General features: G+C 39.1%; 1 protein-coding gene across 8 annotated transcripts; it reads right to left on the reverse strand.

The window, feature by feature from the left end:
* Positions 1-1,582: 1,582 nt before the first annotated feature.
* On the reverse strand, positions 1,583-37,272 carry sec24c (SEC24 homolog C, COPII coat complex component). Of its 8 annotated transcripts, none has more exons than XM_031905142.1 (25): positions 37,107-37,272; positions 32,471-32,661; positions 31,084-31,173; positions 30,442-30,586; positions 29,429-29,604; positions 28,712-29,170; positions 27,314-27,468; positions 20,686-20,727; positions 17,325-17,436; positions 16,290-16,417; positions 14,132-14,270; positions 13,409-13,524; positions 12,562-12,686; positions 12,236-12,427; positions 11,346-11,439; positions 10,937-11,053; positions 10,161-10,331; positions 8,900-8,996; positions 8,324-8,469; positions 7,110-7,248; positions 6,227-6,345; positions 5,742-5,921; positions 4,584-4,775; positions 4,322-4,411; positions 1,583-3,860 (listed from the first exon to the last, which is right to left on the reverse strand). In XM_031905142.1, the coding sequence occupies exons 2-25, from the start codon at positions 32,631-32,633 to the stop codon at positions 3,720-3,722; spliced, it is 3,528 nt and encodes a 1,175-aa protein (XP_031761002.1). In that variant the 5' UTR covers positions 32,634-32,661; positions 37,107-37,272; the 3' UTR covers positions 1,583-3,719.
* Between the last annotated feature and the right edge of the window lie 28,986 nt (positions 37,273-66,258).

Here is a 66,258-nt window from a genome sequence, read left to right on the forward strand (position 1 = left end):
AGCAGTTCCTGCAAGACGAAGGAATTGATGCTATGGACTGGCCCGCTCATTCCCCAGACCGGAATCCAATTGAGCACATCTGGGACATCATGTCTCGCTCCATCCACCAATGCCACGTTGCACCGCAGACTGTCCAGGAGTTGGTGGATGCTTTATTCCAGGTCTGGGAGGAGATCCCTCAGGAGACCACCCGCCACCTCATCAGGAGCATGTCCAGGCGGTGTAGGGAGGTCATATAGGCACGTGGAGGCCACACACACTACTGAGCCTCATTTTGACTTGTTTTAAGGACATTACATCAAAGTTGGATCAGCCTGTAGTGGGTTTTTTTTTTTTTTTTTTTCCCCATTTTAATTTTGAGTGTGACTCCAAATCCAGACCTCCACGGGTTGATAAATTTGATTTCCATTGCTAATTTTTGTGTGATTGTGTTGCCAGCACATTCAACTATGTAAAGAACTAATTATTTAATAAGAATATTTCATTCATTCAGATCTAGGATGTCTTATTTTTGTGTTCTTTGAGCAGTGTGTATAACGTATATATAATTATATAAACTGATAGCGGCTTCTATCACAGGAATTATGAAAAAATATAGTTTTATTGGCGTGAAACTGTTCTGCCCTGTTTCTCCCCCTACACTGCATATAAATTGACTGTAGTCTACATCGGGACAGGGACTGTATAAATTATGTATATGTTAATAACTGGCACTATATAAATTACAAATAAACTGCTAATTTTAGCAAAGCTTTGCAATTAAAAAAAAAAAAACATTTACCTGCTCTGAAAAAAAACAGCCAATAAATGGAACCCCAAGCTGCAAAAAGGAATACCTGGCTCTAAACTTTTGGTGTGCTTTCTCTTGGCTTCTTGTTAGAAGGATATACTTGACCTGTAAGAGTGTCTTTTCCAAACACTTTGTCTATTTGTCAGTGAAAATCCACAGACCATGATTTAAAAGTAAAGGCAAACACACAAATGTGATAAATCTGCCGTGTGCCGTTCTCTTATATATTATATATATCTTATATCTGAAATATTTTGGACTTATGTTTTGATGTTAATATATGTCAGGAGCAATAAATGAGTATCTTGGGCCTCGGCAGAAGAGCCAGTACCAGAATACTGAATATTGGGTGCTGTCCTAGGCATGGCCCCACTCCTACCTGAATGGGGCATGCACAGAACAGTTAGAGAGAATGATACAAATATAGGGGCCGTCCTTGACAAGTGTCTAGTGCCTATATAGAAAGTTTTATATTAAATAGTATCTTAAGTTATTATAACGAACCATATATAGTATATATTCCCAGGCTATCTGCAATGACATTTAGGTAGACAGGTACCTGAGCAATCCACTCAATCCTGTATGTGAAAATCCAAAAAATAGACACTGCTTATGGGTCTCAAGGACAAGGATGCCCCTTTCCAACAAGTCTGCAACTACACTGTTGCAATAATCAGGGGCAGAAATAAAAAAAGTGCTGATAAGAACATGAAAATATAAGTAAAATAAATATCTTTTGTCTTGTCAAACAATAAAACAGCCTAAAGTTTTACGCTCTACACGCAAACGCTCTAAAATACATCTGAATTTATTTCATTTATTTCTTTACAAATTAAAATATGACTTGGCAAAACAAACACAATGAAGAAAAGAATATGTATATAATTTATAATCATTTCCCTGTTGGATCAGAGCAGTTAATACGAAGCATTAGTGTATAAGGCTGCTAAGGCCTCAGTTTCCTTATGTTTTCTTTGCTTGAGAAAAAAAATACTGATGGCTGAATGAGCAAAAACCACGTTGCATCGAAGGTTCTCAATCTGAGGTTGAAGAGACGGTCTCAGAAATCATGGTCCTTCACTTTTTGCAATGTGACACACAGGAGAAGCCATTGGATAAAAAAAGCTAGGAGAATATAATGCTAAATATTCAATTTACTAGACAGCTGTATTATCTAAAAGTGCCACATATGCTTCAGAGGTGAAGGAATTTCTGTTGTGATCCAATTTCCTAGGTAAGGCGAGCATGTAAATATTATACCAACCCTCCACAATGTAAATGAGGGCTCTTATAAAGTGATTTCTATGCGCATTACAAAGTCAAGTGCATATAAGTCAAATTTTTGTTCATTTTTACCAGTCTCAAAAGAAAAAAAACACACACACAAATATAGAAATAAAAGAAAGAGTCCTTTAAGTCTTGAGTGTAGGTCCAAAGTATCTTCAGAGCTTGTAATGTTTGCCATGTAAATATTGCAAAGGTGCATCATCCTGAAGGTCATTAGATTAGGAACCTTGTGTATATAATAAATACAGTAGAACTGCGGAAATGCTTTTTAAAATGTTTTTCGTGGCTGTCTTGCAGGAAAAGGGTTTATATAGTGACACATTTTCACTGATTCTTCACAAGATATAATCACTATGTTTGGACTTGATGCCTGTGTGCTGTCAAGTGTCTTATGTCTTACCACTAAAACAAAAACAGACTATTTCCGACATAAGTTACACATAACATTATATAAAGTTCCTTGTTTGGTGTTTTTTCACCCTCTGCAGAAGAGGAAAACTGATTAGCTGGACTTTTTAAATAGCATTTTCAATTCTTTAACTCCCCATGAGTGTGCAGGGCAGTATGACTGCAGGCTTAAGTAGTTTCATTGAGTAATAAATAATTTAGTAGATTGTGTAAGTTCCAGAAAATTCAGAATTTCCATTTCTTGCTGCTGAAGGTGGATACTTGCCTCATGAACCTAGACAAAAACTAGCTGGATAAGCTACAGTAAAAACTAGTCAGCTTAAAAAATACAAAAAAAAAAAAAAAACAAACTAGCCCTCCCAGTGCATTGCATATGAGACTTATAGAAAACAGAGGATTCTCTGCCTTTACCACAAGGACTGCTAATAGGCAACAATACTAAATGAAGTACAGAACCACATTTTCAACAAGAACAAATGAGGTAAAATCCAGAAGAAAATTAAAGATGGATGATTTAATTCTTTATAGAAAAATAAAGTGTTGCTAGATGTTATCTTTAAAAGGGGTATATTATGTTTTATAGTAACAATCACGTTTAAGCTCAGTTACACCTTCAGCGCCCCAAATGTTGCTTTCTCTGCACAACTGTAATGGTAATGCAATGTATAGTAATGGTATAGACAGTAGAGTACTTTCATTATCCGTTCTCATACTGTGACAAGCTGAATAAAAAAAAAAAACATGGGTGAAAGGGTGGGGTTACAGTTTATATTGCCAGGCACAACTTCAGAAATGATGTCATCACAGCATACTGTAGATTCCTTTATACGTTTACCCAACTAGTTCATTGGTGCTGCCACGAGTACAACTATCATTTGTGAAAGGCAGACAAAGCTATTTAGGCAATTACCAGTGTATTTCAAAAAATGATTTCTTCCAAGTCAAGACACTACATTCATTGTGACAATATTACCAAGGAATTTTGGTGTTTGGGCTCCTTTCTAGGTACTTTCACAATCTTTTTAAATATTCCCTCTGGCCTTTTGTGACTTTGTTTTTAACCTCCCACTTCTTTATAAAAGTGGCCTTTTACAGGAGGTTTATAGATTTTGATAGTACAGTGGAAGAGGAAAAATAAGCTGCTGCTGTCCTGGTTGTAGTAGCAAAGTTAACAGACCAAGGTGGTTAGTGAAACATCACGTGTCTAGGAGTGCACAGCTGCTTCCTTTTGTTTTTAACTTAGAAGTTGTCTGATCTCCTTGTGCATGTGACATAGGAAGTCTACATATGAAGCCCCTCCATTCAGGTTCTTGTCTTCTACCAACAAGTGTTTGAAGAGCATCTCGATCTTGTCATCCTGTTTCACAATAATCAGCTGCGAAAGAAGCAGTATATAAATATATATCGAGAGCAAAACTGCTGAAAACATGGCAATAAGGTTCATGGTAACATTTTCCTCTTTTTGTTTTTATTTAAAATAAGGAATCTACAAACTGTGCCTTTTGCTGTAGGTGAGCACATTTCAGTTTAAAATGTGGGGCGCTGCATTTGTGAACACACCTGTTACTAGCCAAACTGAATAATCTGGTGTTATATCATCTACTCCTGAAGACATTGTCAGATGACAAGTACAGATGTTTGCTACACTAGAAATAAATTCAACTTAGAGGGAAATGATGGCAGAGATTATAAAGCATTTTGCCATCATTAGATTTTCAGAGGACATTCAAAAAGAGGATATGTTCACTGACTCCCTAGCATGAATAAAAGAGCAAATGAATAGACTCTAAAACATTACTAATAAAGGACATGCAAGGAATTCAAGTATTTTCTTACCTTCATATAACGTGGCCTCTGTGCTCTGAACATTGTAATAATACCCCGTATTTTATTTGAAATTGGATTATCTAGAACTGGCAGTGCACTCTGGAAAGTTAAAACAGTAAGACTTATCACAAAGTGATCAATATAACTAAAGGAGAAAACAGACTTTTGTTTTATGTCATTATTATTAACATGCCTATGCTTCAATTTACATAATATGATTAATAAGATTGGTAGAAGGCAAGAGTTTTATTAATTTACTATTCGTACTTACCATGCTACTGTCTATCTGACTGAAGGAAGATACGTTAAACAGGTTCTGAATCAAAGACTGTTGAATATTTGCCCCAACCCATACAAACAAGTTTAGACCATTCTCTAGGAGATACATTTCACCCTTTGAGAGACGCTCTTCTGATGAACGGATAGCTACAGGTAAGGAATCGTTGGAAGGGTCCATTTTTGACTAATAAGAAGAGATAAAAAAAAAAAAGAGGAGGAAATAACCAATTAAAAGGAATAATTACATACTAATGATAAATAATGAATAAAGCCACATAATAAATGGGCACTTGGCTCTACAACTGACATCCGACACAGCAGTCAAAGCTCAACTGGTGACAGAAAAAAATATATTGAACTGCAGTGGGGCAACACTGGAGTAAGAAGTAAAAAAAATGGAGGAAGGAGTTGCACATTAAACCATACCATCAAAATTCTACAAAAATGTATTGCATGCTATCTGAGAAAATGTACCTAAAAATGCTTGAATTATATAATGAAGATTTGTACTCCTTAATAGTTCTTTTAAAAGAAAGGTATGCTACAGCAATATTTCATGCAGAACTAAAATTCAAAAAAGAGTAGGCTAAAAATGCTATATCTTATGATTTTGGACTTCTGTACCAGCCGAAGTCAACAACAGCCCTTTACCAGGGAAGATTTGTGCCTCCAAAGATACCCCAATGACTTCCCACCATAAATTTCCAGCACATGCTCTGAGCTCTGCTCAGTTAACTTGACTTAGGGACCAACTCAAAATATATACAAAGAAATCGCAACACAAAGCTGATTAGTAATTTATTTAGATTCAACTAACAAGGCAAGACAGAATCTAGCGTATTCTACACTAGAAATGATAAATTAAATAAGCCTTGTAGCTTCAGCTTCTAACAAATGAGCCCTCTTTATGCGAATGTTTTATTGATTTATGAAACACCCTAAGCCTAGCTTCTCAACAAGCCAGAGCATGTGCTACTATAGACAAATTTGAAGACCTGGATAATTATTGTCATAGGGTGGCAGCCCCTCTGGATGATGCATACAATTCAAAATTCAATATTTATTGACAATTAGTTTTTAGTTCTCTTCTAGGGTTCCCAGTATTTTTTAAAACACTGGCAAAAGCTAGTAAAATTATATATTAACTTACTAAGGGTAGCAGTCGAGGATAAAAAAAGACATTTGAATCTGCAACATCCATGGAAGAAACAAGCTGGCGGATATAAGTCCGGTCGTCGATGGTCATCTCAGCCCCTGGTTGCAGCACATCACTTTTGAGCACGCAGTTTAGGTATACAGGAAGCAGTTTCATGCATTCTGGGAGTATAAGCTGTAGAATAACAGACAACCATCATAACCAATGAAAAACAAGCCCATATATTTGTTCACAACGAACTTAATTCTAAGAAAAAGCAAATTTCCTAGTCATTTGCAAATAATGGTCCTTCTGTAGGGTTTTTTTGTTGCAAACCAATAATAATTTATGCTTTGCTACAAAATAATGTATATATTACATATTATGTTAAAATATAAAATGAATAAAGTCCAAGCAGCAGAGAGAGAGAGCGAGAGAGAGAGAGAGAGAGAGAGAGAGAGAGAGAGAGAAAGAAAGAAACTATATATGTAGCGAGTTACCTGCCCAGCAGATGAAGGACTTGCGCAGTTTTTACGATAACAGGCTAAAATCTGAGCACACTGATTTATCAGGGTGTCTCGTACAGTCTTTGTTGGGTTGCTCAGGACTCCCCGAAAAGCTGTCAATTAAGGATAAGAGATTAATAGCTTTATATGGCAAATGCAAACAATCATTAGTATATCCAGAATCTTATTTTATATTTCTATCACTGAAAGTACAATAATTTTTCTGCTGCGTGTTTTTTTCCTAGCTTAATTGAAGGTTTTACAGACTCTGCTTGTGGATTCTGCCCTGTGAATCTCCACTCATCTGATTTCTTGTCCCAAACTTCCAGTGCAGTTATAATGCTAAGGGCATTGGAACAAGGCAAAGGAAACATGGCCTACTTCCATTAAGAGTATATCCAGCAAATGATAAAAAAAGACACCAAGCTAGACAGCAGCATGCACAGCACCATATGCTTAGTTTACTCGTAGCCTGCACAATGAAGCAACATAAAACTAGGATAGCATAAGTATGCAGTGAGGTTACTAGGATTACATGGGCCCGTGTGGAGGATTTGCACCCAGACCCATCCAAGACACGCACAAGCACAAAAATCTTTAAAAGATCTTTCATCTTGCTCTGTTGTGTCTCCCCCATCATAGAGGTGTGGGCATTGTTGCAAATGCAGTCCCTCCACCCCTGGAAATTATGCCACTGTATGTATATAATGGGCAAGAGAACACTAGCAAAATGACACCATTCATCTCTCTAAAAATCAAATAAAAAATACCAAGAAAACCAACAATGGCTACTGATATTCTGATCTAAGCAACCCCATTTACTAAATCAACATGTATGTTTACTGGGTGAGGGGAGGAAATAGTTGTTAGCACTTACCAAACTTTGCAAAGTAGTTGATGAGGGTGTCAGTTTCGCAGTTACGGTAAAGATCAGCCAATTGTGTGCAGCAATTCAAAGCCATGTTGTGAACACGAAGTCTACGCTGCCCCCCACAGCTTGTGTACAGTATTGCACACTGTAGGACAAACCACAAATTCATTTTAGTTAGTTTTAAATAGGTTCGCACTTTAAGAGCAATTTTTAAAGTCTTGGTACGGATATATAGGATCAGTTATCCAGAAAGCACCAAATTACAGGAAGGCAATCTCCCCTAAACTAACATAATAACCACATAATATCTCCCATAAACGCCAAATAATTGAGATTTTTACTTATATCCTTTTTCTCCATCATAATAAAACAGTACTTTGTGTTTGATCCCAACTATTATATAATTACATCCTTTTTGAAGGCAAAACAATCCTGTTGGGTTTAATGCATCTAACCTATCACCCCCATATTGTTTCACCCATCAGAGGTGCAGGCTAATACAGGTCGCACTCCAGTTGGAGGAAACAGTTTTGTTTTGTTTTTTTGTTTTTTAATTGCCCCTGCCAGCGCTAGGCTACATGGCAGCCTTGTTGATTGGCGCTCATTATGCTCATGCATCTGACAAGAGCGGTAGGATGCTGCCCACCCTACAACATCACACACATGCACATAATGAACAAGTTGTGGCACTTTTTATTATCAAAACCTGGCTGCCCGCACCAGGAACAGATGTGAATTATGTGTATATATAAAAGAATAATAAAGATCTGCCCTGATTATATTCTCACTCTGCACCAGAATAGTGGGATATTGCTGGCGCCAGTGACTTTGAAAATAGGCAATATTTAAGACAACTCCTAACTACAAAAGTACTTATTTAGTCACACGCTACTGTATTGTAGAGACTTCCCTAAAGGTAAACCTCTCCTTTAAGTGACAACACCAAATGTTGATATTGTGTCTGGCATAAATGTACAATGATCCATACTGAAGGGCAGTAAAAGTGCAGATGCACTGCAGCTTGTCCATAGTACACCACTCCGTTACAGTGGTACATTCTTAATAGAATGTATTTAAGCATATAGCTTGTACAAGTAACATTTTTATTAATAGAATTCCTGAAATATTAATTATTTAGGCTCTGCAAGTCAGAAAGATGTAAACGAGACTGCAGCAGAGACCAATGGTAATCTTGAACATATTAGGCACAGGTGTAGTACCTGAAGAAGGGCACCGGTGTCTTCATTCAATTTATCATCATGTTTGAATTCCACCGTTATTGTTTTATCACAATCCAGTCCAGCTAATTCCACATCAGTTGTGTTGCTCATATAAAAAGCACCAAAGAAGTCTGTGGCCCGGATGCCTGGAACATTTAATTGCATTGTTACTAGAATTCAAAACTGAAAAAGAATCCTTACAGATACCAAAATCATTAAAGGGGACCAGTCATTTTAAGAAAATTCCTTTTCTATTGTGTTTTTCAAGCAAAATAAACTTAATTAACACTATATATATCTTGTTTCCTTTAGCCTTAGAATTACACATTTTGTGGCCACTGTTATTAAGGCAAACTTTGTATCACCCTAAAATATTGTGAATGTGTCAGAATGGGGGACCTGATGCCCATGCCCTGCCTACATAATTGTCTGTCCCACTTCTATGTCTAAGGCTTTGCCCAAAATGCTTCATATTGTTAAAACACAATATTGATAAAATCAGAATTTTGTTGAATCAAATTCTGTGTGGATGCATAAATTAAGTATATTTAGACCTTTTTATGTTTCGATACTCACCAGTACTAGTCCTGACTCTCATCACTGCATCAAATCCAATTTCTTTTTGTACATCCCTTCGCAGGTCATTTAAAAATCGTTCTTTATCAGTTTCCGGCTTCAGAAAGAAACGTTAAGATATCAGTCTTTCTATATGGAAATAACATATTCTCTACAATACCAGAATTGTGTGCCCCTTTTCCACTGATGAAGAGGACGTGAAGCCCTTGAAATTTTTGGTCTGTATGTGCACTCCGCAATAAACAGTTTGGAGGTATTTTTTACTCCAGCAAATCGTTTTGTGTGCATTTTCTCTTCCTTTCTTTGGCTATATGCACTTAGCCAGGTGCCCTTGGAGGATATGCACCGGATAATGGACTGAGAGGGGAACCATGAGTGTATGGACTTTTTTCTTCCATACTACCCAAGACAGCCTCCAGGTCACTTATGAGGGCTATTTGTTTTATGCAAAAAAAAAAAAAAAACCTGTGGCTCTACAATGGATGGGTCCCCTACCTCCTACTTGGATAGATAAACTCCCAACCGGAACTCTACAGGTTAACATATTTAGCCAGAGGATGCCCACTAAAGTTTGAGAAGATTTGGAACCCATGGCTGGAGAAGATTTGGAACATCACAATACGCTCTCCATTCCGTACTCCCCCCCCCCCCCTTCTATCATACCCCTTGTTTATAACAAAATCAATAAAAGTTGACTATTAAAAAAAAAAAAAATGAAAAAGTGGGAGTAAAACATTCAGTCAATCAGTTGCTTGCTTGGGTTTTCTAACTGTTGAAATTTTATTGCTTATTGGTTGCTCTGGGCAACATCACCAGTAATGTTACACTCTGCTTTTTACACAATATGATAAATATACCCCCAAGTATTTCTTATTGTTTTTGAGCACAAATGCAAACTAGAACTTATATGTATATCTATATCTGCCAAGCAATCTAGTCTTACCAATGCCAGGAAGATGTGATTTCTGCTCATTATACGCTATCCTGTGAAATAGCAAGCTCTTGACTACTGTAAAACATGGCTAACTGGATATTTTACAACAGGTTGAATTAGCAATTATTTTAGCTATAGTTTTTTTTAAGCAAAATGAACATTACATTAGTTAGAAAACCAGCAAAACTGAATAGGACTTTTAAATTGGCAAATTCTGTATATTTCATTTAATGACGAGAACATTTTGTCAGAAGCTCTAAAAGTTGACCTTACAAATAATGCAAAAAAAAAATTTGGACAATAATCTATATAGGAAAAACAACTAACCTGAAAGAAAGTGTACTTGTAAACAGAACCACCAGTTTGGAATGGGACCACACCAAGGGTGGCTACGTCCAGGAACTGATTGGGAAACAGGAACAAGTCTACACAACATCCCTGGGCAACACAATCCTTAGATAAGTTGTTGTAGAAATTTGTTTGAGGCTGGAACAGTATCTGCATGAAGGGAGAAACTATCATTAATTATCCAGAAAACTACTTACAATACACACAAAAATATATGAAGTAGCATCTGATGATGAGAGGATTATGTAGACTATCTACATACAGAACTACTGGTATTTATATATGTAGACACACTACCCCCGATTTGCTTCATAGGCAAACACCCATGGCTCATCATCTGAAATCACAGCTTGCGCTTTAAATATGCAATCTCATACTAAACTGTTTTTTAGGCACTAGTAGTAGCTGTAATGCAACCAACAGTGCTTCACTATTTATCTAAATGTGATGTGTTCTGGGGCACATTTCAGAGACTGAATTAATTAAATGATTAAAATTGTACCGGGCAAGCCTAATAACATAGCTCAATGAAGGACAACAGTTGGCATCCCACTGCTCAAAAACTAAAACCCTTAACCTACCTGCCAACAAACCAGGGGCATAAATACAGAAAAAGCAGAACCTGCAGGGGCCCAAGGGGTCCTACCAAATGAACTGTGGGGCCAGTAACATTTACTTACGCCATTGCAACAAACTGTTAATAAAGTTGGTTTTATACAGTACTGTGAAGTAATCGTCATTTCAGTAAATATTACCTTTTCTTTGTCTGTGTTGACCAGCTTTTTATCATCTCTGTTTTTAAGCTTTCCAGGGGCTTCAGCAATAGGTAGCGTTGTATGAAAAATGAACAGCTTTCCAGCACAATCTGCTGCCTAATAAACAAAATTTAAACTGATTTCAAGAGGAAGAACAGCTTCTTTAAATATAAAAGAAGAAAGTAATAACATAACAGAGAGGTTCACTTATAATTAGGGAAAACAAAGGCTGATAGGACTCATAAATTCTTAAGTGTTCTACATCCTGGTGGTGAAAACTTATAACCCTAGGGTGTCTGTCTTAAAAGCTACATTCAAGAAATTATACAACTGCACTGCTGGTTATACGTCATAGTTTGATTTCAGTGTGTGTCATTTAATACAAAGACGTTGGAAAAATGGCTCTTACCTTCAGTGCTTCTAAACCAGCTTGAATAACAGGAGCAAACACAGTCTCTGTTTCTCTTGTGTCAGCAAATAATTCAGGAATCTGATCTAACAGGCTTTGGAAAACAAGGGTGTTCATGTTAATAAAAACAGAGCAACATATCTTAAAAAAATGAAAATGTGCAATGTGATAAAACTCCAAACTACAACTTAAAAACCACCACCAACTTCTGCCTTGGGTGGGTAGTTGTGTTCTTAAAAAAAGCTGAAATGTTCAAAGCCTGGCTATATTTGCCATTACATCAAAAAGGAAATCATTCTGTTGAAATAATAAAGGTTTCTTGGCAGCAACATTCTGGTTCTGTAAAAAGCCATGAATGACTTCTAAACCCTCTTTATTTCCACTTTAGGGCTCTGGCACACAGGGAGATTAGTCGCCCGTGACAAAACTCCCTGTTCGCGGGCGACTAATCTCCCCGAGTTGCCATCACCTGCCATCCCACCGGTGAAAATGTAAGTCGCCGGTGGGATGGCACACGCAGCGGCGTGATTTCGGCTTTTTCGGCGATTTGCCGTGTGTGCCATCCCACCGGCAACTTACATTTTCGCCGGTAGGATGGAAGGTGATGGCAACTCGGGGAAATTAATCGCCCGCGAACAGGGAGTTTTGTCGCGGGCGACTAATCTCCCCGTGTGCCAGAGCCCTTAGTGCTACAGATTGTAAAAGTCTTGTGAGTAGGGGCCCAATCCTACAAATAAAATATAAGCACATTTTTATCCATAAGTGCACTGTAAAAGAACTATACACTTACATGGTAATGAACCTATTTCATTTGAATATATACTTAATTTCCCAGCTTCCTATTCAATTACACTAGCCTCTCCTTAGTTGCGATGGATTCCTTTAATTACCTGTTGATAACTGTTCTAGATTCATTCACATTCACAAGAAAACCATCCAGCAGCGGAACAAACATATCGGATACATCTGACACAACCATCATCTGTGGCTGAGCCAGAGAGCTTTTCACATTATAAAAGTGCAGGACTTTGTTGTAGGTTACAAAACCCACCCGGATAACCGACTCTTCCATGCTTCCTTCCCTAAAAGAAAACAGGAAAACATTTCTAGTTTAGAGAGATTGTCATGATTTTTATGGTGCAGTTTTTATTATTAAATTACACTTTGTACATTGCAAAAGAATTCATTACTCCATCTAGAATTCAATTTTCCTCACCGTGGTAAGTAATCCACAAGTTGCTTCAGTTCTTCACAAACTAATGCCACCAAGCCACTCTTTACAGCATTGTAAGACACATCAATCATAAAGATGAAAGCAGGTGGATTCGGTGTCTTGTTATTCTAGGGAAAAAAATGCAATATCTTCAGTAACAAAGCAAATATTTTAGCTGACAGGACATTGCAATGCACCACCCACATGAGGATGTTAGAATACATTTGAAAATAAACATAAAAAAATAAAAGTATAATGCAGAATTATTTGTGGTGGACCCAGTAGCATAATTATAGCGGGGTTCAGCCTCTTGACTGCGTGTGTCGCAGGACACCAGCAATGTCAAGAGAAGAAAAGGGGGCCTGAGAAATTTGTATGGGATGCTCGGCCCCTTAATTTACCCCACTGGGTGGACTCTTCTTTGTTCTTTTTCTATTATTAAAACCATAAGTTTTAATATATATATTACATGATAAACCCATGTCTACCATCTAGTTTATAGCTATTAAAATACCAACAAACATTTCAACAAATCATACTGTGTAAAAATGTGCCAGAATGTGCCAGTGCATCATACACTTCTAAATATAAAAGGCATGTGCTGAGAAAATGAGGGTTTTCAGTTGATTTACTGAAATTTTCCCCCAAAACCCTAGAAGCACCTCCCATGCATTCCAATTCCTGCAGCCTCCTTTTCCAGGCTTTGCAGGGGAGCCGGTGGCACTCCGCACACTGCACTGTAAACTAGCCTGACCTGAAAGGGAAATGAAGCTCAAATAAAATATTATTCATTATTCTAAAAACGGTTATGAGATGGTGTACCCATAGCTAAAAGTTTGCTATACTTTACCTTACAGTAATCTACAGTTGCTGTAAACTCGTAAGAACCCATAGATAGTTCAGGCCTCTCATAACAGTCAACCCTTCTGCCTGTGTGATCCAAATGCTGAAAGTAATGTGTTGGTACTGAAACAAAAAGGTACAAAGGGTTGTGGGTATTATCAGAATAATTACTAATACTAATTTATTGAGCAGTAAGCAAATGTTACAACCAATTACAGTCCAAATAACAAGGTGTGTGCAAATGGGTAGTAAATTTACAAAAATCTAGCAGACCTAAATATCACCCAACACTAATCAGTCAGCTGCAATACAACTTACTGTGGTTTCTTGAACACAAAAATAAATGCAGCCAATTTACAGGTATGAAACCTGTTATCCAGAAGGCTGGGGACCTGGGATTTTCTGGATAAGGGATCTTCCCATAATTTGGATGTCCATATTTAAAGTTTTAAGTCTACTAAAAAAACTTTTAAAAATTAAAGGGCATCTATCACAAGCGAGCCCCTTCCCAGGGCTGCTGCTGCTTTTTTTTGTTTCAAACAACCGGAGTGTGAGCTCTATTAGACTACACCTCTGGTGCTTAAAAATGGCTTTATGGGAGATGACCTTTTTGTAATTTGGAGATGACTGGAAAATGCCACTTGCTAATAGGTTGCTACAGGTGATTATTACCAATAGCAAATGTTAAACATTTTATTATATTTCGTTTATAGTGGTCTAATGTACTCACCTTCTGTAACACAACTGCAGAAGCAGCATTGAAATCTCCTCCCACCTTCGATGAACTGCATAAAGGGGCACATATAGGCCTTGCATCTATTACACCGAATGGGACCAGTCTCTCCATGATCAACTAAGAAAGGTGGTAACTTTAAAAAAAAAAAAAAAAAAAAGAATATAGAAATTCCAGTTTGAAGCTATCATGCAATGGAAAAATGGAAAATTATATGGGGAAGTAACACAACGATAAACAGGCAAATTAACAACTTTGTGCTTAAAATCTGATCCTACTGTGCTGCATGAAAATTTCATGCAATAGCATTTTGGGATAGATCAGGCACAATAAATTCATTTAAATGTAAAATTTGATCAGTGAGCTGCAATAGAAGGTCAAAATGAGGAAGAGTTTGTCAATCGTTAAGCCACTGGTGTCATTTAGGATTAAAAACAAATTAAACCTTGGTCTTTGTTTGGCAAGGTCACCAAATGAATGCATCTTTGGAGCAGACATTTGTTTGACCCCAGGTAAATTTTAGGGGCACATCAGGGAACTGCTAGAAAAGGATAATGCTTTAATAGTGCAAGTAACACACCTTTTTTATTCTGTCTCAAATTGGCTTTATGCACAGTGTTCAAAATATAGATATGCCAAATATTACAGGGAATTTTATCCCCTTCAATGCTGTCATTTTTTGATCTTGCTGAGCTATTTTGCAGAACATGTCATAGAGCAAACTAATTACATAAAATCTCACGCACTGGTGATTTTATGTTCTGTACCATTTAAAAAGTTAAAGCACTCTGGAAGCTAGTCAGAGAGGGTGCTTAGAGAGAGACAGTTGTATGGTTGCCTGATGACTGCACTCATTATCAGAGCTGCCTTCTGATGGAGGAAATAATGCTATTAGCTGCTGCAGAAAGGTGTCCTTTTATTTTGTTTGCAACCAGTTGGCTATAAATAACTATTTCCAGAAGGAACTGTTGTCCTGGATTCACTCTGCAGGGACTTGATAATGCTCACAAGAACATCTGATGACACAACATTAACATGAAGGCAATTCTTGTCAACACAATCTAGTACAGACAACTGCAAGCAAGTAGGGGTGCTGGCAGAAGCTATTTGTTGCCTGTGGTAAATCTGTGCTACCACAGGTGACAAATCTCCCGAAAATGCCTTGCCTAACCTTCAAAATCACTGCAAGAAAAACATATAACTTTCAGCAATGATGAAAAACTGTTTTTTTTTCATTTGTCATTGAGGAGATTACAGCTGCCTTGTAACACTGTAGATAACCCCCAAAATAAAATGAAACACTTAGGAGCCCAACATCCATTCTCTTAGTGGGTTATGTAATAAAAGGCACTACATTTGTCCTGGAGCAGTAACCCATAGCAACCAATCAGCAGGTAGAATTTACTGGTCACATCCTATTGGTTGCCATGGGTTATTGCTCCTGGACAATTTAATCCCTTCAATTACAAATGGGGTTAATGTTCCAGAGCCATGTGCAATTGCAAAAATGTTTTGCCTACCATTTAAACAGAGGCAGTGGACAAATGAAAGCAATTTCATAAAGACAAAATCTTGGGCAGAGCTTTTCAACTTTTTTTTTTTTTTTTGAGGGCCAAATTAGTTAAATGATGTCATACAAAATATTATGGTGCAACTGGGCAGACCATTAGACACATAGCACAAAAAAGCACTAGCACTCAGAGCTGCAATCGGGACTAGCCCTTTAAAAAAATCTTTATTGCGGAGGTGCTTGATAAAGGGGTCACTTTGCCCAGAAACGTTGCACCTCCACAATAAAGATTTTTTAAAGGGCTTGTCCCGTTTGCAGCACTGAGTGCCAGTGCTTATTTGTGCTATTTGGAATTTTGGGAGGGTGCCAATCCCTCCAGCAGTGTGCACCGAGCGTTAAATTGTTTTGGAGAGCCAAGGGTGTGCGAGGAAGGTCTTCTGTTTGTTTACAGACCATTAGACAGCCACATTTGCCCCACAGGCTTCCACATTGACAGCCCTTACCTGTAAGTTCTTTTCAGCCCCTAGGTGATCTAGTCACATATAATTACCCCTAATCAAAAACACTAAAGATAGGTGTATGAAAAATTCACCATGAGACAAAAAGTAAAGAAAAATCAATGATATGTAATAGGTCTGGACTTACCTCATCTGGTGGAAGAGTAGCCAAAGGTTTAATAACAGCAGCCAGAGGTACCTGGGACTGTTTTGCCATGTCCGAACTAGCAGGAAAGTTGTAGGAAGTGCATCTGATATAGCGGGGACTTGTATTTCCTTCAATGAAAACACAAAATGTACTTTAGCTCATAAAATACACCCTTACCAAGTTTTTCTGTAACAAATCTCACGCTGTTTAGCTTAAAATGCCACTGGCTCGCTGAATTACTCCTGTAAGAATACTGTATGCTTTGCTGCTTAGTTGACTATATATTACAAACTGGCTTAGAAAAAAAAAACCACGGGTTCTGCCAAGTGGTTCAGAATTAGGAATGCTCCAGTGTGATAAATAAAGTTCTGTAGGCCACTTTTTTACTACAATGCTTTACTGACATGTCCACTGCTTACTACAACGATCATCACACATTAACCCCATCCACGTTGGATTTTGCAATCTGATTAGGAGCAAATTTAAACTACACAAATGATTTTTTGGGTTGTAGGATAAAACTGCACACATTGTTAAACAACAGTTACTTGGCCACAAAAAAAAAAAAAAAAAAAAAAAAAGGTGTTTCTACTTGGGCAGGCACATAAGCTTTATGGTACAAAGAAGAAAGCCAAATAAAGCAAGCAGAAAAAAAATCAAAATCATTCAGAAAAACTAATTCTGCAAATATATTATATATATTTATATATAATAATATAGAATATATAATATTCTGTCAGTTTTTTCTTAAAATTGGCTAGTGCTCAAGTAAAAAATCAACAAAATCATGCATGTTGTCACAGAGTAGTGTACTCTTCCCATCTTTACTTGTAAGAGAGCCAGCCCAGCCTCTCTGGGATACTCTTTTTAGCATTACACAAGGTCTTCAGTCTTTTGCTCACATAATAGAAAATGAATGAATTTACACTAAGGTTTGCATAGAATTCACATTACAGACAGGAAAAAAATTATATTCACTACAGTAATCCTATAAGGCAGGTACTTAATGTTGCATCATTACCCACATTACTGTACCTTGATCTTTGACTAAGACATTAGTAGTTATAAGTGGTGGAACTTGACCTCTTTGCCCAGTAATAAAAGGCTCCGAGCCTCTGTTGTTTTTGTCATCTTCTATGACCTGGATCTAGAAGAGGAGATTGCATAACAAAGATATAATGCATGGTAAAATGGATTAAAAAAAATGTTTGCAGATAACCAGTTAGGAGCCAAACGGAGACTCTGTCTATAATTATTAATACATAAAACCTGAGTTCACCCATGGTCACCCAATACACTGTCACACATAGTAATGTAAAACGGACAGGCTTCTCTTAAAGCACCATTACACCCCTTGTTCAACATGAGTTCAATTAACAGGCCATGTGCTAAACATACTACATTATTTTCTGTTTAAAAAAAAATAGGCAAAAAGTATGTTTTTTGTTGTTTCTTGAACTAAACAGGGCAAAAGGGAAAATTAAATTAATTAATTTCAATGTTTTGTCCTTAAATAATTAGCTCACCAGTGCAGATAATCTTGCTGCAAAATGGACTCCAAACATAAATAACGTGGGTAAAAGAATTACATACTGGTAATCTACTTAAAGTCTTATGTTTCACCAAATTGGAAAAATTTCTTAAACTACAACATTGTACATGCTGTATACAGTATATTCCAAGATTTAGGGTGCAGACAAACAGAGTTACTAATAGCAGCTTCTTGTCACAGCTACTAAAACAATGCTGATAATTACGGACAACAGTCTCTACATGTGTTTTAGCAGAGGCAATTTCTTGTGTTAAGTAGCCATTACAAGTAGCTGCTACTAAGTAGCTCAATGTGTCTTGCAATGCCATGCCAGCAGCTAGAATGTAAATCGCTGTTCGGATGGTATACGCAGGGCTGCGATTTGCCGAAGTTGCCTTGAGAGGACACTTCGGCAAATCACGGCGCCGCATATGCCATCCCACCGGCAATTTACATTCTAGCCGGTGGGATGGCATTGCGGGGAGATTAGTAGTCTGTGACAAGAGAGATTTGTCGCGGCACGACTAATCTCCCCGTGTGTCATAGCCCTTAGGGTGAGGGCACACAGGGAGATTTGTCACCTGTGGTAATATCTGTGCTACCGCAGCAGACAAATTTAAAAAAATGACTTGCAATTGAATACCATTATGATCATTAAAAGTATATAAATGCTTGCAACAATTCACCCTAAGATGCCTCTCTTCTCATTTTTCCTGCAAATCAAGCCATATGGCTGCAAGCACAAAGTTTTACTACAAATCTCCCCATGTGCCATTGTCAATAGAGATTTTCCATGTGTTTAGCACACCAACCAGAGGGCAGGCGATACTGCATATTTATAGGAATGAAAAGGTCACCTAATTCACTCTCTGGGAGCTTAGGAAAAACTCTTTAGCCAGATGATTCTCAACATCATAGAAAGAAACCTAAAAATGTAGTCTCATCAATCTGTTAATCATGCAGTACAATCTGCCAGGGTGGATAAGGAACATGCTTCAGTGCTGACTACTAACATGGTACAAGTGTTTCTTGAAAAACACACGCATCAGCAATTACAGTCCTTTCATACTGTTGCAAATATATGGAACTATTTCTCTTGGTAAATGAGACTTCTTGGCAAATTTAAAAGTAACCTAAATACAATGACTATTTCACCAAAGATGGGTGGGATTTAAAAGTCGCCAGAAAGATTTGGGAAGTCTATGAAACTTCAATCAGCAGTCACCACCCAAGACAACTATGGTGAAAATAAAATGATAATTGCAAAAAGTTTAGAGAAGCACTACATCAGTTCAGAGAAACACTCTGAGTAGATTTACATCAATGCATTTTTTTATGTTAGGTAATGCTGGGTCAAGTTGCAGTGGATGCAATTTACACTAACAGCTGGGTCTGCTGCAAAACAGTACTGTAAATGAGGCTTAATTTACACAAAATATAAATATTTTACTGCTGCAATTCATAAAGTAGTCACCAGGCTTGCCAATTTATAAGACATGATTGATGTGTCAGATGCTGAAATAACAATGTATGCTAAAGCTGCTTAGCTAAAGGCCATTAAAGCTTTTGAGCTCTGTGATTGTGCAGTTCCCAGTATATTTTTTATGTACATAGTAGGGTTGCCACCTAAACTAGTCCATAAAGCATATAATTTATTTGACTAAATCTCTCCTGACACTTGAAAGACTAGGTAAATTTTGGCTGAAAAAATAGTGAACACTCCTTGTGTGCCATGGGCACAAGAGGATGAGATTTGGTTTGGTTAGCCCAGTGATTCCCAACCAGTGGCTCTGGTTGCTCACCAACCCCTTGGATGGACTACATAGTTATTTTTGAATTCCTGACTTGGTGACAAGTTTTGGTTGAATAAAAACAAGATTTACTACCAAATAAAGCCTCCTGTAAGGTGATAGTGTACATAGAGGCTACCTAATAGCCAGTCACAGCCTTTATTTGGCACTTCCATGAGCTTTTATGATGCTTGTGTTGCTCTCCAAGTCTTTTTAGATTTGACTGTGGCTCATGAGTAAGAAAGGTTGGAGACTCCTGGGTTAGCCAATACCACTTTAACCAAGTCCTGCAAGTGCTATCATTTGCTTGCATCCAGAACTGAGCCCTGGTGCTTTTCTACAGGAAAATAGAGGGAACAAAGCCACCATTCCCCAAGATCACTGAGTAGAGCAACATCAACCCAAAACCCACCATTTTGCAGCTCCCTCCTGTGCTATAGAAATAAGGAAGCAAGATGGTATTTACAGGAGCTGATTGATTTGGACAGTAATATGCAAGGATTTTTTCCTGACAAGCATTTTTAAATGTTCAATGTCATTATGTAATTTTTTATTCTCTACAGCATTTTCAGCTCTTTGACTGAGATGACACCACCCAAACACACATTTTATGCACCATAAAACAACATTGCTATCTCACAGAAAGTGAGCCTACACAGCTTTGTACATAGGGTCTACAGCCTTCTCAATACTGGTAAACAATCCATTAACTTAGTACAGAATTGTGTTACAAATTAAATTTGGATAACTTCATTGTGCTTTAAAACAGATTTAATAATGATATAATTCCATGAATCAAATAGAAAATAAATAAAATAAAGGTTAAGGATTTGTCAATTGTGAAATTTGTCACACATTTAAGCGTTATAATTTGTGAACCTGCTATCTAATCTAAGTGCGACCCTGGTACGACTGCTGTTCCCATCAAGAAGTGGAGAATATGAAGTATTATGGGCGCTGAGTAAATGTAGGACTGCATGCACAAGGTGAGTGAACAGTGTGAGCATGCATAAGGCAGTGTGAATGGATATCACTATCATGCACATGACAAGGGAAAGACAGACAGTTCACTTACTGGACTAGGAATTGCATCTGGGTCTATTCTGTGCCTTGTTTTCTGCTGGGGTGGCAGTTCATTAGCTTGCTTTATTGTTTAAAAGACAAAAACATAAAAGATGCCGCAAAATAGCAAAGAGAAAGAGTATTAAAGAATAATGAAACTGAACAAAAAGGTTAACCTGACACATGTGAACTTTTTGCACCATTATAAGGCTCTTTGCAAGTTGCTGATATGTTGCACTGTTGATACTTTCTTTTGGATCCTTTTCAAGTCTAATATATGTCAGCTGGTGTTGCAGAGGTTAGCACTGTTGCCTTGCACTGCTAGGGTCCACAGTTCATTTCCAACCAGGGAACTTGATCCAAGTAGCTTGTGTGTAATCAGGTTCCCTCCCACACTCCAAATGCAGACAGGCTCCAATTAAAATTGACTACTGTGTGTAAAATGTTATAGGGACCTTAAATTGCACACTTAAGGGCTCTGGTACACGGGGAGATTAGTCGCCCGCGACAAAACTCCCTGTTCGCAGGCGACTAATCTCCCCGAGTTGCCTTCCCCTGCCATCCCACCGGCGAACATGTAAGTCGCCGGCAGGATGGCACACGCGGCGGCGCGATTTCCCGAAATCGCCGAAAAAGACTCGCGAGGCTTTTTCGGCGATTTGCGCGAAATCGTGTCGCCGCGTGTGCCATCCCACCGGTGACTTACATTTTCGCCGGTGGGATGGCAGGGGAAGGCAACTCGGGAAGATTAGTCGCCTGCGAACAGGGAGTTTTGTCGCGGGCGACTAATCTCCCCGTGTGCCAGAGCCCTAAGGGTACTGGTTAGGGATGCACCAATTCCAAAATTCGGTTCAGGATTTGGCCTTTTTCAGCTGGATTCAGATTCAGCTGAATCACGTGACTTTTTGTCACATAAGCCGAAAATTTTGATTCTTATCCCGATTTACATATGCAAATTAGGATTCAGATTCAGTTCAGCAATGAGCCAAATCTTTTGCAAAAGATTCAGGGTTTGGCTATGATAAATCTATGCTACTGCAGGCAACTGATCTCTCCAAAAAGTTTTCCCACTGGCAATTTACATTATTTACACATTTACACACATGGCACTTTGTCTTTCAACGAGGAAACTTATTATTAAACTAGATTATTGCCAGTGGGAAAGCATCTCATTGAGATTAGTGGCCTGCAGTAGCAAAGATTTATCAACTAATCTCCCTGTTTGTCAATACCCTCAAAGATTAACTAATGGGATGAATTACACATTAAACACATGTTTTTGGTAAGGTCACAGTGTTATTTCCACTGTGTGCATTTTCTAGCCAAAATCTGCCTCTTCTTCAGTGACAAAAGGATGCCATTCTTGCCACTGTCTTCATACATGGGGTGGTTACATGCCATGTCAGCATATGCTTAAGGTTCTCATGTCATCTATTTAATTTCCCTCACACATAAAACATACCTGACAAAGAGTTAATTAGTAATCAGTTTAAAAGTCAGGCTGCAACCCACACTACTTTCCAACACACTTATATGTAAAAAAAATTAGGAAGCCGCCACCACTAATGCAGGTTTACACTGCTAAACACCTGCATAAGTAGTATCTATCAATGTAGGGCTATGTTGAACTCTATGAAGCACAGAGGGTTGGCATCGCTTTCTGAAAAAAGGAGTGTGGCAACTTGTGGAAAAACTATGCAGGTCTGTATTTGTTATATTTCATAAACATAAAGGGATGAGGTTTCCAGCACTTAAAATATTGCTTTATACATAGAATCTATTGCACTCTGCTGCATAAATTTGCAATAACTAAATAAAAAAGGTGCTGCATGGTATATAAGCAATCTGGTATTACAGCAGCAATGTATGTGGCACCTGCATGCTCAGCTGTTGTCCCATGTAATAAAATCCAGTGGGAAAAGATTTCCTGCTGTCTGCAAAGATTTTATGAAGTGCTGAAAATGTTTGTATGCATGTGCATAAAGTAAAAAAAAAAATGTTTTTGTATTCAACTGTAACAAATCTAGGATGCTTCACATACTATTTCTAGAACTCTGAACAATTAAATATCACTCTTAACAGTTATCAGCTGGAAATGGAACCTACACTTCCTTTTGCTAATATTATAGCGGTTAGGCTAATTCCACACGGTGTATTCTCGGCAAGCCAAAAAACGCTTGCCGAGAATATGCCCTGCTACTGTAAATTTATCCTACCTTGTGCCTGCACCCGAATGAATGGAATACACTCAGGTGCAGGCACAAATAGGCGATATCCCCCAAAAAACGCGAGACTTCATATCTTGTGCGGATACCGGCTACATGTGCCTGCACCAGAGCGTATTCCATTCATTCGGGTGCAGGCACAGGTAAGAGCGTATGGCACTGTTTTTGGCAAGCATTTTTTGGCTCGCCGAAACTATACGCCATATGCTAAGTGTGGCATTAGCCTTACAGAAAATGGAAAAAGCAACAATGCCCCAGAAATCTTTTCTTCAAGAGCTTTCTTCCTTGATATGATGTCAGTATAGCCCAGAAAAAAACGTTGTACAAAAAATAAAATGAGTTTATAAACAAACAGGCCAACATGCAAGGCAGAGTTTGATGACGGTGCAAAAAGTTCAGAAGTGTTAAATTCACTTTAAGAGCGATGGCACTCAGAGATTTGTTGCCCACAGTTAAATCTCAGCTACCACATGTGACAAATTTCCCAAAAATGCTCTCTCTCACTGGCAATAATGTAAAATTTGTCACCTGTGGTAGTGCAGATTACACCTTAGCCAGAGAAAGCCTTCACAATTTTGGCTGACTGGATCATGTAATTTCATGCAAAATGTTAATTGCCAAGCTACACTTACAACGTACCACTGCACAGTACATTGAGTTCCTTAGCATGCAAAGCATAAAGAAAAATTACAAAGGAAAATCCGAACACATAAGCAGGAAAACATTAAACAAAAATATGTTATACTTTTGCAATTATCGTTAAAAAAAGTTACACTTTTGACGAGTGAGGACATAAAATCTCTGATGATTATTCAGTACTTTAATGACTAGTAACACATTTCCCTGCAATCGTGTGCTCAGCACAGGGATGTCCCTCCTCTGGTGTAGTTTTATATTATCTCTCTATAATCTGATTAAAGTTAGGGGTTTGTTCCTGCTCCAAATACAAGTATTGGATCTATTATCAAAAATGCCCGAGACCTGGAGTTTTCCAGATTAGGGGTCTTTCTGTAATTTGGATCACCCTGCCTTAAATCTTCTAAGAAGAAACATTTAAACAAATTAAATAAACCCAACACAATTATATTGCCAGCAATATGGATTCATGCAGCTAAGTTACCATCAAGTAGAAGCTACTGTTTTATTATTTCAGGCAAAAAAATCTAATTATTTGTTTAAAGTGGACTTTAAAGTGGCACAAGTAGGATTCTTTAAGAATACATTTCCATGGATGATTTCTGACCCTTAGGGGCACATTTACTAATCCACGAATCGGAATCCCGAATGGGAAAAAAATCGGATTGGAAACAAACATTTTGCGACTTTTTCGGCGCTCTGCAGCTCCAACCTGGCCCAAGGAAAGTCACGATACTGAAGCTTAAATGAATCCAAAACTTTTGTACGTGGCGCGACAGTACGATTTTTACGCGACGGCGACGAAAAGTTCGCGACAATTCGCGAAAAAGTCATGACGGCGACGAAAAAGTCGCAACAAATCGCAAACATACCGATCAATACGGAAAAAACGCATTTGGGCGCTTTCCGGACGTTCGTGGATTAGTAAATGTGCCCCTTAGTGTGCACCTGCTACTCCAGTGAGAAGCAAACTATTAGTTCTTCAGCCTTTTGTGGAAAAAACTTAAAGGAGAGAGTTTATGTAGGTTGTGCCTCAAGGCAAACTAACAACATAGTAACATAGTAAATTGGGTTGAAAAAAGACATACGTCCAATCACCAACAAACAACTGCTTATATAAACACAAGCTCTAAATATAATTCTTTGGCTCGGGCCCAATGCCTACAAGCACTTTCCCTTTAAGCTAAGGACTCATACAGAAAAAATAAAAATATTTATTGGATCAAAAGCATAACCCAATGCGTTTTGGCCATTAAGGCCATCGCCAGGGACACAGTTATTTTTGTAAAACTGTGCCCCCGACAACAGCCTTAATAGCTGAAATTCATTGATCAAATAGAATTTTGTGTGTGTGTGTACACACACACACACACACCTATAAACCTTGTATATATTTTTCTAGAAGAGTATGGATATTTCCAGGTATTATCCTTGCAGTGAGCACCATAATTTTGATAAAATGGTGTGCCACTCCTTTATAGCAAAACTATATTTTCCTATAAGCTGACTATAAAATAATATGTATTTGCCCAATTATTTAAGGAAACTGTCAAAGATATGCACTGCAACTTAAAGATTGAAGCCAAAAGAAAGAACGTGATAATTTGTTAGGTATGCCCAGTAACTAAATGGCTACTTTTTTTTTTTATTCAGGGCTGGTTCGCCTTTTTACCATTCTACCGAGGGCTGGGCCACCTTATCACCTAGGTCAGGGATCACCAACCTTTTCCTGTGAGCTACACTCAAATGTAAAAACAGTTAGGGAGCAACACAACATAAAAAAATTCCTTGGGTGCCAAATAAGGGCCAGTATTGGTTATTTGGTATTCCCTATATGGACTGAAAGCCTACAGGAGGTTCTGTTGGACAGTACATCTGGTTTAAATGCAACCAAAACTTGCCTCCAAGCCAGGAATTCAAAAAAAAAAAAAAAAAAAAAAAAAAAAGCACCAGCTTTGAGTCCACTGGGAGCAACATCCAAGGGGCTGGTGAGCAACACTGACCTAGGTATTCCCTGTGTCATTGCAGGCATTTGCACAGTATGCAGTTTGTTTGCATCTTTCTCTACTGTGCATGTCCACACCATAAATTGTTACCTTGAAACCTGGAAGAAGAAAACAGTAGCAGCAATTTTAGCCGTGGTGGATGCCTAACAAACTGGCCTACAGAAAGACCCCTGATAAACTACAGGTCCTGAGCATTGAGAATAAAAAGTCCCATACCTGTACATGCATCCCAAAGAAAAAATAAATAAATAAATTATATATTATATATTTTTTGGTTTGTCCCTGAGGAAGAGCACAGTTGGTGCTCGAAACGTTGGATCGTTTTCATTAAAAAAAATTTTTGTTTTCTAACAAAGTCCCTGTGTGTGCGGCTCATTGTCTTGCTATATATATATAGCTGCAGGTATAAAACCTCAAAGTTTGCTCAGTCAGAAAGATGCAATACCATAATAGTGTCAGAAAAACAGAAGCAACAACCTTATGCCTTTATAGCAGTCCTGTGATTCAAATAGGCACTGCAAACAGCAAACTTATCTCTTATGTTAAACCGCAGAAACATAATCAGTCTGTGGCGGTTCTACCGCATATGTAGTCAAAACTTTCACATTTACAACAGAAATGCAAGTCACAAGAGTTCTGCAAAAAGATGAAATTCATAACCCAGTCCCTTTCAGTATCAATTTTGAAGGGTTATAAAGTACATTCAACTAAAAATAAAAATTGTTACCATGATGGTTATCAAAGACAATCTGCAAATGGTCTTGTGAATTATTATTAAAAGAGAAGTATTGCTATGATCCCACTGACCCAACCAGGCAGACTCTGGTGTGATGCACAGCAGACACAAATTACTTAGAGGTAAAAATGCTAAATAAAAATGCATATTGGAAACAAATTTCAAATTAAACTTGTAACAACAAGTATAATGTTTTTGTTTATGTTGTTTATATAGATGGGAGGATATGGATCAGTGTGGCTATTAAAAGTTTTTAATTTATGCAGGCAAAGGTTCATGAGTGGAGTCTTATCTTTTGGCATACAGAGTGTTCCTTTGTCCCTCAAACTCGTATTGTGCTTGACAAAATAAGCATGAAACAAGTGAAATATTGTTTTTTTACTGAGCGCATATAAATATATATGTTTTCCAGTCATTCTTCAAATGCTAAGCATTAACCATTCCTTACTCATCTAAGAAAAGCGAATTGGATTCCTGACACTTGTAGCAAAATTACAGCATAGTTGTTTTAGGCAGGGGCAGTTTTCATCAGCTATCACTTCATAAAGCAAAAGTGCCACTAAAGTGCGATTCTGCTTGCATAGCAGCCAATTTCATGGCCAGATTGTAATTTTTTTTGCAATTTGTATGTCTGTAATTATGGCAATATGCTTCCGTGCAAATGTTCCTACAAGTACAAGTTTAGCACTGGTTGCTAGTTGATTCCTGTTTCCTGAGGCTGATATTAATGCTGCACTAGGTGTCTAATCAGTGGACAAATAAATTCCAGCGCACACCAAGTTCCACATCAATAGTAGAAACTGTTACACATCTGAATGAGTTATCCATGAGGTAAATTTCCAGTATTGTAGAATGCAACATACACAAGGTTAAGATACTGTCAAAACAGCTATAAAAAAAAAACATGAATAACGAATAAGGTTTAGTATAGTAATGTGCCTTTAAAATGCTACTCACAAGCATATTAGAAATAAAGTAACTACTTTTTCTATACATTACTGTTTTGTAGAAATGTGTGCAAATTATGGAAATACTTACAGGACTGGGAATGGAATCTGGGTCGAGTCTTTTTTGTGGAGCTGGTGGTGGTGGTGCAGGAGGACCTTGGAGTCCTGGTTGGCTGCCATAGTTTGGAGCACGTGGGTACGTCACAGGATATCCTGGCTGAGGACCCTTGACCTGCCCAAATGAACCTGAATGTGGGAATAAATGGTAATGAATTATATTAAAAATTGTGCTATTCGGGTGTTTACTACCATCCATTCCCTTAAAGGAGAAGGAAAGGCAAAGTCACTTGGGGGTGCCAAAATGTTAGGCACCCACAAGTGACTTAAATCACCTACCTTTTACCCCGGGCTGATGCCCCTGTTAGGAGAGAACAGCACCAGCACGGGGTAGCCGCAGTGCTTCCTCCTTCCCTCTTTGCTCGCGTGAGTGAGTGAAAAGTCAAACTTTAACAGAGAAGTCGGCTTTTCACTCTACTGCGCATGCGCCTGTCGTGTAGTCCTTGCAAAACACAGGTGGAAGGAGTAAGCTCTCCGCTACAGGTACCACGGGCTGGTGTTGTTTTCTCCTAACAGGGGCACAAGCCCGGGGTACAAGGTAAGCGATTAAAGTCACTTGGGGGTGCCTAGCATTTTGGCACCCCCAAGTGATATAGCCTTTCCTTGTTCTTTAACCATAAAAATGACCCTATTAAAATATACAGTTTCATTTATTGTCTGTTAAATAAACTAATAGATGAAAGTAAAGTGTATTTATACACTTATATTTAAAGACACTATTTAAACCACTAGGAATGCAGACATATAGATATATAAGGAAAATGCCTGACAAGGAAAGCAATAACAACTTACTTCTGGCTCCCACTTATAAGGCTAATGCCCCATGGAGGAACTAATCGCCCAAGATAAATCTCTGCTACCAGGCCCACTAATCTCTTCAAAGTGCCTTTCAACCAGCAACAAAGGGTTTCATCATTGGAAAGGCCAACGCATTGCTTTGGTTGAAGTGATGAGTATGCCTTTCCACTGGCGATCCCCTTGCATGCGTGGACTATCATTTGTTAATATAAGCAGTAAAACAGTGAATTTTCAGCCCTCCAAGTGCTAGTTTTCTCTTGCTGTCAAGTAGTCCATATATTATAAAGCAATTGCCCCAAAAATGCTGCATAATGGATAGCCCTGCAGCAGACCCATTTACATATAAATCAATGTGGGTTCAGCATACTCTTTTACAGAACAAAAACATGTCTTTAACTTAGTTTAGTTAACTTAGTTTAGCATCAAGCACCTTGATCTGCATTACTCAAGAAAAGCTTTGCCAGTAATACAATCAAAACACTAAGTGCCAGTACATTACTATTATATGGGATACTTTTATGTAGTACATATACAGATCATAGAATCAAATGTCATCTCCTTTCCAATGACTTACCATTCTGCTGAGAAAATCCATCCTGACTGGATGGCATATGAGGGGGTGGTCCCTGAGGACCAGTCATTGTAGGTATTAGTGGAACTCCAGGCATTGGTGGTTGTGTAGGGGAAGCAAGGTTTGGATGAGCTAATGGGGGAGCAGGTAGAGCCTGTCCAGACAAAGGTGGACCCTGTGTTACTGGTTGTTGAGGACCTCCAGAAGGAGACACATAACTTGGTGGCATTTGAGCAGCTGATGGTGGAGGGAAACCTGGAGCTTGTGAAGAAGGAAGGTTCTGTGGAGGTGGTCCACTGGCAAAACGCTGCTGTGGTGGTTGGCTTTGAGGCAGACTAGTAGGAGGCATTCCCTGTGTCAAATTTATTGGAGGAGGACCTTGGCTATTGGAATATGAAGGTTGAAAGCCGGATCCTGCAGTAGGAAAGTTTCCTGAACTGGGCTGCAGAGGATTCTGAGAACCTGTGGGGGTTGCAAAATATTTGAATTCTTTACAATAAATTACAATGATATAAATGTGTATTAACTCACTTCCCAAACTAGGCATCTGATACATGATATTATAATCTTCTAAATTGCAGAAACACCAGTTAAAAGCTGCAGTGACTAGATTTAAATTCATTCAATATGCAATTAGTGCACCTTTATGCATTAGTGCAACTTTGAGTAGGTAGCTTGAGTCTAAATAGAAAAAAAAATATAATGAATATAAAGAATTACCATAACCCATTGCTGTTGATGTTGGTGTTGATGCTGCAATGTTACCAATTTGCATTCCCATCATTTGATTGGTCAGTTGCTGTTGCTGTGCACTGGCTGATGATGGAGTATATGGCTGAAAACTTGCTGCTTGTGGTCCTGTACCTGGTTGCATATATCGCATTGACACTGGAGGTCTGTGGAAATAAAGATGAATTGATGCATGAAATGAATAATTAAAGAAAAATATTTCATAGGATTGTTGTCATCCATTAAACTTCAAAAGCTCTGAGTCAGATAGGTTTCATGTGTACAGGGTACTTGACACAACAACTCAATTGAGAGTAAACTTCAGGTTAATTACCATTCACATTACAATGCTTTTTCTCCTAAATCATGATAGGCATCAAAAAGGTCTGAAAGGCCAAAAAAAAAATACATAAAGCAAAGCAAAAAGAATATTCTTTCCAGTCATCCATAAAAAAATGAAGTGTAACTATGGAATCTTTTTAACACAAATATATACACATACATGTGTGTGCTACTGTAGGAAACAAACACTTTGCATTAAAGGACAAGGCAACGCAAAATATATTTTTTTGCCTAATAAAAGAAACCAAAATTCTAAGCAACTTTGCAATATACATTTATTACAAGTTTGTAATGGTTTTTGAGTTATTTATATTTATAATTGCTATTAGAAGCAGTGTTTGCCTGTCCTTTTCTAATCTCTGCCCTGGTGGCTCAGACTGTTGAAACAATGTAACACAAGGCAGCAAACTGACAGACCTGTATTGCTGGAGAAGCAAGACCTTTGTAACATTGTTTAAAATGTAACAACCAGGAGTTTAGCAAATGCTGCTTTCAATAGCAATTACATTTACAAATAACATTTAAAGCGCTACAAATTTTTAATTATTTCATATTGGAAAGTTGCTTAGAATTATGTTTTCTTTCATTATGCAAAAAATTATTTTTGTGGTTGACATGCCCCTTAAGACATAAGATATAAGAATGTTGATGGGTATTCATACCTTTGCATCTGATTTGTTACTGGCCCATTGTGTATATCTCCTTGCCCATACTGACTGTACAGCTCCTGTTCAGCTGGAAGAGACTGCCCTGCTATTGTAGGTGCAGCTGATACAGGTGGTGCTCCCATGAGGTTCCCATGATGACCTAAAGCACATTATAAAAATGTATGCAGTTAAAATTAATAAACATAATCAATAGATGTAAATGTAAGATTAAAAAGAAAAATGTATTTATTGAAACTATTTTCTGTTAGTGGTATAAATGACAATTTGCTGACCTAAAGAACAGCAAATAGATAAAAGTGCATGAAGCTGGAAGTTAGTATTCATATCACAATAATATCCTTAGAGGATGCTAAAAGATCTCGTCTCGGATCCACTTCCCACTCTAAAATGAATAGCATAAGCTCAGCACTCAACTGATCTTGTCAGGAATACTGCTGTAGCCCAAAGAATCATACACCATAACATGGCGTGTAATAAAATGCAAAGCACCTATTAGTATATCAGTAGTACCCCATGCGCCATAACCACTGGAATGTGTATTGCTAGCAGTTATGGTAACTACCTTATAACAAACCTAACTGAATTAGTACACAATTTATAAATGCCAATTGTCACAAGAATAAATAACACATTTACCTAAATAGTCAGAAGTAATAGGGGAAGAAGTGCCAGAGGTAAAAGAATCAGGAGACCCTTTTACTGGGAACCCTGAGCTAGAAAGAAAACCTGTAATACAGAAACAGTGAGAGTTTAAAAGAGCAGAGATGGATAAGGATATAAAAGTGAAGAGGTGAAACAAGAAGAAAACAATTCCATATCAAGAACCAGGCCTAAAATAGGGCTACAGTTTAAAGATACCCTTACAGCAAAACAGGCAGATCTGCCAGAAGCACATGTGGGGAGACCCAAAGATTTTCAGAAATATGTAGCAGCAATGATCCAATGGCTAAAATGTTATTGGTTTAAACACCTGAAGGTTAAGACATCAACTAGAGGAAACTTTCCATGAAAACATATACTTCTTGAGGGTGATGCCTATATACTGCAATGAAACGCAAGACAAACAGAGGAATTCATTGCCTGCAAAAAATCAATCTTGGATGTGAGCAGCAAGGGTCATGTAGAGCTGTCAAGAACCTTGCAGAAAAGTATAGTAGGATCTAGTTTTAGATACAGCTAGCCCTGTAGTTTAGGAACACCTGAATTATCATGATCTGAAAGACTAAATAACATTACAGAAGCCAGTTATATACCTGTATACATTTTTTTGCCAAACTGTAGAAAACAGGATAATTTGAACACTAGTGCCGAAAGATAAAATAGCAAGACTAAAAGGTGGCCATACACCTTCATATCCGCTTGATTGGGTGATATACGGGTGGGAGATATTGGGCGAATCCAGGCTAATTTGGTCGTTTGGCCCTGGGGGTATAGGAGAAGTCGGATCGGGGACTGCATCAACGAGGCGATGCGGTCCATGCGACTAAATCTTTTAACCTGCCTGATCAATATCTGGTCAATTTCAGGCCAGATATCAGTCGGGCAGGACCGTCGTTGGTGCCCGATTAGCTGCCGAATTGGTCCAAGGGACCGATATCGGCAGCTATGATTGGCCCGTGTATGGCCACCTTTAACTTCTTAAACAGAGTTATGTACAGAGTGCTTAGGCCTTATTTTTAATAAGATAACTCAAGCTAATCTGAACAAATGCAACTAAACTGAGCAGGAATTTTCTGGATACGAGACAAGGTCCATGGAAAAGAAAATAAGCTGAACCTAATATCCTATCAAAAATACTAAAATATCTAACAAAAACAACCAAAGATAGTTTATCTTCATCATATTAAACTTTTCCAGCCTGCTTCAATATCTATGTTCACCCAAACGACGTGTGTAAAACATATACACCAAGAGAGGCAGAACCTGCACAGTACATTGCATGCAATTTTCAATATCCTAAAGCAGTACAGGACAGAGATGAATTAATGTTTACACTGATAAATGAAATAAATAGGGTTCATACCTTGTGTAGGGGTATGCTGTGAATACCCTTGCAAGGATCCATTGTAACCAGGATACTGAGGCCCTCCAGATATTGGCTGACCTGCATAAACAGGCTGTTGATAGCTACCTGGCTGGGGCTGCATATAAGAAGTGGAAATATGTGGCTGCTGGTTTACGTTCATCTTGTGTACATCCCCACTCTGGTATTACCTGTGAGGAAATGTAGAGAATGGTCTTTACAAATGTACACAGTACAGAGAGAATATATTGTGCTTCACTTATATTGTCACAGCCTTCAACACTGGAAGAAACAAAACTGCAAGGCGGGTAAAAGAAGGCAACTCCCAGTGGATGGATAAGAAAACCAATGTAACCTTTGATGATGAGACATTTATTTTTACTTGTGTTTACACAGATGAAGCACTCAGTACCCCATGTGATTTTTCAGGATTTCTCAGGTATTTAAATTTGCAGTCTGTATTCATAAATGTCCATTTTATTAAAAGGGACATAAACTCAAAAAAATATGCCTACATGATCCAGGGTGCTTCTCCAAGCACTTTTGCAATTTACATTAAATTACAATGTAAATGTGGTTTCTGAGATATCAGCAGTTTTACACTGCTAGGCAGGCTTGGCTCAACAGCTCTCTTTTAAGGCCAAGAGTGTCAGCGACCCTAAAGGTGGCCACACACGTGGCGATTTTCGATCTTTCGTGCGACCATCGGTGCGTGTATGGTCAGCTTAACTATCTATGCATTTTCATGGGCTTCTAAGCCAGGCCTTCTACTATTCATCTTCCAGTCTAAATACATCATGGTTGTCAACATCAGTGAACCCAAATACATACAAACTGTTTTAAATAGAGACAGAGCACCCTGAGATATCACAATGATCATGTGCTATGCCCTGAGCTTAGCATAAACCAGAAGTAAAATGCATATTGTAGGGGGCTTAGACATGCTGGCCATTTTAAGCTAAACCAGCAGCCCTGTGCACCAAAAAAAATATCAAGGGAAGCTTACACTTACTGTACCATACCATTTAAACTGAAAAAGGCAAATTGTTCTGCAGATTATAAGATACCTGTCAAGACTTTAACCTGACTTTCTGGTTTCTATACTAAGTTCAAACCTCACATTTATACATGTGCACAATTAACATGACACAATAATTAGGGTCATGCCAAAATAAGTGGCAGGAGCAGCTGCTCAAAATCATCTCTACTGTAGAAAGAGAAGAGATCTTGGGATTGACTGAAGGGTTGGTTGCTGAGCCACAGCTCACAGAGGCTTTGGTAAGAAATACTGCTTCTGCCTAGCTCCTGTTTTAGGAACACAGAGAAGGAAAGAATGAAACACTCTTTGACTACAAAATCAATTGCATAAGGAAAAACAGAGAAGCAACTAATAAAATGTAAAATCTAAACTACAGCATATCAATCTAATGAAGTATGAATATGCAGTCTTACCAAGTCAGTTTACAGCTTCTAAAAGACTGATAAAATGGCTGAGTTGCAAAACATTAATCATCTCCTTTATCTAAGCAGTTACTTTTATGTATAATTGCAAATATTCAAGATAATAAATACTGAGTCTACTAGTTTCATTTTCTAAAGGAAAATAAGCAGAACCCGTTGAGATGGTTCAGTAGAAAATGTATTGTAAAAACTGCTGCTCCCCTACTATGGCACTGCTTCTGTTAGAAGTCGTAGCTGCATCAGTCATGCCCAAAGCTTACTGAAAGTGATATTAGTGATCTTATGCCAAGAGCTAATAGTTACTGTAGTACATGTTATAGCAGCAAAAGGCACAGCTGACGATAAATGGTGAAGTTTTATGTTACTAAAAATTACAATGTTGACAGTTCAGCAGAGTACCATCTGACATTAGAGTTACAAAAATCTACAAATTTACAATTCAGCTGTCTAGAGATTAAAAGTCACTCTATATTTATGTTTTAGATTTGGTTTGGCCAAGCACTGGGATTTATCAACATTCAAAACATAAATTGAATACAGGATTTGTGAATTCCTGATACTTGTATTATCTTGGATTGCTGACAAAATTGTGCACCATTTTCCAAAAGAAAAAAAAAAAACCCAGAAAATGAATAATGTTAAAGCTAAGCAAAATATATACAAAAGAGACATTTGGTAGCAAACAGAAGCCTACACATCTACAATATTATGTTCCCCAATATAAATAAAAATATGTAAAAAAAAATGCAAGTATTTTGTTAGTTGCTGCATCATACGTTGATTTTATTTTTTACATATATTAATGAACTACATATAAAGTTCTGTAAAGAAAAATTAACAATTCATTAGTTGTTTAAAAACAATTGTTTACTTGGAAGATATAATCATATTTATATACTGCAGAGATACCTTAGCAACCACTTCTAAGACATATGAACAGAAGAACAAAATCATAATGGAATGCTCTAATAGTTTTTTTTTTTTAAATTATTTGCCTTCTTCTAACTGTTTGCAGCTTTCAAATGGGGGTCAGCAGCCAAAAAACTATTGCTCTGTAAGGCTACAGTTTTATTATTACTGTTACTTTTTATTACTTATTTTTCTATTCTGGTCCTCTCCTATACATATACCAGTCTCTCATTTAAACCACTAATTTAACTAACCACTAACTTGATTGCTAAGCTAATTTGGACCTAGCAACCGCATGATTGCTGAAATTCCACAGAAAAGCCACTGAGCAAAAAGCTAAATAATTTAAAAACTATTATTTTTATTTTTTTTTTTTTTAAATGACGACCAATTGCAAATGGTCACTGACCCCAGCAACCAAAAAACTATGGCGGTTTTAAAAATACCCATTGTAACTATGCTAATGATGCATTTCCATTGAAATGAACTGGATCAGCCAAATTTCTGACAGGTGTAAGAAGGCTAAACAACACATGATAGTGCAAGTATTTATTACAATGAAATTGTTTCTACTACATGTGGCTGAAATACAATGTGTTTTCAAGATGGCACCAGCAATTTTCACATGCATCACTGCTGAAGTGGAGCTTGGTTTCTCATCATCAGTGGTGCCCCACATTACGTTTACGTAATTACACAAACTTAATCACACAATACATTATGGGCAACAAGAAGTTACTGATAACCACAATGGAATATAGAAGAATTAAAAAAACGCCTGCCTAAAATCACCTAGAATTTGCTTTTGTTTTTGCACTGGCATAATTTAAAACGCAGAATAAAAGTGCCTTAGCCTAATGCCGCAAACTGGCTGATTCTCAGCCTGCTTATAAACACAGACCAAGAATCAGCTGACCTGCAGGCATCTGTTTTCTTGTGTCTGTACCCAGAATCACTGTGTCAGGCTGGGTGCAGATAGATTGGCACAGAAATGCGCCAAAATCTTTTACATTTCTGCACCAAGGCCATAGCCACTGTCCTTCTGCCAGATGAATTAATCCACAAATGTTGAGTTTTGGAGAGCCTATTTCATTTGTCCTTTTCATGATAGCCTAATTTAGACTGCTTATTAATACCCAGGGTCCCATGACCATATAAAGGCACAAGGCCGAAGACAGAGTGCTTTTATACAGGTCATGGAACTCCGAGGTGACTTATAATATTTTTTTCAACAGGGGGTACTTTATTAATTATAATACACCGATTTCAGTGAGTCGTGTGACAGAAATTACATCACTAAGCACTGTTTATAAGGAAATAATTGACAGGATATTCATTGCTTTTGTGTATTATAAATATATAAATACGGGTATTGAAAATGTTTTCCAGAATGCTCAGGATGTGGGGTTTTTGCATAATCTTGATCACCGTACTTTAAGTCTGCTAAAAATAATTTATACACAAAATAAATCCAATAGGATTTCCAATAAAAGGTAAAACCATATCCTACTTGTTGATTATTACAGGAAAAAAAGGAAATAGTTTTTAATAAACTATGGAGTCTATGGCCTCCTTGTCATTTTTAGGTCACTTTCACTACTCAAACTTGTGTAGCCCAGAGTACATTAGGTTGCTAGAAGCACTGTCCTAATATTATTTGCAAATATTCTTATCTGAGCTAGTGAAAGTTTACTTCACCACCAATCGCTGTACAATGCATTGGAAATGAATACAAAACATATGACAAGCAGGCAGGAAAGTAAATACCAATTAACTGCAATAAAGAAACCAATAATGGCTTGAACACATTGACATGTTGTTTAAGCTAGAGCTGGGAAATAACAATAACTTGAGAGGAGCAATGGATATGCAATGTCCTGCTAAAAAATGAATTAAATGGCCCTTTACTTCTCAGAGCCCAACCAACTACCTGTTTTGATTTGAATGTCAGTGACAGTCCAGCAAGCTGTTTCACCTACGGCCTGGATACGCCATAACAACGCCACCCCAGCTACCAATCAGCACATACTAGAACCACAGGACAATGCGAAAGGGGTTACTATGTATCGCACATAGAGAACTGCAGCTGTACCTTCCTGGGCCTACTGTGGCCTCCTCACTCCAGCTGACACTTGACAGAGAGGCAGCATGTAAGCACAAGCATTAAAGGGCAAGTGGCACCTTGGCGATACAGATAATGAGGCGCCTCTGAAACCTGTCTCTACCTCTGGCCAAGCTTGTAGGCCATTCCACTTCCCTTACTCACCGCCTCAATTTCGGCTTCGTTTCCACTCCCTCACTCACTTCCCTGTCCGCTCTCCGAAAGCTTCGGTCTAGTTCCGACAGGAAATGACGTACCAGCGCACCCAAAGAGGAGGTCAGCGTCTCAATTTCTGCCACGTCCTCACTCCTCCCAGACAGGTAAGGCAGCCCTACGCTACTGACTGCGCAGATGCAATATCCGGGATAGCAAACAACCATGCGTCCATATTCCTTTTGGGCAAGTAGAATCATCACAGTATAAACGTATGCGTGCCTGATAATATAATATACTAATTAGACCCATATTAGAGTGGAACTTCTGAAAAATCACACTGACATTTAGTACTAATATGACAGTCTCTGCGAACTTGCTGGCACAATGTTTCTGTATTAGCTATACCCATTCAGTAGCACCGTCCGTATAGGAAATATTCTGCTTAAAGGAACAGTAACACCAAAAAATGAAAGTGTTTTAAAGTAATTAAAATATAATGTACAGTTGCCCTGCGCTGGTAAAACTGGTAATTTTGCAACAGAAACGCTACTATAGTTTATATAAATGAGCTGCTATGTCAACACGGGGGCAGCCATTGAAGCTGGGAAAAAGGAGAAAAGGCACAGGCACATAGCAGATAACAGATAAGCTTTGTAGAATATAATGGGGTTTTATCTGTTATCTGCTAAGTAACCTGTGCCTTTTCTCCTGTAAATGGCTGCCCCTGTGGCTACACAGAAGCTTTATTACAGGGGTCTCAAACTCGCGGCCCGCGGGCCATTTGCGGCCCTCGGTACAGTATTTTGTGGCCCGCACCAACGCCTTCTCAAAAGCAATGAATGGATCGCGATTTTTATTGCGATTCAAGGGATAATGCAAGGCACGGCGGGCGGGAGCTGCTTTTTCCAGAGTCCACAGATTGCAAATTAGTGTGAAAGGCATGCCTTTCACTTATATTGTGGTATTCACTTTTAATTCATCACCTGGTCATTCAGGAGTTAAGTCCATTTTGTGTTTTGGGTTGATACAATCGTAAATGTAACCGATTCAATACACTACAATATGATTAATTAGTAAAAGCACCAGGGCTGTGGAGTCGGAGTCGAGGAGTCGGAGGCAATTTTGGGTACCTGGAGTCGGAGTCGGCAAAAAATGAACCGACTCCGACTCCTGCTAAATTTAAATGGGAATAAAAAAAAAATAAAGCAAGTTTAAATGTCCCAATTCACAAACAGTCATAATTAATGACTTCTCTGCTATAAGAATAAAGCCCAATGCACGCAGTGCATAAAAGAACACGAGTGACCATGAAGCTTTTCATTGACTGTATGCTTCACTAAATGGGACGTAACGCACGGTTAAGGTGCGGCAGCTCCACTGCGTCGTGTTTCTCTGTTACAGGGAACACAATGCCCACTGTGAACCTAGCCTAACTCTCACTGATAACTAAGTAAGTAAAAAAAATTAGAAATACTTGTATACGTGCTTTAATTGGGCAATACAGTAGAGTGTTGGCTTCCTAGCCAGTAGTTCTGTGGTTAAATGACATGTATGTCTCCTTCCTTTCCTTCAATGAATGTATAAAATACATTAGCATATTAAAAACAGAGGAGTCGGAGTAGTGGAGTCGGAGTCGGAAGTATCAGAAACTGAGGAGTCGGAGAATTTATCTACTGACTCCACAGCCCTGAAAAGCACCATACTTTCTCATAACCCATGAATAGGTTGGTGTATGTGGGTGCAAATTTTTATGCCCATAACACTCCCCTATCTCTAAAAGATCCGCCCAGTGAACATTAAGACTTTGTGAATCAATAAATACTCCACACTTAGTAATATAAACTTTTGCACCAGATCATATAGGCCTGTTTATTGCAACCAACATTGTATTGCTTTTATGGACTGCACACGTTCTACACTGGTATACCCTGGTTACATCCATGGTATGCCATGTCTAATGTTTCTCCCACTCTTCTTCCTCATCAGTTTGTAAATAACATCCCATGTTCCTCAAATATGAGGGCAGGGCTTTTGCAATAGGTTGTAGTAGTGTGTCTATAATCAGGGGTGGATTTAGGTCTGGTGCTGCCCTATGAAATTTTCATTCATACTAACTAGGCCAGAGCTAATTGGTCTCCCTTTCACACTTTCTAAACCTTTGTGGACTTGGCAAAACATGAAATATGGGAATTGTGAAATTTCATTTTACTACCTCGTCCTGTTGTTCCTTCTCCAGTACCCTAGCTGTGAGTTCAAAGTGGAAAATCTCCTTTAATATGGGCCGATCTTCCACCAAGGGGTACATGTGCAAGCGCTCATACAGGTATGTCTCTCAATTACTCAGTTGTTGGATACATAATTATTTTTTTATTGGATTTTAGTTCCTTAGAATCTAGTATCTAGTGGAATTAAGTTGGAAGCAACTGGACTTTTTTCTTAAAAAATGTCACCGTTCATCTGTTTTCAAGAAACCTCCAAAAGTTCAGTTGCTTTAGGCTTATTTCTACTGTGTATCATGAACTGGATAAATGAAAATCTTTATAGATACATTCCTTTAAAGGAGAAGAGAAGCCCAAGTCACTTGGGGGTGCCAAAATATTAAGTACCCCCAAGTGATTTTAATCACCTACCTTGTACCCCGGGCTGGTGCCCCTGTTAAGAGAGAACCGCACCAGCCCGGGGTAGCTGCAGCGAGCATTTCCTTCTTCCGCGTTGGCACGCTTGCGCATGGGCATTAGAGTAAAAATCCGAACTTTAACAACAAAGTCGACTTTTTAACAACAAAGTCGGCTATTCACTCTACTGTGCCGGCAGAAGAAATGTGTAAGAAGGAAGCGCTTGCTACAGGTACCCTAGGCTGGTGCGGTTTTCTCCCAGGGTACAAGGTAAGCAATTAAAGTCACTTGGGGGTGCCTAACATTTTGGCAGATTCAAAACATCTCTGGGGGGGGAATTCACAGAAGTGGTGATATTGAAACAAAAAAATGTGGAGATAGATTTGTTGGATTTTTCACCTAGTTCACAAATATTTATCTCCACTTTTGTGAACTTGTCTTTTAAACAGACAGTTTTCAGATTTTGTCATTTTGCCGAAATTTTTTTTATGAATTTGCCTTTATCTCTTAGTAAATCTGTCGGTGCCATCAAACCCGGCCCCACATCTACATGAACCTTGGAATAAGGCTTTTACCAGCAGGATTTTGCATTTCATTTGCCATTTGTCATTTCACTTTAGGGGTAATTTTAATTTGTTTAGGACAAGCTGGGCTTTCAAATGGTTTCTATATTTCTGTGTAATTCCACTCCTGTAACAAGATTTACCTTATTCTCTAGCCCCTACTCATTACTAGCCAGCAGCAATCCGGCCCACACCCCAACATGCCCGGTGAATAGAGGTCCAACAGGACTAGGGCCCATTGGGTTTTTATCCAGTGCCCCGTTGGGCCAGTCCATCCCTGTACCCCAATATCCCAGTTTGGGTCCCAGTGTGCATGCGCATGTTTGCTGATCCCCAAGATGGCTGCTGGAGGGCAGAGCTAAAGGTGGGGGGGGGCAATGCTGTCAGGCAGCTCTGTGGTTCTGGACATGCTATGGGGGCACAAATAAGTTGGGGCAAATATCAGTAAAGTTATTAAAGAGGGGGCACTGCTGCTAAAACTAAAAATTTGCCTGGGAGGCTTTACTTTTTCTTTAAATAAAAATGTGTACAATATATTCACTCAAAATGTTATTGCCTCATTCATTAAGCCAAAACTAGCATAATCATGCAAATGTGAGGTAAAAACTTTTTATACATAAGATATAAATTAAACTTTTTTTTAATCAGTGTTTTACTTGTTTATAAAATGTTAATGAGGCTTTTTGCACCTATTGTTCTAGGGTTAGACAGAAACTTGTCCCCTAACAATAGTCTGCTAATCCCCATTTATATGTTACTGATCCCCCAATGGGGCCCATACCAGCGGTGTGAAATGGAGATTGGGTGAAACAAAACAGAAGAGCTTAGAGTTACACTGAGCTTTACTCCATTTTGAAAATGTCGGGAAAAATGACGTTAAAACAGCGTATAAATGTCGTTTAAACAACAAATTCACAAGAGTGTCTGTAAACTGTCTTTCTTTCACCAAAAACAGAAAAGTGGCGGTTGAGTCGGAATTTAGGCGGATTTCTGGAGAAAGTGTTTTCCACCAGTTTTTCCACCACATTTACTCCAAAAAAGGCTCTCTCCACTTTTGTGAATTTGTCTTTTAAACAGACAGTTTTCAGATTTTGTCATTTTACCAACAATTTTTTGTATGAATTTGTCTTTAGCTCTTAGTAAATCTGTCAGTGCCATCAAACCCGGCCCCACATCTACATGAGCCTCAGAATAAGGATTTTACCAGCAGGAGTTTGCATTTCATTTTAGGGGTATTTCCAGATGGGTAATTTTAGGGCTTTTTAATGGTTTCTGTGTAATTCCACTTTTGTAACAAGATTTAAGGATCTAAAAACCTTCTTCTCTAGCCCCTACTCATAACTGGTCAGCAGTAATCCGGCCTACACACCAACATGCCCGGCGAAAATGGGCCGAACAGGACTAGGGCCCACCGGGTTTTTATCAAATGCCCTGTTGGGGGCCAGTCCAACCCTGTACCCCAATATCCCAGTGAGTATGTAATACAGGAGATATCCTGTAAGCGCTATCTCTTATCCCCTGCTGGTATATGGTACAGGAGATTCACCCTACTTCTATGCATTTTCAGTAACTCTTTAGCCAGTATATAGTTCAGCAGGGGGTACGCTAGCCATTTGCTGTTTTGTCTAGACAACGGCCCCAGTATTGAGTATGTTGCAGACTACACTGATTCCCAATGCTACTTACTATAGCAATTACATTTCCAAATAACTTTTAAAGCACAAATAATTTTTAATAAATTCACATTGGAAAGTTACTTGGAATTAAACAAAAACTTTTTTTCAGGGTTTACACGTCCTTTAAAAAGAAAGTCTTCTAATATATTTGCAGGGTGCCGCCTTGGATTACTTAGCATGGCCATATCTTCCCTCCACCAGTTATACTATACTACACTAGCTCATACTGTGCTAATTAAAAATAATGCTTTATTCTTTTTGCATGATGGCATGTGGAAAACTGAGCAGCATTTTCACCCAGAAATCTCAATATGACCCTTAAGCTAACTACATTATTCAGCATCTTTTGTTACCTTAAAGTTAAAGACATTGAGGCTCACTTATCAACTTTCTCAGGGAATGTTGATAAATGGAGGATTCATCCCCCTAGTTATATAGGTCTTGGTGCAAGGGGCAGGCTTTAACCCTGAATGTTTCATTCAGTCGGTTAGGATAGGCCAACCGCCAATATGACGCTGACAAGAGGACGAAAGAAACATCCTACAAGCGGGAGGAGCAAGCGTAGCTGAGTGGTCAAGACACCCGCCTTAAGCCAGCCAGCCAGTAGTTCTAATCCCCCCATAGCCAGAAATATGTCTCACCACAGGTTACGCCCTTGTGACCCCTGGACAGAAGTCACATAACCTCCCTATGTCCCGGCAACCGCTTGGCCCAGAAATGGGCTGCTGCGGTTGTCGTTATGACTTTTTCAATGGCTACATTTACATTTCCCCACAAATCCTCTTTTTTGCACTTTCAAGAGCAGCTCACGATTTATGATACAGGTATCCTGAATGTTATCCAGAATGCTTGGGACCTGGAGTTTTCCAGATAAGGGGTCTTTCTGTAATTTGGATCTCCATACCTTAAGTCAACTAAAAATAATTTAAACATTAAAGAAACCCAACAGGATTATTTTGCCTCCAATATGGATTAATGATATCTTAGTTGGGATCACGTACAGGTACTCTTTTATTATTACAGAGAAAAGGGAATCATCAAACCATGAAATAAACCCAATAGGATTGTTCTGCCCCCAATAAGGGGTAATTATATCTTAATTGGGATCAAGTACAGGTACTGTTTTATTATTACAGAGAAAAGGAAATAATTTAACCATTAAATATACCCAATAGGACTGTTCTGCCCCCAATAAGGGGTAATTATATCTTAGTTTGGATCAAGTACAGGTACTGTTTTATTATTACAGAGAAAAGGAAATAATTTAACCATTAAATATACCCAATAGGACTGTTCTGCCCCCAATAAGGGGTAATTATATCTTAGTTTGGATCAAGTACAGGTACTGTTTTATTATTACAGAGAAAAGGAAATCATTTAACCATTAAATATACCCAATAGGACTGTTCTGCCCCCAATAAGGGGTAATTATATCTTAGTTGGGATCAAGTACAGGTACTGTTTTATTATTACAGAGAAAAGGGAATCATTTAACCATTAAATATACCCAATAGGACTGTTCTGCTCCCAATAAGGGGTAATTATATCTTAGTTGGGATCAAGTACAGGTACAGTTTTTTTATTACAGAGAAAAGGGAATCATTTAACCATTAAATAAACCCAATAGGGCTGTTCTGCCCCCAATAAGGGGTAATTATATCTTAGTTGGGATCAAGTACAAACTCACTGTTTTATTCATACAGAGAAAAAGGAAATTATTTTTAAAAGTTAGAATTATTTGCTTATAATGGAGTCTATGGGAGATAGCCTTTCCATAATTTGGAACTTTCTGGATTATGGGTTTCTGGATAATGGATCCCATACCTGTACCAGCTATCAAATTGCCCACCATAAGCATGCCTGCTTGCCCCTGTCATGTTGAGTGGAATCATGCTGTCTATGGCAGCTAAAAGCAACTCTCATGGGAAAAAATAAGTTTCTTATCATTGGCAATAAGAAGCCAATTGATAGGTGAGCTGAGCTACAGCGCAGACACAATGGGGCACAAAGGCCGCCAAAATCAGCGAGTGCATTTTAGGGTTATTTTTGGGAATTTGACTAGGATATATGGAAATAATCATACACTGAATCTACACTGGGGAGCGGATAGGAAAGTAATGGAGATATTCTCTGAGCCGTATAATAGTGCCCAGCTGGTATGTAATACAGAAGATATCCTGTGAGCGCTGTCTGTTATCCCCTGCAGGTATATGGTACAGGAGATTCACCCTACTTCTGCGAATTGCCTTTGCGTCTTTATACAAAAGGAATAATAAAGTGGTCCAGTTCCATTTGCCAAAATACTGTCCAGCCAAATAAGGATTTTACCAGCCGGATTTTGCATTTCATTTTGTCATTTCACATTAGGGGCATTTCCTGAAGGGTCATTTTAGTTTGCCCATGGAAACTATACATCACTTTTTTTAGGACAAGCCGGGCTTTCTAATGTTTTCTAAATTTCTGCAACAAGATGTAAGGGTCTAAATACCTTCTTCGTGGGGAAAAGTGAATCAAGGGCCCACCCCCTGCACTTCTCTGCCCCCGCACTACTTCTCTAGCTCCTACTGATTACTGGTCAACAGCAATGCGGCCCACACGCCAACATGCCCAGTGAAAAGGGGCCCAGCAGGTCTTTATCCAATTCCCTTTTGGGCCAGTCCAACCTTGAACCCCAGTATCCCAGTTTGGGTACCAGTGTGTATGTGCTGTTTGCTGATCACCAATATGGCTACTGGAAACAGAAGGGGCACAGTTAAAGGTGGGAGGCAATGCTGTCAGGCAGTTCTGTAGTTCTGGACATGCTATGGGGGCACAGATAAGTTGGGGCAAATGTCAGTGAATTGATTTGCCAGGGAGGCTTTACTTTTCCTTTTAATAAAAATGTATACAATATATTCACTCAAAATGTTATCATTGCGTCACTGATTAAGCTAAAACTAGCATAATCATGCAAATGTGAGGTAAAAACGTTTTATATACAAGATATAAATTAAAAAAATTTTTAATCAGTGTTTTAGTTGTTTATAAAATGTTAATGAGGCTCTTTGCACCTATTGTTCTAGGGTTAGACAGAAACTTGTCCCCTAACAATAGTCTGCTAATCTCCATTAGTATGTTAATGATCCCCCAATGGGGCCCCTACTTTAGGTGTGAATTGGAGATTGGGTGAAACAAAAAAAAAAACAGAAGAGCTTAGAATTGATCTAACAGAGTTACACTGAGCTTTACTCCATTTTGAAAATGTTGGGAAAAATGTTGTTAAAACATCTTATAAATGTTGTTTAAACGACAAATTCACAAAAGTGTCTGTAAACTGTCTTTCTTTCACCAAAAACGGAAAAGTGGCGGTTGAGTTGGAATTTAGGCGGGTTTCTGTTTGTGAATATGGAGAAAGTGTTTTCCACCAGTTTTTCCACCACTTTTACTCCAAAAAAGGGCTACCTCCACTTTTGTGATTTCCCCCCTATGGGTGGGAATTCACAAAGTTGTAATATTGAGACAAAATAAAAGTGGAGGTAATTTGTCGGATTTTCCACCTAATTCACAAACATCTATCTCCACTTTTGTGAATTTGTCTTTTAAACAGACAGTTGTCAGATTTTTTCGTTTTCCTGACATTTTTTTTATGAATTTGCCTTTATCTCTTAGTAAATCTGTCGGTGCCATCAAACCCAGTCCCACATCTACACAAGCCTTGTGATAAGGATTTTACCAGCAGGATTTTGCATTTCATTTTCCATTTTCCATTGGGAGCATTTCCTGAGGGGTAATTTTACTTTGCCCAGGGAAATGATACATCATTTATTCAGGACTAGCTGGGCTTTCAAATGTTTTCTAATATTTCTGTGTAATTCCACTTCTGTAACAAGATTTAAGGGTCTAAATACCTTATTCTCTAGCCCCTACTCATTACTGGGCAGCAGCAATCCGGCCCACACCCCGACATGCCCGGTGAATAGAGGTCCAACAGGACTAGGGCCCACTGGGTTTTTATCCAGTGCCCTGTTGGGGCCAGTCCAACCCTGTACCCCAATATCCCAGTTTGGGTGCCAGTGTGCATGTACTGTTAGCTGATCACCAAGATGGCGGCTGGGAACAGGTGGGGGCCAATGCTGTCAAGCAGCTCTGTAGTTGTGGACATGCTATGGGGGCGCAGATAAGTTGTGGCAAGTGTCGGTGAAGTGATTAAAGAGGGGGCACTGCTGCTTAAACTAAAAATTTGTCTGGGAGGCTTTACTTTTCTTTTAAAGAAAAATGTTTACCATATATTCACTCAAAATGTTGTTTTGCCTCATTGGTTAAGCTAAAACTAGCATAACCATGCAAATGTGAGGGGAAAACTTTTTAAGATATAAATTAAACTTTTTATTTTTAATCAGTGTTTTACTTGTATATAAAATGTTAATGAGGATTTTTGCACCTATTGTTCTAGGGTTAGACAGCCAACAATAGGCTGCTAATCCCCATTAATATGTTGAAGTTCAAGGAAAGGCTAATAAAGAGTTAATCTCAAACTGCAGGCATACCTTCAGTTCTCTCAATAGTGCCTTAAGTCTCCCCATATTTTCACTTGTTCAGAAGCCAAACAGGAAGAAAAAATGCTGAGCTGTGTAAAGAAAGTTCCCATAATGCCTCACTCCTGCACAGACACCCAGACCAAGTGAACATGCTCAGTTAGTTAGACTGTGAGTCAGCTTCCTGCTGATTGGCTCAGATCCACATTCCTGGGGGGGGGGTGAGTTCTTAGCATTCTTGAGGGAGGGGGGAGCAGCAGAGAGCTGCATGTCTGGCACATGAATTACAGACACAAGAAATCTTTTCACAGAGAAGTCAGTGCAGCATTTCTGTGAGTGCTTATGGCTGTATTTACATAGACCTTTCTGATAAAGCTATACCAAAAAAGTCCTCAGCGCTAGCAAATGATAAAATGTCCAGTCTTACTTGAACCGTGTAACAAAATTAGATGTGTAAACGTTTTCTTTACTGCAGCTCCGTCTTAAAACAACCCCTTTGACTGGGTTCCGAAGTAAACTCAACAAAATAGACAGATCCGGAGCGCATAGAATGGGGGACAAAAGAAAAACAATAATAGTGTAGTAACGTTTAAATATTGTGACAGTATTAAACCCCGTTTAGAATTCCCAGTGTTCAATAAATTAATATTGTTTTTCTTTTGTCCCCCATTCTATGCGCTCCGGATCTGTCTATTTTGTTGAGCTTTCTGATAAAGCTTACTTAGTTTTTACCTTTCTTTCTCCTTTAATGATCCTGCAATGGGGCCCCCTACCAGAGGTGTGAAATGGAGACTTGGTGAAACAAAACAAAATAGAGGAGCTTAGAATTGGTTTGACAGAGTTACACTGAGCTTTTCTCCACTTTGAAAATGTAGGGGGAAAATACCTTTAAAACGTTGTATAAATGTCATTTAAAACGAAAAATTCACAAAAGTGGCGGTTGAATCGGAATTGAGGCGGAATTGTTTGTGAATCTGGAGAGTGTTTCCACCCCTTTTTCCACCACTTTTACTCCAAAAAATGTCTCTCTCCACTTTTGTGAATTCCCCCTATGTATTGTCTTTTAACCCTTTTACAGCCCACGACATATGGCGTAGGGCATTGCAGAAAAGGCTTTATCTGCCAATAACGTGCACCGTACATTGTTTGGCAGATGTTTTTAGCGATGACAGCCCCCTGGGCAATGAGCCAAGGGGGCTGTCATTGCGTTGCAGGGCCGACCCCCAAGCAGCAGACGTGATCTTGGTCCCGCTTCCTTCTTCCCCCCCCCAGCGCCGGCCCACTGACTTCCTTATTATGGAAGACCAGGACTGCAGCACGGAGGACCAGGAAAGCTTCAGGACAGGTAAGTGTGATTTTTTTGCATTTATACACTCTTACACACACTTATATACATTTACACACACATACAGCACACAATTTAGCAGGTTTTTTTTGTTTTTCATTTTGCGCATTTATATACACTTATATACATTCATATACACACTTACACACTGTCACACAACTTTTACACATGTACACACTATACACAAACACTTTTTTTTTTTTATTCATTTTACCACTTTGTTTTTAGTTTATTTTCCCTAAAAACTGTTTATTTTGACAGCGTGACTATTGGATCAGATATTCTGACCACTAATTACACTGTCGTGTGACTTATTTTGTTGTTTCACTAATTTGCACAATTTTTGTGGTTTTATTGCATTTTTATCCCTGTATTAGTATTCCTGATCTGTTTTTAGCATAGCTTTGCAATGTGTAACTTTGGTGTAGAAAAATAACTTTACCTATTTTGAATTCATCAGAATGTGTACTTTCCAAAAATATATGGTTTTCTGGGGGTCTCTGTATAGTTAGCGGCACATAATACGCTGTCAGAGGGCTCTGTATGCAAAAGCTGAGTTGGCAGGCGAGAAATGCACTATTTTCATTTTGGGGCCAGTACATACCACAGACTTTGGTATATCTATGCATATTGGGCATCAAACTGTTCAGTAGACCTCTGGTGTTTCTATTTGGGGTGATTTGCCTTTGTATGCAAGAAATTGTATGAGATAAATGCGGCTAATTGCAACATTTTTAGGCGATTTTCTGAAATGTCAAAAAATCACTAACTTTAGGAAAGCTTTGCAGATAGGTACTTTGGTGTAGAAAGGACTCTTTACCGATGTTGGATTTGTCAGAATGTGTACTTTCCAAAACGATATGGTTTTCTGGGTTTTTCTGTATAGTTAGGGGGTCTTATGGCACATAATACGCTGTCAGGGGACTCTGTATGCAAAAGCTGAGTTGGCAGGCAAGAAATCCATATGCGCTATTTTCATTTTGGGGTCAGTACATACTGTACATACTGCAGACTTTGGTATATCTATGCATATTGGGCATCAAACTGTTCAGCAGACCTTAGGTGTTCCTATTTGGGGTGATTTGCCTTTGTATGCAAGAAATTGCAGCGAATTGCGGCAAATTGCAGCATTTTTATGTGATTTTCTGAAATGTCATAAAAATCGTCAAACTTAGGAAAGCTTTGCGGCTTGGTACTTTGGAGTAAAAGGAAATGTGTACCCATTATAGATTCAGGGGAATGTGTTCATTTCAAAAATATATAGCTTTCTGGGGTGAGTGTACTTTTTTGTAGCATTATCCCACATAAAGGATATAAATGTGTTGATTTTGCAGGAGCTGAAATGACAGATCATATGGGGGTATGTTCCCATTGGGGCCTCTACATGCCACATACTTAGGTAAACCTACAATCCAACATATTGGGCATCAAACTGTTCAGTGGACCCCTGGCGTTCAAATTTATGGTGTTTTATCTTGGTACCTAATGCTATGTGGAAGATAAGATGCTGCAAAGTGGAGGCTTTGAGGGGATTTTTGGAGATGTCATCAAAATTGCTAACTTTAGAAAAGCTTTGCGGCTTGGTACTTTGGAATAGAAAGACATGGGTACCTATTTTAGATTCGGGGGAATGTGTACTTTCCAAAAGGATATGACTTTCTGGGGTGAGCGTACTTTTTACTAGCTTTATCCCACATATAATGATGTAAATGTATTGATTTTGCTGGGGCTGAAATGACCAAAATGATAGATCATATGGGGGTATGTTCACATTGGGGCCCCTACATGCCACATACTTAGGTAAACCTATACATATTGGGCATCAAACCGTTCAGTGGACCCCTGGCGTTTATATTTAGGGTGTTTTATTTGGTTACTTTATGACCTGTAGGAGATAAGATACTATTGACTGGAAGCTTTGAAATGATTTTTTTTTTAAATTTCACAAATTTTGAAAAAAACCAATAACTTTAGAAAAGCATTGCGACTTGATAGTTTGGAGAAGACAGACAATTGTGAATCTGTTCTTTCCAGAAATGTATAATTTTCTGGGATAAACCTTCTGTTAGTGGAATTTTTGGCCTTGAAATCTAAAGTATGCAGCTTTCTGAAGCAGTGCTTTGGAAATTTGGTAGTATACTGCTGGGAGTTTTTGACCTATACAAGTGAGAAATCTCCATAAAACTATATATATTTGGTATTGGCACGTTCAGGAGACATGGGACTTTCCAAATCAGTTGTATTTTTGTGCATAAAATAATTTTTGTTTCTGGTATATGTGTTTATATTATGGAAAATATGATTTTTTTTTTAATTTTTAGACATTAGAAGCCTATATCTTGTTACAGAATTGAAATTACACAAAAATTCTTCCATATTTTGAAAGCTTAGGTTGTCCTAAAAAAAACAATATATTGTTTTCCTGGGTAAACTAAAAGTCCCCCCGAGGAAAGGCCCCTAAACAGTGCAAAATGTTCAAAAACTGTCTGGCAATACAAGTTCTGCTTTGACCAAAACGACTGGCAGTGAAAGGGTTAAACTGTATATGACAAAAGGAAAATTACCTACATTTGCTCTTACTGCCAGGTTCTGTATTGGAATATAATCCCTTATTTAGATTTGCATCCACAAGTGTACAAACTTTTTCAAAATCACCTACATCATCCACCTCAATCATGTCACAGTTGCTTCATTATTAAGGGCAACACATTACCTTTCACCATTTAACTTAGTAGTATGGGCAGTGTGACAGTTCTGCTTGTTCAAACAAGTACCTGGTGTTTTGAAAGGGATAAAAGATTTTAGGCCAGGTTACTAAGGAGAGACAAAGTTCAGAATCCAGCCAAATCCAAATACTTTTTGCAGAATTTAGATATGGCAGAATCCTATGGGGTATATTCATCATGCTGTGTAAAAACTGGAGTGAAACATAACCGGTGATATTACCACATAAGCAACCTGCCCGATCTAGATCTGTCTGATTTCAGGCCAGATGTTGGTCGGGCAGGCCCGTCGTTAGTGCCCATACATGGGCTGATAAGCTGCTGAAACGGTCTAAAGAACCGATATACGGCAGCTAGAATCGGCCTGTGTATGGCCACATTAACTCCCACTTTTTACACAGCATGATAAATAAACCCCTAATTGTTTAGCTGAAACAGATTAGAACCCTTAAAGGGCACCTATCACCCCCATATTGTTTCCCCCACCAGAGATGCAGGCTAATAGAGCCCACACTTGGGTTAGTGTAAACAATAGTTTTCTTTGAAAAAATAAAAAGCCCCTGCCAGCACTGGGGTACCTGCACCAGGAGGGAGCTCTTTCTTAAAATTTCAATATGCAAATGATGGTTCCGTATTCAGCCAGATCTTTTCAAGACTATTTGGTAAATTACGGAATTAGTGCATTCCCAACGTTTACACATGTATCTTTGTTGCTCAGATTACCTTATGTGAGCAAAAGTAAACAAGGGTCGTTCATGAGCACTGAGCCCCCTTAGTGTTTATTCCTGAAGCACCTGTGTACTGTGCTCTGCACTGAAAAATCCGGCACTCGCTGATGAGTGTTAGTGACTTTGAATAGATGGTAAGGACAGGGCCCCCAATGCAGGCTGCTCCTCCTGCTGCCCCCTACCTTGCATATCTGAATGCCTAATGCAGGGGTAGGGAACCTATGGCTCGGGAGCCAGATGTGGCTCTTTTGATGGCAGCATCTGGCTCACTGCCAAATCTTTAATAAAAAAAATAACTGGGGGCGGGCCTGCGCTCGGTGCATAGAAGACACATTCAAAGCCCTAACTCGTTTGTCATCCACCGAGCGCAGGCCACACCCTCCTCCGCATCGCATCCGGCATCCTTGGCACCCACCCTACCTTGCCCCTGCGCTCGGCGGATAGAAGACGTGTTCTAAGCCTTAGAACACGTCTTCTATCCGCCGAGTGCAGGCCACGACCTCCTCTGCATCGCATCCGCATCCGGCATCCTTGGGACCCACCCGACCTTGCCCCGTAGCATCCGCGGCCAAACATATTGTATGGCTCTCACGGAATTACATGTTAAAATATGTGGTGTTTATGGCTCTCTCAGCCAAAAAGGTTCCTGACCCCTGGCCTAATGCAAGCCGAGCTCATTCAAAGTCTCTGCACGGCCTGTGGCTACTTGCTCAATGCTCCACATAGTGGGCAAAGTACAAAACAAAAAGGTCAATTGCACTTCCACCAATGTCACACACACAACAAGGTGTATTTATGTCCAATGCCTAGGGCAGCAAGAGACCTAAATACACCCCTGCTTCACCCAATACTTTTTCCCAGGTCATTAGACTTCTGGGATCAATTCTAACTATAATAAAGCAAGGATTTAAATTATTAAGTCAAGTTTAAAAACAAAAGCAGCAAAAACAATATTACAGTTGACAGTAATAGGCAAATTATGGCTCAGCAGCAGAATACTTGTAAAACAGAGGATATAGCTTGTTAATTGTGTTTAGGAAGGCACATCTTCTCTGCTTACAACATAGCTTATCAAATGCATATGTGATGATAACACCTAACACCTAATCATACTAATATGTTGGAAGTATGAAAATGATACATATTCTGTTTGTGTTAGGAAGAAGTGCACCCCCCTTTCTGGATCTGTTCTCCCCTGAGGAATTGACAGTGTCAGTTCAAAGGCTGAAACACAGCCTTTTCTGCTGTACACACCCACATCACAAGAAGATTGTCAAAATATTTTTATTATTTCAGTGTTAGCTGCTTATATGAATGTTCATGCAGTTAACAAAGTGGCCACCAGATGTCAGGATATGCAAAACAAGTACAATCTACTGGTTGTTAGGAACTCTTATATAATTAGGATTCAGGTACTTTCCAACATGTCAGTTTAATTAGGTCCATTTATGAAATATGGTGGAATAGTTTACTGATGAGTAGTTCCACTAGTTAAATTGCATATTCAATGCACATTTTGTCCAAAAGATTTGAATGTCCTATTGCATTTCGATTTCCCTAAAGTAAGGTGACATCATACACCCCTGGCATGCCAAGGCAGATGGGCACCCTAGGCAACCTGAATGGCCTACATGCACACGTGGGGACAATCAGAGGGTAAAATGACAAGCGGGCAGTGGGGGACCTCATGCACAGGACTCGATGGGCTGCTCTAGAGCATTTTTCCCTACTGTCCTGATTTTCACGGGACAGTCCCTCTTTTAGCAGCTCAGCCCGCAGTCCCGGATTCTTACAGAAAAGTCCCTTATTTCCCTTTGATCTCCTGCACTGAACCCTAAGGCATTAGCCAGACGTGGCATTTTTACGCTGCGTATTTTCTAATACTCTCGGTGGCTGAAAAACGCACAATGTCATCATCCGTAGAAATAACTTAAACAGTCTCGATAGAAAACAAACTATGCGTAAATACGCTAGAAAACGCGTTACCACGGACTTTTCATGCGTTTGCCGAAATATGCCGTTATTTGCACAGCAACCTATTCCTATGTATACACAAAGGCAGCTGCCAGACCTTGCGGAAATATGGAGCGTTTTTACTATTTCACACTATTAGCACCATGGGAAACGGGATTTGCTGCGTCACCAGTACTAGGCCAAAGGCCTGGCTGAAATAGTTGGGCTGTGTGGCTTGTGCGGTGTTTCTAGGTGGAGAAAAACGCCACGTAAAAACGCCACGTCTAGCATTAGCCTAAGAAAGATACAAAGTTAATTAAAGTAGCTTTTGGCAGAGAGACCAGAAATTTTAACAAGCTTCACCTGCTGCATCTTCTGCCTACCCCTAGTTCTGGATATGGGTGGCTTATATCAGTGATCCCCAACCAGTGGCTCATGAGCAGCATGTTGCTCTCAGTGTCCTAAAAGTAGGTGCTTATTTTTACAATTCTGGCTTGAAGGCAAATTTGGAAGCACAGAGACAGTTTTACTCCAAGCAGAGTCTCCTGCAGGCCACAAGTCCACACAGGGCTGCTAAATAGCCAATTATAGCCCCTATTTAGCAACCTCAAGCAACTTTTTCATGCTTTTGTTGGTCACCAACAATTTTAACATCTGACTGTGACCCACAAATAAAAAAGGTTGGTCTGACTTACATAATTAGTGCATGGCTGCTTTGAAATTTATGCAGCCCCACAGACAGTGCCCTGATACTCCTTTTATATCCTGCTTACAGCCTTGAAAGCTTGTCTCATAATTTCCCACAGGGTAGCCATTGTGTTTATAATTACTAGAAACCGGAAGAGGCATTCCTATAAACTAAACTGGGATGCTTTCCTGGACATTCTGTGTTTTGGTGGAAGCATTTGCGCATGGCTGCTTATGTATAGGATCTGTTAATCAGAAATCTTGAGACAAAGGGTTTTCTGGATTAGTTGTCAATTTGTTTTGAGTTAAGCATCCTTGAAGGTCCAACCTTTGGTAATGGAATCATTTCAGAAATAGCCATTTATATTTTCCAGAATACCTAGGACAGCAATTATATTTAATTCCAAACCTCACTCTAACTGACCTTCAGGTTGGGCCTTCAAATGTATCTAGGAGAGCAAATGGCCATTGTCCCAAATTTACACCATAAGTGGCCCCTTGCCACTGCTCAATGGTCCCCAACTGTACTAATGTTAAAGTTGCTACAAATATTTAAGGGTGTAATAAAATTCATAAAGTTTCCTCTTAAGGCGACTTTGGCAAATCGCGGCGCGACTAATCTCCCCGTGTGTCACGGCCCTTAATATTGTTTTGGAATCTGATTTGGGGAGGCTTCCCAAGCCTTAAAGGACATGTAAAGCCTACATTTGCCTACAATGTATATCAGTTGGATAATTCTCCCCTACCCAAATGGCATCAAATGATGCATATATCCCCTCCGTACTGCATATATCCCCTCCGCTTGCCAGCACCATCACATTTTCCTAAAGCAAATAGCAGCTTTCACCCGGTGGCCATTTTTCCTCTGATACATTATCAGTTACATTTAAATCTGCAAGCAGCATACACACAGACAGACCCTTATTCAGCATACATTTAATCAAGAATACAGGCTCACACAGGCAGAACTGTCTTTGATAAAAGTTCTGCTTTGTTTGAACACTGTAATGGTAAAGCTGAGCTCATGGCGCAAGAGTGCTCATTTAACAAGCTGGCCAATGAGCAAGTTCAGTGTCAGCCATAGGGCCCCATTGTGGTTTGAATGATGCCTGATTGAGGCCATTTATTACATTTTGCACACTGCAAAGTTAGTTTATTGATTGCACTTTTGTTTACCGGACGAGCCCACTACTTCTAGCCAATTCTCCCCTCTGTTGATCAAGAGGAAGGCAGTAACAATAAAAGCGGAAGTGAAACTTTTGAGACAACTTCCAATTTTGTTACAGTCCAGAGAAGAAAGAAATTTCCTTCCTGGCTGCATTTGGCAGTTACATGTTTAAAGGGGATATAATTTCCACCCCTTTCATTTATAAAACCCAATAAAATATATAAACTTTACAACATTTACAGTTTGCTGCTTGCAGTTCTGTTACACTTTCAAATCATATTTTCATAATGTGTATATAAAAAATACATTAATGTTCCATAAACTATATAAATATATATATATATACTGTATACCTGTGAGTAAATACAACAAACCATACAGACATGGCTAACCCCCCGCCCCAGACCTTAATATGTAAAGGCTGCATTAATTCTAAAAACTTGATTCTTGGGGACACTATAATTTAACCTCATACTACCAAACTAGAATATTAAAATTAAACAGCATCTATCTTGTGCCACAGAAGGAGTAGTATACCTCATGCAATGTGAATGTGGATTAAATTATGTTTGAAAAACGGAAGGGATATTCAGAGACAGAATGACACTGCATAGGTCTCAGATTAAACAGGCATTAGAATCTGAATCAACACAATTTCCTATTGCTAAGCATTACTTAAAGAATAGATACACCATAAATTGATAGTATACAGGTATTGGATCCCTTATCCGGAAACCCATTATCCAGAAAGTTCCGAATTGTGGAAAGGCTATCTCCCAAAGACTCCATTTTAATCAAATAATTCACATTTTTAAAAATGGTTTCCTTTTTCTCTGTAATAATAAAACAGTACCTTGTACTTGATCCCAACTAATATATAATTAATCCTTATTGGAGCCAAAACAATCCTATTTGGTTTAATTACTGTTTAAATAATTTTTTAAGCAAACTTAACGTAGGAGATCCGAATTACAGAAAGACCCTTTATCCGGAAAACCCCAGGTCCCGAGCATTCTGGATAATGGGTCCCATACCTGTACCTGCAGCAGTAAAAAAGATTGAAGACAACGTGCCTTTAAAAGATATAGCAGGAATATATACAGAATAGGGCACATTCATCAAAGTACGATTATTTCCAAATACAAAAAAAGAATGTATGTAAGTTTTCGTACTGTGTGTAGCTTCTGTGTGGTTTTTTTCGTTAATTTGCGTGACTTTTTCGTACTTTGCAACAAATTTTATGCGACAGAATCGTATTTGTCACAACGAGTACAAAAGTTTTGGACTCATTATATCTTTGTTATCGTGACTTTCCTTTGGCCAGGTTGGAGCTGCAGAGTGCCATTGATTCCTATGGGAGGCTTCCAAAATCATGCACAGAAGGATCAAAGTCAGAAAGGTTTTCCCGCCGTTTACGATCGTTTGGATACAAAAATTCTGTGACTTTCAGATCGCCAATAAGATATTATCGTGACTATTACGATTTTTTTGCAAGTATTTTTGTGACATTTCCAATCATCAGAACTTATCCGAATCTTATCCGAATTTTACCTTTTTCAGGATTTGAACTCGTACTTTGATGAATCTGCCCAATGTGTATGCATGCGGATGGATGTCAGAGGCCTCTGGTTATGAGTAATGTATAAATATAATGGAGAACTAAAATGTTATTTATTGACTTTTAAAATCAAGCACTACGCTAGGTCAAAGGTGATTTTAATGTGAAACTAGGTGGCACATGGATATTTAAAAAGGAGGTAAGGAAATGCACTGCATTCCTATGTTAAAGGCATCGTTTGATATAATTACACAGATTCACTGGAAACTCACTATGTATATTCTGACACGTATATTTAAAAAGAAGATTTTGATATGTACTGTATGACTTTGTTAAAGGCATTGTTTAAAATAACTATACAGATTCACTGGCAATATACTGTATTATGTATAAGTAGTCGGCACATGTATAGTTAATAGGCATGTGAGGTGATTGGTTGTCAATTATTGTCACATGGTATATGTCACATGGTGTTTCACTTTGTATTATTTAACCTTGAAAATATATAAGGTGTAACCTTTATTTGTCATATTAAAAAAAGAAAATAGGACCTTTGTCACGCTGGCCTGTTTTCAAATTTGACTAGTGTGCATCTAATGTTGTGAAGAATTACTATGAAGTGGTACCACACTCAACAGTCTCAGTACGAATAACTGATTTTAATAAACAAAAGAAATTCCAACATTTTGATCACATCATTATGGTATTCCTCAGGGAAAAAAAAATCTTGAGGCAGATCTCTATGATGTAATTGAAATGTTGGAATTTCTTTTGTATGTTTATTAAAATCGGTTACTGTAAGAGTGCGGCAGTCTTTTGTTGCTTTGTACTCATTTTACCTGCACCCAGGCATTCTTGTTTTGTTTTTTGTTTTGTGAGTGATCCTCCATGTTCCAAATATATAAATATATATATTTTAATGTAACATTAATGTAGGTAAATGTGATTCCATTTTAACATACACATTACTAAAATGCCAAAATGTGAATTGCAAGAGTGACATAATTGACAGCAGCTGTGAGCAGTAAATGCTGTAAAGTTGGTTTTTACAAATGAAAGGGATGGAAATAAAAGGTGTAGATCTAAGGCATTGACTGCATTTATGCCTCCATAGATTTTACAGTGGGTGGAACTAAAAAAGAGTTATGCTGAATTTAAAGATTGTTGTGGTCTGAAGCCATACCAAACCATATAACAATTATAATTATTATTCATTTATTATCCATGCAATCTTTAATATTCTTCAACTAATGTCTATGGTTGGCACCTCTGCTGGCTTCTATCTCCAGGCCAGGGGGCAGGCAGCGACATCACAAGGGGGGTGGGAGGGGTGGCCAGCAACATCACGGGGGTGGGGCTATGACAATCGCCGATTGTAGTGTTAATCACTGCAAAAATAGGCAAGCAATTTTAGTGGTATAGACTTCAAATAATAAAGAACCTAATACCTCAAAAGTGCAGTTGAATAGGATATTCCCAGTTTTATGACACTCAGTTGGATACTCTCATATATGTTCTTAATGGGGTCATTACCAATTCATAGTAAATTTCAGTTGGTCTTCACAGCTTTCAAATAGTTGTCACCGACCCCAGCAGCCGAGGCTACCCTCACAGCCCATTTTACTTTAGGCCACATCCCTGGCTAAATAGACCTTACCCTCTATCCAAATAGACTACGCCCATTTTTTGTCAGCACGCTACATGTGCAAGTTATGCCCCCTGCAACTGACTTTGCAAGGCTGACAGCTCTGCAATACATCTATCATTTTATTCTGCCAAAATAGCTATAAGGGCAGGACAAGCAGATTTGTTGGTAATGGTACCTGTATTAGATTAACTCACAGGCTGTTAGGACAGTGCTGTGTTAGGCACAAAACAGTGGCAGTCAAAACAGCTCTACCTGCCTTTTATGACTTCCAGTAGAGATATATAGCAGAAAGCAGATGTGGCACAGACAGCCTGGCCACTGTTAAGAAAGGTGTTTCTCTGGACTTTGGTCTTCCTGTTTTGAGTGTGAATCGACCCCCCCCCCCGTGTTACTCTTTTCGAAGCCAAACCTGACAAATTCCCACTTTTGTAAATTAAATTAATTTTCTGGTGTTTCTATAATAGTTCTGCCTTTTCTGAGAGATTTGCAGAATGGTGTCTGGATGATTTTATATTTCCATTAAGTTCTTATTATACCATCAGACCTGTTAAATCAGTAATGAAATCAGGTTAAATGAGCAATGACTGTTCCATACTATTAGAATACTGGAATCAATTTAGTCATGAGTCGTATGACTACAGTTCCTGCCTGGCATTGTCCTGTGCCACATTATTCCAAAATACCACATAATGACACATTTAATTGCTGAATAAATATGTTTTAAAGCAATTAGTGTATATGAATTACACAAAGAAACACCTTTACTGTACAAAACCAGTTGTATGATGTTTCTGAGATATTCCCTTAAAGAATCCCTTTGTGTTTTTTTTCAGTAACATAAATAGTAAAAGAAAACACGGAATTTACCAATGCTAACTGTATATTCTACAACACATGGCAGTTAAATGGGAACTAGCCCTAACCCTCATATTATGTTTTGGTATGTTGCTGATGGATCTAATCTAAGAAACTTTGTTTCTATTATGCCTTTACTCAACATGTTTAAATTCAATTTAAACTGCTGTCTGGTTCCTAGGGTCACTAATCCAGCAACCACAAAGAAGAATAGTGTTATTATTTATTTATTTTTTACTTGGGGGCATATTTATCAAAATGTGAGTTTAATAAATTAATAGAATTTCTAGAAGCGTATTTATCAATGAGTGAAAGTAAGAACCCACCATTTGATAAATACGCTTCTAAAAATTCCATAGGAATGAATAGAACGTGGTGAGTTTTTATGTATAAAGCTCTAAACTCACATTTTGATAAATCTGCCACTTAGGGGCAGATTTACTAAATCTATATAATTTCTTATTTTTTTAAATTTTAAAATTCAACTAAACTCTTCCTCGAATGTCTGACATTTACTTAACAGATGTCATGGTCGGTATCCCAAAACTCAAAACTGACTCCAAGGGCCCGGTCTCGGCTCACGCTTCTGCCTCTAACAGCCGCCTTTCACGTCAGGAGGAGCCCTTCGCTACTCGGATGCCGCCAGGTCTTATAGTGAGAGACCCAAGGAGAGAGTTCTGAGCAAGCAAGGGAACCAGAACCGCGTTGCAGGGAGAAGGGGAACGAGACAGCGTAGTCAGGGGTCAGACCGGGGTCAGCAACAACCAGACAGTGAGGTAACCAAAACAGAATCCGGAAGGGTAGTCAAACAGGCAAAGGTCAGTCCAGGCAGCAAACGAGAATAGTCAGAATCAGGCAATAGGTCAGTCCAGGCAGCAAACGAGAATAGTCAGAATCAGGCAATAGGTCAGTCCAGGCAGCAAACGAGAATAGTCAGAATCAGGCAATAGGTCGGTCCAGGCAGCAAACGAGAATAATCAGAACAGGCAAGGATCAAGACAAGGCAATACAATAGAAAACACCCAGGAACATACAGGAAGCAGAACCTACATTGGGCAGGGATTTCAAGCTAAAAGCGCCTTAAATATTTGAAGTTGGCGCCATAGTGACGTCATATGCGCGTGCCGAACCGAGACGCGAATGCGCCAGACGCGAGCGCACATGCGCGTGAAGGCGCCAGTGTTTAAAGGGCTGCGTGCCGTGCGCGCGCACCCCTAGGAAGAGCCGTCAGGCGTCCCCGCAACGGAGGAGGCGGCGGGCGTCCCCGCCACCCCACTAGACCACCAGGTACCCTTACATTACCCCCCCCTCCAGAGGGGGCCACCGGACCCGTAGGTTTATCAGGAAACCTGGTATGAAATTGTCGTACAATCTGCCCGAACATCAGATGCTGGTACCCAAGACCTCTCCTCCGGGCCATACCCCTTCCAATGTACCAAGTATTGAAGTTTACCCCTGGAGAAGCGAGAGTCCACAATTCTTTGCACTACATACTCCGGCTGACCTTCCACCGAAATGGGAGGAGGAGGAGTCCTCTGCCGAACTACTCTAGTGGGCTTTAACAAAGAAACATGAAAAGAGTTTTAGATTTTGAGTTCGGGAGAAAGCTCTAATCGAACTGTGTTGGGGTATATAACTTCAGAAACTGCAAAAGGACCAATAAATTTGGGACCAAATTTGGTGGATGAAACTTTTAAAGGAACATTTTTAGAGGAAAGCCAAACTCTATCACCAACCTGATATTCAGGCGATGCTTTATGGTGTTTATCAAAGGCTCTCTTTTGAACAGCTACTGCGGTAGATAATGACTCTTGAACCTTTTGCCAAATATTGGAGAACTGACCGACTAAGGAATTAACAGCAGGCACATCAGAAGACACAGTAGAAAAAGAAAAAGCTCTGGGATGGTGCCCAAAAACAATAAAAAACGGAGATTCCCCAGTGGATGAGTGAGTGGAATTATTAATTGCAAACTCAGCCCACGGAAGGAAATCAGCCCAAAGGGATTGATTACTGGAAACATAAAATCTGAGGTACTGCTCCAGAGACTGATTTGTCCTTTCCGTCTGCCCGTTGGTCTGTGGATGGTAAGCTGAGGAGAAGGACAAATCTGTACCCATCAAAAAACAGAAGGCCTGCCAAAACCTGGAAACAAATTGAACCCCCCTATCAGAAACTATATTTAGCGGAACACCATGGAGCCTAAAAATATCAGACGAGGTTCCGCAAGGGACTTGGCGGATGGGAGGGCGGGAAGGGGAATAAAATGAGACATTTTACTAAACCAATCTACTACCACCCATATGACAGTATTTCCATTGGAAGGGGGTACATCTACAATAAAATCCATGGAGATGTGAGTCCATCGTCTTTCAGGGATAGGAAGTGATTGTAGCAGGCCCTGAGGCAAGGATCTGGAGGGTTTGGAGCGTTGACAAACAGGACATGAATGAATTAAAGTAGGCCACCAGAGGGTGCGAGATAGAAGAGAACAGGTTTTGTTGTGACCGGCCTTTTGGGACAGGTACCATGGAAGTGACCTCTATTCCCACAATATAAACACAATCCATTAGCCCGTCTGCGGCTTTTTTCCTCAGAAGATAAACGGGTAAAACCCAACTGCATAGGTTCTTCTGAGAACCTAGAAAAACCCAATTCAGATTTGGGCACAAACTCTGCAGGAATGGATTGTGTAGTGGCTACCGGAATCCTCTCCTAGCGCCTCTCCCTATGCCTTCTGTCAATCTGAATTACAAGATGCATCAGGGAGGACTGGGCAGGAAAATTTACCAGGCTATCTTTTACAGCATCTGATAGCCCTATTCTAAACTGACTACGTAAAACAGTATCATTCCAGCCCGTTTCAACCGCCCAGCGGCGGAATTCAGTACAATAATCCTCGACCCGTCGTTTACCTTGTCTGACTCAGCGAAAATGTAAATCGACCGGTGGGATGGCATACGCGGCGGCGCGATTTCAGTGAATCGCCGGTGAGATGGCAATCCGGGGAGATTAGTCGGCCGCGAACAGGGAGATTTGTCGCGGGCGACTAATCTCCCCGTGTGCCAGAGCCCTAATTCCATCATTTAATTTCCTGACGATACTACCATTGTGAGTCTAATCACCAACAATGATGAAATGGCCTACAGACAAGAGATGAGACTCCTGGCAGAGTGGTATCAGGATAATAACCTTTCTCTTAACATCAGTAAAACGAAAGAGCTGGTAGTGGAGTCCATGCTCCCATTTATATTGGGGAACATGCTGTGGAGAGGGTCTGTAGCTTTAGGTTTTTTGGGGTTACACAAAGTGCTAATCTTAAGTGGTCAGATCATATAAAAGCTGTTGGTAATAAGGCCCAACAATGTCTTTATTTTATTTGGCATTTGAGAAAATAAAAACAAATAAATAATAAAGATCAACTGAAAAGTTGCTTATAATTGGCCATTCTATAACATATTAAAAGTTAATGTAAAGGTGAACCACCCCTTTAAGTATTAAGTCTGTGAAGATAGCATTCAAGTAAGGATTTCATTGCACTATGTGCATTGTACTCTTTGAATATAACAAAAAGCTGAACTGAACCGAATTAAATATATAAATGACATCAGCTTTCCTCCAGTCCATAGGTACCATACCAGAAACAGACGCCACTGTAAAACTGAACTAACCTCTCTCAGTACCTGATGGCACTCTTTTCTGCACTCTGCTCCTCTATTGTATTCACTGAAGAAAAGAACTGGCTTTGGTTTTCTAACTGTTGAAATCTAATTGTTGATTGGTTGCCCTGGGCAACATCACTGGTAATGCTTCGCTCCATAGCATGTTAATTATTCCCCTTATAGTATTTATATATGTAGCTTCTGTCCCTTCTGACTTGTATTTCTTCAATGTTTTCCTTTTCCCTATTAACTTCTTTACTTCTGAATTAAGCCACAAAGACTAGATCCTAATGCTTCTATATTTACTTCTTAAAGGAGGAGGAAAGGCTAATAAAGAGTTAATCTCAAGCTGCAGGCATATCTTCAGTTGTCTCAATAGTGCCCTTAAGTCTCCCCAAATTGCAATCGTTCAGATGATCAGAAGCCAAACAGGAAAAAAAACGCTGAGCTGGGTAAAGAGGATTCCCATAATGCATCGCTCCTGCAAGGACATGAGGACCAGGACTGTAGGGGGCGCATGCGCAAACGACCCTATTCAGCACAAGCAGGCGCCCCCCTTCAGCCTTCAGCACAAGCTGGCGCGCTCCCCTTCAGTAAAAGCAGGCGCACACCAGTTGCCATGGTGACGCGCTGTCTGCATGCGAGAGGACACAGCCGGCTTGTGCTGAAGGGGAGCAGCGGGGGGGGGGGTGTTATTATTGTAAGGGACAGACGCATGTGCAGTGAGGTAACGGAAGTGCCCATCCCTATTAAAGATGGCGGCGCTGTTCACTGAAAAGAGTCTGTAGTATGTAGTAAGTGTATCTCAGTAAATCTTTCTCTAGGCGAGCCAGAAATATAGCGTTTCTACATAGCGATAGTAGTACTATTGAATAGTGTGCTTAATTGATTTTGACTTTCCTTGTCCTTTAAGGGAATAAATCAAGAACAGCAATGATTTAATATAATTTTAAATGACAACCATTTCTGTTCAGTGTTCTTAGCAGAAAACATAATGCCCGAAGGCGGCCGGCCCTGATGGTCTGCCAATAGAAATCTATAAGAGGTTTAAAGAGGTAATTGCCCCACACCTCCTCCAAATGTACAACTATGCCATATCATCTGGCTCCCTTCCACAATCTCTATACGAGGCCTCTATAATCTTATTAAGTAAGCCAGGTAAAAATCCCACACAATTGGATGCCTACAGACCAATCTCCCTCCTAACAGCAGACATTAAAATTTTAGCCAAAATTTTAGCACAGAGAATAGCTAAGGCCCTTCCCATAATCATATCAGAAGACCAGACGGGTTTTATGGCCAATAAAGCAACAGCTCAGAACATAAGAAGGCTTTACCTGAACTTAGCTACCAAGCACGACAACTGTGGGCAACGGGCAGTGGCAGCATTAGACATCACTAAAGCTTTTGACACAGTCGAATGGGAATATCTATGGCATACTCTACAACGCTTTAATTTTGGGCCCTCCCTTAGTAATTGGATCAAGCTGCTTTACCACTCACCTAAAGCGGCTATAGTGGTTAACGGTGCATGCTCTGAATACTTTCCCTTACAAAGAGGTACAAGGCAAGGCTGCCCCCTGTCTCCCCTACTGTTTGCCATAGCTATGGAGCCATTCGCACAAGCAATTAGACAAGCTACCGAGTTTATTGGTAATAGAGAAGAACGCGTACAACTCTATGCAGATGACACGCTAATCTACTTGGGGGACCTAGGACCCTCCATAACAACACTGTCTAATATAACCTCCAGTTTTGCCCGTGTTTCTGGTCTAGTCACTAGCCTAGCCAAGTCAGTTATCCTACCGGTTGATCCACAGCACTACCCAGGTAACCAATCAAATATGCCCTTCCCCATAGTACAACAATTTACCTATCTCTGGGTTGTAATTAAGCTTCCCCTATCTGACTATTATAAACTGAACATACTCCCGGTGAAAAACTATATACAAAAGAAAATTAAAGTCTGGGAACCACTTCTAATTGGCCCAATGGGCAGAATACATTTGATCAAAATGATACTTCTTCCCAAGCTAACATATGCCCTCATGCAAGCACCATGTGCCATTAAAAAAGGGTTCTTCACGGCCCTGGACACAATATTCAGGCAATTAATATGGGCCGGTACCAGACATCTCTTAAGCCTGGATACACTAATTAAAAGCAAATCCCGAGGGGGAGCAGCATTCCCAAACATATTTTTATACTACATAGCTGCCCAACTAAGCCACATGGCATCCTGGGTTGAAGATACTAACCACCAATCACTGTACCAGTTGCATAAAATTCTGCTAGGGGCCCGTTACACCCCGTTTCAGTGGCTATTTACTAAAGGTTCCCATCCAATAGCCTACCCTAATCAGGTTATTATGCATGCTCGTCAAATCGTACAAAAAACGCTGCATATTATGCAATTTAAGAAAATACTACCTTTAACCCCCCTGTGGAACAATTCTTATTTTCCTGACTTAGCTAAACTGGGGAGTAACCCTGTGTGGGATAGATGTGGGATTAGCACTATAAGTGATGTTTGGCAAGGAGACTCTATGGTACCCTTTGATCAACTCAAGCAACTATACCACTTACCTACACACCAATGGCTGAAATATATGCAACTTAAAAGATGTCTAAACGCACAAAATCAGGGAAACGCTGTTATCCTCACTAACCATTCACTAACTGATCGCATTCAGCAAAGCTCAACTAAAGGCCTTATTTCTAATCTGTACCAGGAGCTTCATGCTATACAGCACAACAAGCCACTGGAAACCCTGAGGGATAAATGGGAAAGTGATATAGGTTGCTGCAACAATGAGGAATGGGATCAGATGTTGGAATCCCCTCTAATGATATCCCTAAGTTATAGGGACCGCATGATCCAACTCTGTTTCCTTCAAAGAGCTTTCTACTACCCAGCCAAATTGCATAAATTGTTCCAAGGCTCCCCTTCAGAATGTCCCAGGTGCAGCACACAACAAGCTTCCTTTATTCATATGGTTTGGGAATGTTCAGTTTTGTCATCATACTGGAATGAAGTCTTTGACACCATAGATATAGCCCTAGGAATACAGCTCTCTAGATCCCCTCGGGTCTCCCTATTTGGTATAGGTATACAAGAAATATTCACACGATACCAAAGTACCTTTATTAATGAAGCATTATTCTTAGCAAAGAAGCTTATTACTAGAAAATGGAAGCAGACCACACCTCCTAGTTCTGCCCAATGGGTTATAGAAGTCAAGCGCCTATCCAAACTGGAAAACCTCGTTTACTATAAAAGGGGCAGCCCAAAGAAATATCATAAGATATGGGATAAATGGCTAGACTGGGCTACTTGAGCCCCGACCCCATTGGAATACATAGGGTTAAGTCAGCTCGGACTCAAATGTGTCATATTATAATATAATATGTTATGCTATGTCATGTAAACTTCTGTACCTACTAATGTGTAACTAACGATACAACA

The sequence above is a fragment of the Xenopus tropicalis genome, chromosome 7 (genome assembly GCF_000004195.4).
Source record: "Xenopus tropicalis strain Nigerian chromosome 7, UCB_Xtro_10.0, whole genome shotgun sequence".
Lineage (NCBI taxonomy): Eukaryota > Metazoa > Chordata > Amphibia > Anura > Pipidae > Xenopus > Xenopus tropicalis.

Bases quoted from the DNA above. Each gene is read 5' to 3' on its own strand.
- sec24c (XM_031905138.1), bottom strand. From the start codon at position 32,633: ATGAACGTAAACCAGCAGCCACATATTTCCACTTCTTATATGCAGCCC. The intron at 31,174-32,470 runs GTATGAACCCTA...TCTGTATTACAG, and splicing joins ACAGCATACCCCTACACAAG to GTTTTCTTTCTAGCTCAGGG. The intron at 16,418-17,324 runs GTACAGTAATGT...TTTTCATTGAAG, and splicing joins TGTCTTAGTCAAAGATCAAG to GAAATACAAGTCCCCGCTAT.